At 49.5% G+C, this 72,089-nt stretch overlaps 1 long non-coding RNA gene across 1 annotated transcript; it reads right to left on the bottom strand.

The window, feature by feature from the left end:
* Positions 1 to 13,303: 13,303 nt before the first annotated feature.
* On the bottom strand, positions 13,304 to 69,556 carry LOC134986431 (uncharacterized). Its single transcript, XR_010192355.1, has 3 exons — positions 69,504 to 69,556; positions 56,360 to 56,476; positions 13,304 to 13,465 (listed from the first exon to the last, which is right to left on the bottom strand). It is a non-coding gene; the product is annotated as an uncharacterized LOC134986431 (long non-coding RNA).
* Positions 69,557 to 72,089: the final 2,533 nt, after the last annotated feature.

The following is a 72,089-nucleotide window of genomic DNA, read 5'->3' as shown; positions in this document are numbered from 1 at the left end:
GTATTTACCCTGCACAGAAACAAAATAACCCACCCAAATCTATCTCCCTCTGCACATGTTACATCTGCCACACCTGCAGTGCACATGGTTTTGCCCAACTGCTAACAAAGTTCCTGCTGCGATCAACTCAGAATTGCCCCCATTGAGAGAGGCTGTTGCAGGGATTGATTGGCTTCTGAATTCCAGCATGTAAATGTGTCCTGGGCAGCATGGGACCACATGATTTTGCTCTTGGAAGAGAGGTTTTAACTGTGTCTGAGGGATGTTTTTTCCCTATTCAGCCTCAAAAACACATACATTATGTACAGCAGAAGAAAGCAAGGGCACTGCTTCAGCTACAACTTCAGGCAATACCCCCACAGTCTTTACTATTGGAGGCAATCAGGACATCCATTGGCCATGCAACTCCTTTTCCGCTGCACTTATAAACTGAGAAGCAGAGAAACAAACTAACAAACTATAAAAAGTACACTGTCTTAGTTACTACATCAGGATAAGCCAAGCCAAGTCAGTAATGGGCTGGGTGGACCTTGAGTCGTCACAGTCCTTCAGCTTCTACTTCCACCTGTATACTGATGACATTCAAATCCATTTCTCCCATACTAACTTAATTCTTTTCCTATTTATCTAACCACTTTTCTGCCTGGATGTCCAAAGCTATCTACTGTTCAGTATGTTCAAAACATAACTCATCATCTTCTCCGCTTCCAGGGTAACAACCCCTCCTCTTTGGTGGCATATTTGTCCTAAGCTAAATTTCACTCTTATCTAGTCACATGTATTGTTTTAGCACTTTTTACTTTAAAATATTGCCAGAATATAACCCTTTCCTCATTCTGGACATTATCAGAATGTTTTAACATTGTATAATTATCTCCTGTTTTGACTACTGCAACCACCTACTATCTGATTTCTCCAATGCTGCTTTATTTTTATGGAACAAACTGCCCTAACTTACCAGATGAGTTATCTCAAAAGTCACCTATAGCCTAACCTTCTCTCACTAGATACTACTTTCTATGCATGTTCTCCCAGTCTCTGTCCCATGCACTCTCTTGTCCCTCTAGTTTCCATTGTCCTAGTATCAACCTCTCCATCTAGACTATAAATTATCACAAATGGGGCACTGTCTAGTCTGTCTCTCATCTGCATCTCATTTATCAACTTTGTCCTTGTTCTTTAGGTGCAATTGTATTATGATATATGACTCTGGCTATATAGTGCTGCAGAGTTTTATGGCTCCTTGCAAATAAATTAAGATCATTTTCTGTCACATCTATGGGGGATATCCAATTAGCCCCGGTAATTTACGAGGGCTAGTTGTGCCGCTGGGGACTATCCTATTACCCTCTCATATTCCCTGTAAAGCGCTGCGGAATATGTGTGCACTTTATAAATAACTGGTAATAAAGAAATAAAGAAATACCCCTGATAAGCCATCATGAGCAGTGGCTTATTGGGGGTTACCTGATGCTGCACCGGGTGCCGGCTGCTGACAGCTGCCGGTGCAGTGCTGCTCCTTCGGCTCCCCCGTCATGTGACCCCTGCCGGGGGCGGGGGAGAGGGGGGGTGCGGTCATGGCGCTGCCCCGGCCTCCCTGCTGGAGGTCACCATGCTGAGGGGCAGCTTCCGGGCCGCGGCGCCATGCCTGCAGTCCCTGCCTGCTGCTGCTGTAGCGGGCATGGGACGCTGCAGGTTGTCTGCGGTCATTGGGGATTTTGTTTCGGCTGCCCCAGGCAGGCGAAACCAAATCCCCAGAAACAGCTGAACCTGTGTGTTTTCGGGAGAAAGGGCATTTTTTTACCAGGCCATCAATCTGGATAGCCTGTGTAAAGAAAAAAATAAAATAAAATTGGTGACACATCGAGAATCTGATATTTTACCGGGGCTAATAGGATATCCCCCTAAATCTTCAAAATGCAACAAAGCATCAATTGAAGCTTAATGTATGATTTAGACTTTTTGATCCTAGGAACAAGATATTGATCTACTGTACAATCATAAAGACTTGCATTAAAAGAATTGACAAACATTCTAAAAAGTATTTTCTCTACTTTATTGTCATGTGTTTCTAGTAGAGTTAATTATCTTTACAGCTCTATTCATATTCGTCTTCATCATAATCATTACATTTCTGTACAGCTTTAACAAATGCTACTTGACTGCACAATAGATAAAGAATGGTCATGGGTTTACCAGTAGTTTGAAGTTCATAGTGATAGAATGTATTAAGCATGATCCATGGAGAGGATACCATGAATCCCAAGAAGCTTATTGGGATTCAGAATTTAAACCATTGGGAAACCTTGGTTTAAATAGAGAACTTGGTTTCGTAATAGTCCTGTGAAATTTAGAGTTTGGTTTAGAGGTGTACTGACTACAGCAGTGTATTGCTAACTTGCCACATAGCTGATTTGCGCTTTTGGGGGGTCATTCAGAGTTGATCGCTAGCTGAAAATGTTCGCTGTGCAGCGATGATGCAAAAAAAGGCACTACTGCGCATGCGTATGCCGTACAATGCGCACGTGCAACGTCCATACACAATGACCAATGTAGTTTCACACAAGGTCTAGCAAAGCTTTTCAGTCGCACTGCTGGCCGCAGAGTGATTGACATGAAGGGGACATTTCTGGGTGTCAACTGACCGTTTTTAGGGAGTGTTTGAAAAAACGCAGGCGTGCCAGGAAAAACGCAGGCGTGGCTGGGCGAACGCAGGGCGTGTTTGTGACATCAAAACAGGAACTGAACAGTTTGAAGTCATCGCAAGCGCTGAGTAGGTCTGAAGCTAATCTGAAACTGCACAAAATTATTTTGTAGCCGCTCTGCGATCCTTTCGTTCGCACGTCTGCTAAGCTAAAATACACTCCCAGTGGGAGGTGGTATAGCGTTTGCATGGCTGCTAAAATCTGCTAGTGAGCGATCAACTTGGAATGACCCCCTTAGTTGTTTATAGTTAATGATACACCATGAGGATACTTTTTATGTCACAAAATCTGGTTCGTTCTAATATGGATGATACAAGTTTGTTTTCAAATATTAGAACAGCAAGGAATGTAGTTTCTCTTTGCTTTTAATCTCCTTAATTAACGCTTAATGCAGCCTTGGAAGAAGCAAGTTTTACATTTCTATTCAGTCATGTGGAGCAGATGAACACATGGTTCTGATACCGGGATTGCATTTCCAGGACACTGGACATTTTTGTTCTATACAATCTCATCTCCAACTGAGAGCTCTCTTCATATAACATGACTCAGCATGGAATCCAAGGCATTATTTCTGACAATATTTTTCTCTGTGTTAAGTTATCCTCCTACACTCCATGTGTTCTTCACAATAATATAAGAACTTTATTCTTTTTAAGTTACTATGTTCCAAAGAGTTTGTGGTGCTTGGACTCTGCATGTGTTCTCAAGTACTCCTCAATAAAAGTATGCTTTCCAAACTGTAATGTTTTGATAGAATTTGAGTTTCACTCTAAAAGTCACCATTGCTTATTAAAATATATATAATTCAGAAATATTAAATCTTGTACAAAATCTTCCTCTACCGCTGCAAAACATATGTATTACATTCATAGTTGTACATGTTTGATAATTACAGTAAACAAGCAATTGCAAACATGCTTGTGAGCTGGAGAAAAAAAAAAAAAAAGAGAAAATGAGCACCTTGGCCAATGGCTTAACTATAACTTAGCCCCCCCCCCCCCCCCCCCCCAAAAAAAAAAAAAAGTTTCAGGCCCACCCAGTATACATGCACATTGTCAGGGGTTCTGCTTGTTGTCAGGTGATCCACTCCCCCCCTCTGGTCACAAATGGTCTGCGTTTCAGATGTGCCTCACCCATTATGAATGTCCATCCAAGATGGCCTCCGCCCCCTCTAGCATCCTTAATAACGGTCTCCTCTTAGACATTTTGGGAAGGACATTTTCAATGGGGGCAGGGGCAATGGGTCAGCAGACAAGTATCTGCAGGTCCATGCAGTGGCGTAGGAATAGCCTTTGCAGACCCCCCAGCACCTCCAAGCCACTGAGGGTACTGCGGGGGCTATTGCTACACCACTGACCTTGGCAAAACCATGTTGCAATATGGGTGGTGGCCAGTGGTGGGCTGGGGGTCAGGATGCCATCTGCCCACCAGGCTGCTACATTTCTGCAGAAATAAGGCTGCCTGTGCACTGTGTCTGCATATACCTGACAGTTAAAAGATTCCTATGCCTGCTTCCCAGCTGTCAGTGTCAGGCTGAGGGTGCTGCAACTGCTGTTTCCGGAAACCAGCATGAGAAGGTACCAGCAGATCCATATGGGGCCGCCTTATGGGGGTACACAAACCTGCTGCAGGGCCAGATTAAGATGCAGGAACCTGCACTGGTAGACCCCTCTCACAGACAGGTTCCCCCCCTCAGCCCCCCCCCCCCCCTCCACCAGATCAGATTTCCTTCCCAGGCTCTGCAGATACCTGCCCCATTCCCTCAGTTATACATTATGGTGATACTAAGTATTTGCTGTTAACTTTTCAGGAGTAAGTAGCACATATTGAATGATAACTTGGCCCCTATGTCCCTTTCCCCTGCAGTCTCTCCTACTAGCTCCCTTTCCCCTGCAGTCTTTCTTAGTAGCTCCCTTTCCTCTGCAGTCTCTCTCACTATCTGCCTTTCCTCTGCAGTCTCTCAATAACTCCCATTCCCCCAGCAGTTTCTCCCATTGTCCCCTTTTCCCTGCAGTCTCTATCACTTCTGGGCCACTTGCTAGTGTTCCCGCCAGGCTGAAAGTGCCCAGCCAGCCTCTTGGGGTGGGGATGTGATTTAAAACAAGCAGACAGACAGACAGATATAGGGGCACAGGGGTCTATGTACTAATGTGATGCCCCAGTATTAAATTGCCCAAATATCCTTATAGGGTACATTGATGACAGTGTGACTTAAGAATTGCCCCAAGCGCCCATATATTATACATTGGTGACAGTGTGAACTGGGTTTGGCGCGTGGGGCGATCGAGGAAACTCTCACGCGCCAGCACTAAACTGCCTTTCTCGTGCGGCAGAGAACGAACTCGTGGCCCGGGCGGGAAGGATCCGGGAACTGACTGACGAGGAGATAAAGGGGAGAGCTGTGCCGGCGGTTGAGGAGAGTGAGCGCGGACAGAGTGGCGCAGGAGGAGAACCTTACCGAGCTCCGGGCGATGACAGCAGCGCCTCTTTCCCCGACGAGAGTACAAGCATCCCAAAGGGGAGAAGCTGAGTGATTAGCAGAGGCGGAGACGGGGGGCGGAACCAGCGAACGCTGAGGTGAAGACCCTCCCTGTTGTCCGGAGTGTGGCTAAGTAGAGGGTGACAGGGTGCAACTCTGAGGATCAGCGGAGAGTGGAGCTGATTACAGAGACACCACAGTATCCCCGCAGCATCAGCTCTTATTCCGGATACCGGAGGTTGGAGAAACTGGACTGACAGGAGCTGGATAACGTCAGGAGAGGTATTGTAAAAATCCTGTCATTCACCACACCACACTGACAGGACCCTATGTTATGCAGTCCGGTTAACAAGAATAGAGAACATACAGCCTGAGGGAGTTAGGCAAGCCATTGTAAGGAGATAACCTTCTCACTGCACGAACTTGTCAGTCAAGGGTGAGACACGATGCTGCTAGCTTGCCACCAGCATCAGTATGAGAGCTCCCATATACTTATACAGCCGCGCAAAAGAGTACGTTATCGCCCAGATCCCGTTCGTCCAGCTACTTAGAGAGGAAACCAGCGTAGAGATAGTGCAAGCCGAAGTGAGTCCTGCATCATATTCCCCTGAGTGACTGTGTCAAAATCCTCATCAGCATAGTCTACTGGAGGGCAGTCAGCGGTTATATACTGGTTCGTACTCAAAGTAATATCCCTGTCAGTGAGAATAGAGTCACCATAGGACTCGCAGAATAGAGGGGATAAGTCCTCCGAGATTACACCGCCACAACGCATGTTCCTTAACCCTACCGGAAAATCTGCAGAGTAAGGTACCTAACGTGCACCACCATTAAAGTTAACAGCTGAACTGGGGGTGAGGTCGAACTTAGGGAAACAGCATATTGGGGCGAATATCTAAGATAAGAAAAGGTTAGAAACCATTTGGAAGGTTACTCGAATGGGCCATAGAAAACTGTTTATTATACACCAGTATTGCTGATTAGTGAAGGGAGGAGTGTATTAACCTATAATTTGTGTAAGGTACTAACCATAACTTACTTCTAGATTTAAATCCTATAGGTATAGGTATAATAGGAAGAGTATAATTGTTAAAGGTTAAGGTTGATCTTATATGTGCAAATTGAACACTGTATGATAAGAACGAGGTCTGCAACCATCTTTTCCAGTATAATAAAATATATTTAATGGTCATCAGTGTCACATTCCTTGGACTTTGCTGGTATATCTGGTAAATACGGAAAAGGGCCAGATCGGAGAAGCATTCTTGTTCCTGCTGTTCGGACCTCAGCTATTAGCCCGTCTTTGGAATTGGAGAGGGACCTGTGGAGAAAAGGTACATTCCTGTTAAACCTATCTGGGCATTACATTGAGTGGCGTCACGAACAGGATTCCATTGACTGGAGTAGGAAGAGTCCAAAAGGAAAATGTCTAATGAACAAGAACTGTTAGCAGATACGTCTAACCGCGATGCAAGTGAAGCCTCAAGGATGGCACAGTTAAATCCAATTACCTTGCCCTACTATTTCGGTGCACCATGGCTTCCCACGTATTCAGGGGACGTGCTTGACGTGGGTGGGAACAATCTTGCAGAATTTAAACATAGGATGAGATCTATGTTCCATCTTTACCCGCTTAGTGACCAACAGCAGGTTGAGATCGTGTTGGGACAACTTAATGAGTCAGCCCTCCGGGAAGTCAGATCGTGGCCCAAGGAAGAAAGACAGAAGGTAGACCAGATCTTCCAACAATTAACCACCACCTTCGAGGTAAAAACCATTTCCGACTTAAAAATGCGATTTTATGGCCGGAAACAGTCACCAACCGAGACTTTACGCGACTATGCTCTAAGCTTACAAGAGGCTTTGAAAGCAATTCAGGTAGTCGACGATAAAGAAATTCGAAATGTCGATGAAACCCTAGTAACACAACTTATTGAGGGAGCTAGTGGAGAGGGAACACGGGCGCAACTGTGACTGTTAAGACTACAGCAACCAGCCCAATCCTTTCTAGACTTTAAGGAGGTGGCCATAAAAGTAGTTGGGCCTAATCTGGTGCCAGAGGTCAGCTTCCCCGAAATGCCTGGCTATCAGGAGGGGCATCACGTGACAACTCTGCAAAAGCTCCATAAGAATTCGGATTCAGCCATCCAGAATATCCAAACCCCTGTGACGGATCCTATACAGACCCTCCGAAGTCAAATGGAGGAATTGATGGTGGGGATGACAGAAGTGTGCAAAGAGGTGCGAAACTTAGCTAAACACCAGGTCCCTGTTCCCCAGGAGTCACGATGGACAAGAGAAAGTAGAAGAACTTCTAGTGATTGGAGGACACCATCACAACGCGGGAGAAGACCTACAGATCAATTCGATAGCCAGGGACGACCCATTTGCCGCCACTGTCAAAGACCGGGACATGTAGAAAGGCAGTGCGACCAAAGAGAGCCTTTAAACTCCAATGCCCCGAGGTTGGACATCGAGCCTCGGGCGGAATCGTCAGAATAGACCCAAGACCCGACGAGTGGTGGCCCCAATATGTTGGTCAATGTCCCAACATCCCGATCTCCATCAATGGGCTAGAGACGACTGCCGTGTTAGATACGGGGTCGCAGATAACCACGATACAACTTGCAACATTTCGACAACACTGGGGCAAGGACCAGCTAATGATGCCTCCACCCACGTGGTTACAATTGCTGGCTAGCAATGGACTGGACATCCTCTGTGTGGGCTATTGGGAAGCGGATATACAAATTGGAGAAACCTTCCTTCCTCGACAAGGATGCCTCATTACTCACACTAACGACCAGAATGCTACGCCCATCATCCTCGGAATGAATATCCTGCAACGATGCCCTGAGGAATTAATTTCCTTACTCAAGAAAGAACTGTCAAAAATGGTGTCCCGGGAACAGAGCATGGCCCAGAAAACCATTAAAATGTTGCAATGCCAACAGAAATTTGTAAACTGTACGGGATGTATTGGTAAAGTATACATCACCGATAGCAAACCAGTTAAAGTACCACCGAATTCTGAAATAATTGTATGGGGTAAAGCACGATGTGGACCAAGGGGTAGGAGTTACGAAGCCATAGTCGAACCTTGTGGTATAAGTGGCCGAGATGACGTCGTAGTAGCCCATGCATTGGTCATGGTTAAAGACGGGAGAGTCCCCGTAAGGATCATGAACCCCCACCACCATTCTATAAAGTTGTATCGACGGCAGTCAATTGCAAAACTCTCGTGGACCACCTTTCAAGATGTCATTAGTCCAACATCGGAAGTGTGCCAACATACCTCCATTGCCACCAGCGAAGGCGGGAAGAGTTGGTGGGAAGATATTCATGTTGGAGACAGTGATACTCCTCCAGAACAAAGACAGGGAGCGCTCTGAGTGGTCAAGGAAAATCCTAATGCGTTTAGTCAACATTCCACTGACTTCGGCACAGTCACCACTGTTAAACATCACATTGTGACAGGTGCCGCTGTACCCATAAAGGAAAGACATAGACCATTAGCGCACGCTTTATATCAACCAGTTCGAAAGATGCTGGAGGACATGAAAGCGGCTGGCGTCATCCAGGAAAGTCATAGTCCATGGGCGGCACCAATAGTGTTGGTCAAGAAAAAGAACGGACAGCTACGCTTCTGTGTTGATTATCGGAAGTTAAACAAAATTACCCACAAAGATGCGTACCCAATGCCCAGAATCGAGGAATCCCTCACCGCTCTTAAGTCTGCTAAATATTTTTCCACCTTGGACTTGACCAGTGGCTACTGGCAGATTATGATGGCGCCGGAGGATAAGGAAAAAACGGCCTTTACGACCCCAATGGGTTTACATGAATTCAATAGGATGCCTTTCGGATTATGTAATGCCCCTGCTACCTTTCAGAGGGTGATGGAGCACTGCTTAGGTCATTGAAATTATAAAATGGTCCTGTTATACCTTGACGACATAATCATCTTTTCCCAGTTATATGCTGAACACCTACAGCATCTGCAAGAAGTGTTCCAACAACTTACCAAATATGGCCTCAAGTTGAATCCTGCCAAATGTCATATGCTAAAACCTAAGGTTCAGTATCTGGGACATCTAGTGAGCGCAGACGGAGTGACACCCGACCCGGAGAAGGTTAAAGCGGTTCAAGAGTGAACCGTCCCCCGAACAGTTAAGGAGGTTCAAAGATTCCTCGGATTCGTGGGATATTACCGCCGATTTATGAAAGACTTCGCTAAAGTCGCATCTCCATTGCATGAGCTTTTACGAGATGTACCCAGGAATGAACGGGGAAAGAATCAATTAGTCACCTGGATGACCCGACAGCAACTAGCCTTTGATCAATTAAAAGAATTCCTGACTGAAGCTCCACTGTTGGCATACCCTAACTACCAACAACCCTTCATTCTTTATACTGATGCCAGTAAGCAGGGGTTAGGCGCGGTTCTGGCCCAAATTCAGGAGGGCAAGGAAAAGGTGATAGCTTATGCTAGTCGGGGTCTGCGGAAGACAGAAAGGAACGACGCTAACTATAGCGCCTTCAAGTTAGAATTCCTGGCATTGGTGTGGGCTGTTACCGAAAAGTTCAGAGATTACCTGGCGGTCACTCAGTTCGTGGCATATACAGATTGTAATCCACTTGCCCATCTGGCCACGGCCAGACTTGGGGCATTAGAACAACGTTGGCAATCCCGCTTGGCTAATTATCAATTTACTATTCGCTATCGACCTGGAAAGAATAACAGCAATGCCGATGCCTTGTCGAGACTACAAACCCTGGAAGAAACGGAGATATCGGATCAATGGGAGACCGTTGAACTTCCTCCTTTTCAACCCACAGGCAGACCAGTTACTCAAAACACGAATGTGTCAAAAGCTGCTCTCAGTGATCAAGCAGAGGAGGTAAACGAGTGGCGACGCTGGCAAGAAGAATGCCCAGTCCTTAGGAAACTGAAGGCGATGCTACAGCAAGATAGAGGGTTGACCAAACAGGAAAGGCAGGCCAGTGCGCCGGAATTAGTGAAGTTGTGGCGACAACGGGAACGCCTGGAATTATGACAAGGCCTGATAATTCGCCGAAATATAGACCCAAAAACCCATCAGACTACAATGCAAACGCTTATTCCCCTGTCGAGAGTACAGACTCTGTTGCAAGTTTATCATGATCGGTCCGGTCATTTCGGAACTCAAAAGACCGAATCCAACTTAAGGCAACGGGTGTACTGGATTGGCTTGCGCAAGGATGTAGAGGACTGGTGCAAAAGCTGTACTACATGCACTTTGAGAAAACCCTCACAGACCACGGAAAAGGCCCCACTCCATCCCATCCTCAGTAGTCAACCGTTGGAGCTGGTTACAATAGATCATGTGAAGCTGGAAAGAAGCAGAACTGGTTATGAGTATGCAATCACCATCGTAGATCATTATACTAAATTTGCTGTCGTTCTACCCGTCAAAGATATGACTGCTAAAACCACTGCGGAAATCTTCTGGCGGGCCTTTGTACGCCCGTACGGGTATCCCACCAAAATCTTGACAGACCAGGGACCAGCCTTTACATCCAGGTTATTCCAGGAATTTTGTAAATTCTATGGGTGTAAGAAACTTAAAACTACGGCCTACCATCCCCAAGGGAATGGATTGTGTGAGAGGACTAACCGAACTCTGATCCACATGTTAAGAGCCCTTCCCTCTCAGCAACGAATAGACTGGCCCCTCTTACTTGCCGAACTAGTGTTTATCTACAATAACACGGTCCACAGTTCAACGGGATACACACCCTACTATCTGTTATTTGGAAGACAAGGACAGTTACCCGTGGACGTCGAGTTAGATATAGAAGTTTGCTCAGAACCATTCCTCGAGACAAACTGGGTAGAGGAACATCAACGCCGGTTGAAAATAGCTCAACGCATAGTAGACCAAAACATGGAGATTGTACGGAAAAGACAGGAGGAAAATTACAATTCTTCAGCCCAAACTGACCTGTTAAGTACTGGATGCAAGGTGTTTAGGAAGAAGAACCAGCGACATAGTAAATTAGATTACTACTGGGAACCTATTCCTTATATAATCAGCGAAATCCCTAATCCTGAGATTTCAGTGTACCGCATAGTACGAGAAGACGGGCGTCAATCAAGCCTGGTGCATCGGAATCAGCTAAGACTGTGCCCAGATAGCCCAGACAAACCCCTAAATCTTGAAAAGGCAGCTGAACCTCAACCAGAATCCTCTGTCCCAGAATCACAAATGGATTTCCTGATGAGTCTGTATTGCCCGACTCTTGCCTTCATCCAGAATGCAGAAACTCAAGATACATTGAGAGTTGCTGGGGGATACTCCCCGACCAGTAACGACCTCGAGTTCCCAGTGTTAAGACGCTCAGAGAGGAGTACAAGAGGGAAATTGCCCCTTAGGTATCAATAGTAGGTTGTAGATGCTGTCATAACTTGTTGTGGACATGTTATGGTCTGAATCTGTTACGAACATGCATTAATTAAAACTGTTTATAGTATGGTTATTTGTCTCTAACTGTGTTCCAAATGACACAGAAGTTGTGGGGATGTTATTCATTTGTCAAGTAACCTCATCGGATACATGGGGACATGTATGGTTCAAGCGGGGCAGAATGTGATGCCCCAGTATTAAATTGCCCAAATATCCTTATAGGGTACATTGATGACAGTGTGACTTAAGAATTGCCCCAAGCGGCCATATATTATACATTGGTGACAGTGTGAACTGGGTTGGCGCGTGGGGCGATCGAGGAAACTCTCTCACGCGCCAGCACTAAACTGCCTTTCTCGTGCGGCAGAGAACGGACTCGTGGCCCGGGCGGGAAGGATCCGGGAACTGACTGAAGAGGAGATAAAGGGGAGAGCTGTGCCGGCGGTTGAGGAGAGTGAGCGCGGACAGAGTGGCGCAGGAGGAGAACCTTAACGAGCTCCAGGCGACGACAGCAGCGCCTCTTTCCCCGACGAGAGTGCAAGCGTCCCAAAGGGGAGAAGCTGAGTGATTAGCAGAGGCGGAGACGGGGGGGCGGAACCAGTGGACGCTGAGGTGAAGACCCTCCCTGTTGTCCGGAGTGTGGCTAAGTAGAGGGTTACAGGGTGCAACTCTGAGGATCAGTGGAGAGTGGAGCTGATTACAGAGACACCACAGTATCCCCGCAGCATCAGCTCTTATTCCGGATATCGGAGGTTGGAGAAACTGGACTGACAGGAGCTGGATAACGTCAGGAGAGGTATTGTAAAAATCCTGTCATTCACCGCACCACACTGACAGGACCCTATGTTATGCAGTCCGGTTAACAAGAACAGAGAACATACAGCCTGAGGGAGTTAGGCAAGCCATTGTAAGGAGATAACCTTAACACTGCACGAACTTGTCAGTCAAGGGTGAGACACGACGCTGCTAGCTTGCCACCAGCATCAGTGTGAGAGCTCCCATATACTTATACAGCCGCGCAAAAGAGTACGTTAACGCCCAGATCCCGTTCGTCCAGCTACTTAGAGAGGAAACCAGCGTAGAGATAGTGCAAGCCGAAGTGAGTCCTGCATCATATTCCCCTGAGTGACTGTGTAAAAATCCTCATCAGAATAGTCTACTGGAGGGCAGTCAGCGGTTATATACTGGTTCGTACTCAAAGTAATATCCCTGTCAGTGAGAATAGAGTCACCATAGGACTCGCAGAATAGAGGGGATAAGTCCTCCGAGATTACACCGCCACAACGCATGTTCCTTAACCCTACCGGAAAATCTGCAGAGTAAGGTACCCAACGTGCACCACCATTAAAGTTAACAGCTGAACTGGGGGTGAGGTCGAACTTAGGGAAACAGCATATTGGGGCGAATATCTAAGATAAGAAAAGGTTAGAAACCATTTTGAAGGTTACTCGAAAGGGCCATAGAAAACTGTTTATTATACACCAGTATTGCTGATTAGTGAAGGGAGGAGTGTATTAACCTGTAATTTGTGTAAGGTACTAACAATAACTTACTTCTAGATTTGCATCCTATAGGTATAGGTATAATAGGAAGAGTATAATTGTTAAAGGTTAAGGTTGATCTTATATGTGCAAATTGAACACTGTATGATAAGAACGAGGTCTGCAACCGTCTTTTCCAGTATAATAAAATATATTTAATGGTCATCAGTGTCGCATTCCTTGGACTTTGCTGGTATATCTGGTAAATACGGAAAAGGGCCAGATCGGAGAAGCATTCTTGTTCCTGCTGTTCGGACCTCAGCTATTAGCCCGTCTTTGGAATTGGACAGGGACCTGTGGAGAAAAGGTACATTCCTGTTAAACCTATCTGGGCATTACACTAAGCCTTGAAAAAAGATAAAGTGAACGGTCATAAAGTACCAACCAACATGCTCCTAACTGCTATTTTTCAAATACAGCCTGTAACATGGCAGTTAGGAGCTGATTGGCTGGTACTTTATCACCGTCCACTTTTTCTCCCGCCAAGGCTTAGTTACAGTACTAAAAATCAGCTTTGATAAATCTCTCCACTATTATTTTCCTTAAATGCATATGTGGGTTTACCTTTATCTGTGCTGCCCTGGATTCATCTAAGGAATCTTGCACTCACTTTGTAACCCTCAATTTGAAACTTGCTCAACTTACCCCACAACCAACATTTTAGAAAAGCCTCAAAGTTTAGTAATTCAGGCTAATATTTAGCTAAATGATTCTCATAGTTTTATAAATTACTTTGGCAAATCAGCAACATGTATGATATATTTATAGCATGGCCGCAACTAGGGGGGCTAAGGGGGCATGCGCCCCTGGTGCAGAATCCGAGAGGGCGCAGAGATGGGTACTTTTTGTGTTCCTACAGCAGTTGGCCAGTTGGAGTCCTCCCTCCAGTGTTTGTGATACACTGATTACATGGCTTATATCAGGTATATAACACCAGACAGCCCTAGGGACTCCTCTCTGCAGCCAGGATAACCCACATTGTGTGTGTCCAATCCCCAGAAAGTTGGTACTCCTTTTCTTTAATTGGTCCTAGGTCCTGACTGGCATAGTGGGCTATGTAGTCCTACAGCAGTTGGCTAGTCAGAGTCCCCCACAATACTGTATCTAAGGTGCATGTTAGTTTTCTTGTGTTCCTATCCATTTTCCTAGGGATTGTGTGCTGGATGCCCTGACTGTGTTGGTTGTCACTCTGCTAACTGTTTTTCTCTTACGTCCAAGAGGATGCTGGGGACTTCGTAAGGACCATGGGGTATAGACGGGCTCCGCAGGAGACATGGGAACCTATAAAGAACTTTTAGTATGGGTGTGCACTGGCTCCTCCCCCTATGCCCCTCCTCCAGACCTCAGTTAGATCCTGTGCCCAGAGGAGAAGGGTGCACTGCAGAGAGCTCTCCTGAGTTTTCTGTGAAAAAAATAATAATAATAATTTTGTTAGGTTTTTTTATTTTATTTTCAGGGAGCACTGCTGGCAACAGGCTCCCTGCATCGTGGGACTGAGGGGAGAGGAGCAGACCTCCCACACACAGACACACAGAAAGCACTGATGGGTGCAGGGCACAGGGGGGGCGCCCGGGCAGCAATAAACCTTGTTTTTGTGCAAAAAAGGTCACATTAGGCTGCGGAGGCAGCAAATAGATGATTCCCCGCCATTTTATTAAAATTGAAGAGGGATCGAAGCCCGCCGCTGGAGGGGGCGGAGCTTGATCCCTCAGCACTAACCAGCGCCATTTTCTCGACAGAGGCTGCAAAGAACGCTGCCTGCCTGGACTCTCCCCTGCTGAACACTTCAGAGGGCTGAAAAAGAGGAGGGGGGCACATTTGAGCGCAGTCAGTGGGAAGATTGGCATTATAGAATAATATAAAAGCGCTATCTGGATTTTCCAGTGTCAGTTTGGCGCTGGGTGTGTGCTGGCATGCTCTCTCTCTGTCTCTCCTAAGGGCCTGGTTGGGGATTTGTCCCCTTATAGGTATGACCCTGTGTGTGTGTGGGGTGTCGGTACGTGCGTGTCGGCATGTCTGAAGCGGAAGGCTTCTCCAAGGAGGAGGTGGAGCAGATGAGTGGTGTGTCCCCTTCGGTAGTGCCGACTCAGGAATGGATGGACATGTGGCATATGTTGAATGCAAGTGTGGCATCTTTACATAAGAGGCTAGATAAAGCTGAATCCAGGAAGGCATCAGGGGGTCAATCCTCGGATTGGACCGACTCACAGGGCCCGTCGGGGTCTCAAAAGCGTCCCTTGTCACTAATTGTGGACACTGATACTGACACAGACTCTGATTCCAGTGTCGACTATGATGAAGCTAGATTGCACCCTAAGGTGACAAAGAGTATTCAGTGTATGATTATTGCAATAATGTTCCAGACACGAGGGTACACATGTTTAAGGGAAAGAAACAGATAATAAACTTGCCCCCATCTCATGAACTTAACGAGTTCTTTGAAAAAGCTTGGGAGACTCCAGATAAGAGGCTGCAGATTCCCAAAAGAATTAATATGGCACACCTTTCCCTAAACAGGACAGGGTACGTTGGGAATCGTCTCCCACTGTGGACAAGGCTTTAACACGCCTGTCCAAGAAAGTGGCGCTGCCATCTCCAGACACAGCGGCCCTCAAGGACCCTGCAGACCGCAGGCAGGAGACTACATTAAAGTCTATTTATTCACATACTGGTGCTTTGCTCAGACCGGCAATTGCATCGGCATGGGTATGTAGCGCAGTTGCAGCTTGGACAGATACCCTGTCGGCTGACCTTGATACCCTAGATAGGGATGCTATTTTGTTAACTCTAGCCCATATTAAAGACGCAGTCTTGTACATGAGAGACGCTCAAAGGGACATTGGGTCGCTGGGTTCCAGAGCCAATGCCATGGCTATTTCAGCGAGACGATCCTTATGAACCCGCCAATGGATGGGTGATGCGGATTCGAAAAAGCATATGGAGGTTTTACCCTATAAAGGGTGATGTGTTGTTTGGGGATGGGCTCGCGGAACTGGTTTCCACAGCTACCGCTGGTAAATCTACCTTTTTACCTTTTATTCCCCAACAGCAAAAGAAAACTCCACAATATCACATGCAGTCCTTTCGGTCGCAAAAGTCCAGAAGAGGTCGGGGATCCTCCTTCCTTGCCAGAGGTAAGGGTAGAGGAAAGAGAACACCTGCTTCGGCTGGTGCCCAGGAACAAAAGTCCTCCCCGGCTTCTACAAAACCCACTGCATGATGCTGGGGCTCCCCTGCGGGAGTCCGCACCAGTGGGGGCACGCCTTCGACTTTTCAGCCAGGTCTGGGTCAGGTCAGACGTGAATCCTTGGGCGTTGGAAATAGTTTCCCAATGCTACAAACTGGAATTCGAAGAGTTGCCCCCACGCCGATTTTTCAAGTCGGCCTTACCAGCTTCTACCCCAGAGCGGGATGTAGTGTTAGCTGCAATTCAAACGCTGTGTCAACAGCAAGTAATTATCAGGGTTCCCCTGAACCAACAGGGAAAAGGGTACTATTCGACTCTTTTTGTGGTCCCGAAGCCGGATGGTTCGGTCAGACCCATTTTAAATCTGAAATCCCTAAACCTGTACTTGAAAAGTTTCAAATTCAAGATGGAATCGCTCCAAGCGGTAATAGCCAGCCTGGAGGGGGGGGGGGGGATTTTATGGCGACACTGGACATAAAGGATGCTTACCTTCATGTCCCCATATATCCCTCTCATCAGGAGTACCTGAGATTCGCTGTACAGGATTGTCATTACCAGTTTCAGACGTTGCCGTTTGGGCTTTCCACGGCCCCGAGGATTTTCACCAAGATAATGGCGGAAATGATGGTGGTCCTGCGCAAGCAAGGAGTCACAATTATCCCATACTTGGATGATCTCCTGATAAAGGCGAGATCAAAAGAGCAATTGCTGAGAAACGTGTCACTCTCTCTGAGAGTACTCCAGCAACACGGTTGGATTCTCAATCTACCGAAGTCACAGTTGGTTCCAACAACTCGACTAGCGTTCCTAGGCGGAATAAAAGAAGGTTTTTCTCCCGTTGGAAAAAGCCCAGGACGGCCTTCGACAAGCGGAGAGTCTTCTTCGCACCCTACCGGTGCTGATTCAATCGGACAATGTCACAGCAGTGGCTCATGTGAACCGCCAAGGCGGGACAAGGAGCAGAGTCGCGATGGCGGAAGCCACCAGGATTCTTCGCTGGGCGGAAAATCACGTAAGCGCTCTCTCAGCTGTCTTCATTCCGGACAACTGGGAGGCAGACTTCCTCAGCAGACACGATCTCCATCCAGGAGAGTGGGGACTTCATCAAGAAGTCTTTGCAGAGATAACGGATCTTTGGGGAGTTCCTCAAATAGACATGATGGCGTCACGCCTCAACAAGAAGCTTTGCAGGTATTTTGCCAGGTCCCGGGACCCTCAGGCAATAGCAGTAGACGCTCTGGTAACGCCATGGGTGTTCCAATCGGTCTACGTGTTTCCTCCTCTTCCTCTCATCACAAAGGTGTTGAGGATCATAAGGTGAAAAAGAGTACAGACCATACTCATAGTTCCAGACTGGCCTCGAAGGGCCTGGTACTCAGATCTTCAGGAGATGCTCACAGAAGATCCTTGGCCTCTTCCTCTAAGGGAGGACCTGTTGCAGCAGGGGCCCTGCATGTTCCAAGACTTACCGCGGTTACGTTTGACGGCATGGCGGTTGAACGCCGGATCCTAGCTGAGAAGGGTTTTCCGGAAGAGGTCATACCTACTCTAATAAAGGCTAGGAAGGAGGTGACGACAAAACATTTTCACCGTATCTGGCGGAAATATGTCTCTTGGTGTGAAACCAGGAATGCTACTACAGAAGATTTCCATTTGGGTCGTTTTCTCCACTTCCTACAGACAGGAGTGGATATGGGCCTAAAATTAGGCTCTGTTAAGGTACAGATTTTGGTTCTGTCGATATTCTTTCAGAAGGAATTGGCTTCTCTTCTTTTGTAAAGGGAGTGCTACACATCCAGCCTCCTTTTGTGCCCCCAGTGGCACCATGGGACCTGAACGTGGTGTTGCAGTTCTTAATATCACACTGGTTTGAACCCCTTAACACGGTTGAGTTGAAATTTCTCACCTGGAAGGTGGTCATGTTATTGGCCTTGGCATCTGCAAGGCGTGTGTCAGAATTAGCGGCCTTGTCTCACAAGAGCCCCTACTTGATTTTTCATGTTGATAGAGCGGAATTGAGGACTCGTCCTCAATTTTTACCTAAGGTGGTTTCTTAATTTCATATAAACCAACCTATTGTGGTGCCTGTGGCTACAAGTGATTGGAGGATTCCAGGTCCCTGGATGTAGTCAGGGCCCTAAAGATTTATGTAGCCAGGACGGCTAGAATTAGGAAAACAGAGGCTCTGTTTGTTCTGTATGCAGCCAACAAGATTGGTGCGCCTGCTTCAAAGCAGACTATTGCTCGCTGGATCTGTAACACGATTCAGCAGGCGTATGTTATGGCTGGATTGCCGTTACCACATTCAGTAAAGGCCCATTCCACTAGGAAGGTGGGCTCTTCTTGGGCGGCTGCCCGGGGCATCTCGGCATTACAGCTTTGCCGAGCAGTGACTTGGTCGGGGTCAAACACTTTTGCTAAATTCTACAAGTTTGATACCCTGGCTGATGAGGACCTAGCATTTGCTCAGTCGGTGTTGCAGAGTCATCCGCACTCTCCCGCCCGATTGGGAGCTTTGGTATGAACCCCATGGTCCTTACGGAGTCCCCAGCATCCTCTAGGACGTAAGAGAAAATAAGATTTTAAACCTACCGGTAAATCTATTTCTCCTAGTCCGTAGAGGATGCTGGGCGCCCGTCCCAGTGCGGAAAATCTGCAAGACTTGTATATAGTTATTGCTTACATAAGGGTTATGTTACAGTTGGAATCGGTCTTGGACCGTTGCTGTTTGTTCATACTGTTAACTGGTTATGTGTATTCCAGGTTATATGGTATGATTGGTGTGGGCTGGTATGAATCTTGCCCTTAGATTTACAAAATCCTTTCCTCCATGCCTACTTGGATGCTGTCACTCATATAATCCTCCACCATTCTTTCAATGGTGACAGAATCATATGCAGTGACAGTAGACGACATGTCAGTAATCGTTGGCAGGTCCTTCAGTCCGGACCAGATGTCAGCCCTTGCTCCTGACTGCCCTGCATCACCGCTAGCGGGTGGTTTTGGAAATTTTATCCTTTTCCTGGTACTACAGTGGCGGTAGAAAATGAAGGAGGAGCTGTTGGGCGGGTCACGTTCCGCTTGACTTGACAATTGTCTCACCAGCAGGTCTTTGAACATCTGCAGACTTGTGTCTGCCGGAAAGAGAGATACAACGTAGGATTTAAACCTAGGATCGAGCACGGTGGCCAAAATTTAGTGCTCTGATTTCAACAGATTGACCACCCGTGAATCCTGATTAAGAGAATGAAGGGCTCCATCAACAAGTCCCACATGCCTAGCGGAATTGCTCCATTTTAGCTCCTCCAATCTCTCCAGCTGCTTCTGCAAAAGCCTGATGAGGGGAATGACCTGACTTAGGCTGGCAAATCATTCTCCACTGCGCTTGAGTCAGGTGCATTCCCCCTCCTTTGCCTATATCGTAGGCAGATGTATAGGCTTGAATGGCCTTTTGCTGCTCCTCCATCCTCTGAAGCATATAGAGGGTTGAATTCCACCTTGTTACCAGCTCTTACTTCAGCTGATGGCAGGGCATGTTCATGAGTGTTTGCTGGCGCTACAGTCTTTGGCAAGCGGTGGCTGAATGCCGAAAGTGGCCCACAATTTTTCTGGCCACCGACAGCATTTCCTGCATGCCCCTGTCGTTTTTCAGAAAATTATGCACCACCAAATTAATTGTATGTGCAAAACATGGGACGTGCTGGCATTTGCCCACATGTAAAGCACGCACAATATTGTAAGCGTTGTCCGATATCACAAATCCCCCGGAGAGTCCAATTGGGGTAAGCCAATCTGTGATGATGCTCCTCAATTTTCGTAAGAGGTTGTCAGCTGTGTGTCTCTTATGGAAAGCAGTGATACAAAGCGTAGCCCGTCTAGGAACGAGTTGGCGTTTGAGAGATGCTACTACTGGTGCCGCCGCTGTTGTTGCTGCGGGAGGTAATACATCTACCCAGTGGGCTGTCACAGTCATATAGTCCTTAGTCTGCCCTGCTCCACTTGTCCACATGTCCGTGGTTAAGTGGACAGTGGGTACAACTGCATTTTTTAGGACACTGGTGACTCTTTTTCTGACGTCTGTGTACATTCTCTGTATCGCCTGCCTAGGGAAGTGGAGCCTAGATGGGATTTGGTACCGGGGACACACTACCTCAAGCAATTATCTAAGTCCCTGTGAACTAATGGTGGATACCGGACGCACATCTAACACCAACATAGTTGTCAAGGCCTGAGTTATACGCTTTGCAACAGGATGACTGCTGTGATATTTAATCTTCCTCGCAAAGGACTGTTGGACAGTCAGTTGCTTACTGAAGTAGTACAAGTGGTCTTCCGACTTCCCCTCTAAGATGACGATCGACTCCCAGCAGCAACAACAGCAGCGCTAGCAGCAGTAGGCGTTCCACTCAGGGATCCATTGGAGGAATCCCAGTTAGGAGAGGACTCGTCAGACTTGCCAGTGACATGGCCTGCAGGACTATTGGCGTTCCTGTTTAAGGAGGAAATTGACATTGAGGGAGTTGGTGGTGTGGTTTGCAGGAGCTTGGGTACAAGAGGAGGAAGGGATTTAGTTGTCAGTGGACTGCTTCCCCTGTCAGCCAAAGTTTTTGAACATGTCAATGACTTCTGATGAATGTGCTCCAGGTGAAGTATAAGGGAGGATGTTCCTAGGTGGTTAACGTCCTTACCCCTACTTATTACAGCTTGTCAAAGGCAACACACGGCTTCACACCTGTTGTCCGCATTTCTTCCCGTCCAGTGTTGGGAAGGTCAGGCATCGCACCCGCCGACACATTTGGACTCTCCTTGGGGATTTGTGATTTAGAACGGACAATTCTTTTCTGCGCTTTTGCCAGCTTAACTCTTTTCATTTTTCTAGTGGGAGGATGAGTGCTTCCATTGTGAAGCTGAACCACTAGTCATGAGGAACACAGGAGATGGCCTTAGCTGTTCCTTGCCACTCTGTGTCGTAAATGGCTTATTGGCAAGTTTATGCTTCTCCTCAGACGATTTTAATTTAGATTTTTGGGTCATTTTACTGAACTTTTGCTTTTTGGATTTTACATGCTCTCTACTATGACATTGGGCATCGGCCTTGGCAGACGACGTTGATGGCATTTCATCATCTCTGCCATGACTAGTGGCAGCAGCTTCAGCACTAGATGGAAGTGGATCTTGATCTTTCCCTATTTTACCCTCCACATTTTTGTTCTCCATTTTTTAATGTGTGGAATTATATGCCCGTAATATATCTGGAATTAGACGGCGGTAGTGTCTGGAATTAGATACCAGATACCACTGTGACTGGAATGATGATGACCTATGCACAGTAACAGGACACTAACACAGCACCCTACAGCAGCAAGTTGCAGCACAAGACACTGGACTAGTATATTAGTAATGTACTGTAGTATTACTGAGCACCACAATGCAGCACAAGACAATGAGCAGTGGTACTGAGCACTGATGACGATACTACTACTGAAAACTGACACTGAGCAGCAAGATGCAGCACAAGACACTGGAGTCTGGACTAGTATATTAGTGATGTACTATAGTATTACTGAGCACCACAATGCAGCACAAGACAATGAGCAGTGGTACTGAGCACTGATGATGATACTACTGAGAACTGACACTGAGCAGCAATATGCAGCACAAGTCACTGGACTAGTATATTAGTAATATACTGTAGTATTACTGAGCACCACAATGCAGCACAAGACAATGAGCAGTGGTACTGAGCACTGATGAGGATACTACTGAGAACTGACACTGAGCAGCAATATGCAGCACAAGTCACTGGACTAGTATATTAGTGATGCACTGTAGTATTACTGAGCACCACAATGCAGCACAAGACAATGAGCAGTGATACTGAGCACTGATGAGGATACTACTGAGAACTGACACTGAGCAGCAAGCCTGTGGGTAAGTGCAGAGTCAGCACTCTCACAGAGTGAGATTGCTGTCACTCACACAATGGTGGAGATGCTAATTCACAGATTTGTGTGCTCACTGGAATACACACATGCAGTCTATGCAACTGAAGGTCTGAGCTGAAGACAAAGCTGCTCGGATGAGGTAAGAGTGTTGTTGGTTGGAGGGAGGAGACAGAGCATTGTGGATGGGGGAACAAAAGTGTGTGGATAGAGGGAAGACTAAGCAGCACTGTTGGGGGGACAGAGAAACACGGGATAATTCAGACTGCAGAGGTGGCTGCGAGGAAGGAGGAAGGAGGGGGGGGTGCGAACAGCGTTAGAATGCCGTTGGCGGGGCATGGTGTGCAAAGCGGAGGTGTTTCCGGACCATTGGGGGGGGGGGGCGGGCTGCGGCGGTTATCCCTCTGCCAAGAGAGCAGGAGCAGCACTGCCAGGGAGCTACTTGTCAGGTACAAAAGCATCGCCGCCGTGCAATGCTTTTATACCTGTGGGGGAGGGGGGGGGGAGGGCCTGACATGCGGGGTGGACTATCCCTGTGCGTCCCCCCCACATGTCAGAGTAAATGATCGTAGATGTGCTAAATTTAGCACATCTACGATCAACTCTGAATTACCCCCACGTATGGGGGAGGTAAGACAGAGTGCAACAGATAGGGGAAAGACAGTGGCACAGATGGGGGGGGGGGGGGAGAGAGCTGCGTGGATGGGTGGACAGTGCCGTGTGGATGAGGGGGAAAGAGCAGCACAGATGTGGGAGGGGTAAGAGCAGTACAGATGGAAAGAAACGGCGCGGATGAGGAAGGCAGAGCAGCATGGATGAGGGGAATAAAGTCCCAACATCGGAAGGGATAAGTATTTTTACCTTCCCTTGAGGGGTGGCAGCTAGGCCTAATCCTTGGGTGGGTTGGATAGGGCAAATTCCCCCCCCCACCCAATAGTGACCCACGAAACTTACCTTCAGGATGTCAGCTACATGAATATGGTAAGTGGAAACACTGAGCAGCACAGAGAGAAGGAAACAGTGGTACGGACAAGGCACAGGGGGTAAAGACAGATGGTGCAGATAAGTTAGTACAGACTAGCACAGATGGGAGAACATAGCAGTAGGGATTGGGGAAGACAGAGCAGCATGGGGGTGTATAGGGGAAGTAAGTGTAGATGCGTAGACCGTAGATGGGATATTATAGTTTTAGCAATTAACCAAGATGTTTGAGGGAGCTAAATGTGTATACTAAATGATATGGATGTATGGAGTAAGAAGGATGTTGGAACAAGGTGGGATTGTTGTGGAGACTAAATGGGATGGTTGTGGGCACAGTTTGTTGCAGCGCAGTGATTGGGTTGGAACTGCGCATGCGCCAGCGCCGCAGTGCATGGCAGCTTTCGTTGCCTAGCGATCGCCTCTGAGACAGAAGCGGTCGCCGGGCGGGAGGGGGCTGAACGGCATTAAGCCGCCGTTTAGGGGAAGCGGTCCGGCCAACGCAGGCGTGGCCGGACCGTTGGGGGGGTGGGCCGTGGTGGCTGTGCGACATCTCACGCAGCCGCTGCGGCCAGCGGCTGCGGCCAGCGGCAGCGAAAATTCCCTCCCGGCCAGCCGCAGGCGCTGCGCTGGCCGGGAGTTACTCCTCAAATACAAAGGCATCACTGCTGTGCAATGCTTTTGTATTTGGGGGGGCAGCACTGACATGCAGGGTGGACTAGCCCTGTGCTGAGCGTCCCCCCACATGTCAGTAAAGATTATCGTAACTGTGCTAAATATAGCACAGCTACGATCAACTAGGAATGACCCCGTGTGGGATGGGAGCACCACATAACTGCTCGGACCTTCAGTTGCATAGACTGCATGTGTGTATTCCAATGAGAACACAAATATGTGAATTAGCAGCTCCACCATTGTGTGACTGACAGCACACATATGCATAGCAGTCTGACATGCACATATACTGTACACACAGCAACCATGACACACACACACATCCGAAAAAGAACAGAAAACTCTTGTGGGAGTAATCAGCCTTTAGGTTTAATTAACACGACTGTTAAGACATAACTTTTAATAGAAACTAAATGCTAAAAAGAGATGGTAACATATTAAAGATCCGTGAAATATAGAGTAATGATATAGTAATATTAGGGTACCATGACCCAGTTTAAAACACCACCAAACAACCCGACGTTAAAGCCCATATAATTAAACACAATCAGACTCAAGTATTAATTATGGGCACTGGCCTCTGAAAATGCAGGCTGATTCCAATAGTGTATAACAAAATGCTGTACTAAAATCAGTGTATCATTTGATGCCTAGCAGTAACAATTATAAGACAACAATGTTGCAAGGATATGTAATGATAGGTTTCACAATTGGCATGCAGCAACAGGGTCACAGAAAGTTGTTACTTGTACAAAAAATGATATCAGGTTAATAACCGAAGAAGTTACATTATTGATGTCAGGTAAGAAAATGTATGAACGATATAAATGGTCAGCAGACACATGGAATAAGTAATGTGTTAAGCAAGATTGAAATTACAGCCATCTGTACTGACTCCCCAAGATTGCTGCTTCTCAAATATGTACCAAGTAGTAGTGTATAAATAAGTGAGCTTATCAGATGGTGTGACGGGTGGGTTAACTAAAGGGGCAGTAGGACTTCTGCTGTTTGGGTGAAAAATCCCTAGCTCTGATGTAAGCCAGCGCAGTGCTACTAGTGACAATACACCTCAAATGAGAGAGTCTGAAAAATAGAAAAAGAGACTTAGGTACATCACATAAGAATCCAAGTGTGCATGCTACTTCCCAGTGTGTACAGAAACATCTGTAGTGAACACGGGGTGAGTGGTTCCACTACGGGTTCTGTGCCATATAGAATATAGCAAAAGTGATTTCAACCTCCAGGGGTATTAGAAGGAAAGACATCCTGTTGCAGATGGCATTGCAGGGCTGTAATATACCTTCATATAGAGCCAGGAGATGTGCAGTGAGTAAAATAAAGAGATTGTACCTGCTGGTGGTTACCTGATGTGATAGAGTATCTAAAGCAGTGCTGTAGTGGGTGAGCTGATAACCCCTGGTGCAGTAAGATGCTCAGGGGATCGCTAGACACTGCTAGGGGTCAAAGATCTTGTGACCACAAGGAATAACACTGTGGGAGCTGTAGCTGTAATGACTGTGGCTATAACGGGACAGCATACAGGAGGGACGCGTGTCCGGATGTTCCCGATGCCACCGCTGCACAGTTGTCTGGCCCGAGGAGCTGTAGTTGTAGTGGCTGATCTAGGTGCACAGTGTGCCGGAGAGATGTGCGTGTCCAGGTGTTCCTGAGGTCACCACTGCACAGAGGCTGGATCACGTGGTGGTGAAAGGGGAAGCCTCCGCTCATGCACAACAGGTGCTTCCTGACTCCGAGACATAGGTTTCACAGAAACTTTGTCAATCAGAAGTCAGGTCCTGTGAACTTACTATATATTTGTGTTATCCACCTATTACAGGGGGAGGGGGGAGGAGCCCAGCATGTAGTATTTTGTGGCAAGAGTAATACGAGGAGTATTTTACAGGGGAAGGGGGGTGGGACACAAATACACACAGCAGCCTGACATATATATGCACAGCAGCCTGACACACACACACATGCATAGTAGCCTGACACACACACACACACACACACACACACACACACACACACACATGCAGTGACATGACACACACACATCCATATATGCGCACAGTGGCCTGACACACATACGCAGTGGCCTGACCCACACATGCACATATATGCATATAAGCATGACACACATGCAAGCACATATACGCACAGCAGCATGACACACACAAGCACATATATACGCACAGCGGTCTGACACACACCTCATATATACGCACAGCAGCATGACACACAGTCACATATATGCTCTGCGGCATGACACACACACGCTCAGCGGCATATAAGCACAGTGGACTGACACACACAAATGCAGATCGGCATGACACACACAAATACGCACATTGGCCGGACACAAACACACATACGCAGTGACATCACACACACTCACACATATGCACAGCGGCCTGACACACATGCACTTATACACACAGCATCCTGACACACACACACATATGCACAGCAGCCTGACACATACACACATATATAGACAGAACAGCACCCTGACACACATATATGCACAGCGTCCTGACACACACACATACATGTACAGCAGCCTGACACACACTTTCACATGTATGCACAGCAGTCTGAAAAACACACACACATATATGCACAACGACCTGACACACGCACTCACATTTACACACAGCATAGCAACCTGACATGCGAATATACACACAGCAGCCTGACACATACACTCTCACATATACGCACATCGGCCTGACACACACACACACATGCACAGCAGCCTGACACATACACACAAATATACGCACATCGGCCTGACACACACACTCACATATACACACTTTGGCCTGACACACACATGCACTTATACACACAGCATCCTGACACACACACACACATACACACACATATATGTGCACAATGGCCTGACACACACATGCACAGCATCCTGACACACACACATAGATATATATCTATCTATCTATCTACAAAAAAATTAAAATAGTGGAGGTGCTCTATAGTGCATTAAAATATTTATTTGGTTAAAATATATATCAGGTACAAAGCTACAGATCACTTATAGCCTCCCGTACCATTAAAATCAACTGTGTGGACTGGTTACCACATGATTTGAATCGGTAATACTCCACCAGGCAAAGCTCCAGCTTCTTTCCGCGCCTATCGGGATCCTGCACCACACTACCTCGCCTCACAGAGCAGGGAACCTCTACGTGTTGGACCACCTCAAACAAGCTGACCAGAGCCGCAAGCCTGCTGGGGTGGCGTCAGGAAGCCACACCCCAACGCCTGACACACACAGACACGCACATCGGCCTGACACACACACTCGCATATACGCACATCGGCCTGACACACACACAATATATATATATATATATACACACACACACACACACACACACACACACACACAGCAGCCTGACACACACATACATGCAAAGCGGCCTGACACACAGATACACGCAGCGGCCTGACACACACACACACACACACAGATACGTACAGTGGACTTACCCACACATATACACACAGTGGCCTGGCCTACCCACACACACACCGGCCTGACACTCACACAGATACACACAGCGGCCTGACACACACACAGATACGCACAGTGGCCTGGCACACACACACACACAGTGGCCTGGCACACACAGCAATCTGGCACACACACACATGCGACATGTGATGGGCAGCACCGGGCTCTCTCACCTCTATAATTCTGTCCTCCTGTTAACGAATGGCAGTCCCCCTGCCCTGAGCTGTCAGCCTCTTCTTGTCCTGCTGCATGTCCCCCCGTCATATCCTCAGGCAGTCGGTTCAGCGTTAGAGATGAGCGGGTTCGGTTCCTCGGAATCCGAACCCGCCCGAACTTCAGCTTTTTTTACACGGATCCGAGCGACTCGGATCTTCCCGCCTTGCTCGGTTAACCCGAGCGCGCCCGAACGTCATGATGACGCTGTCGGATTCTTGCGAGGCTCGGATTCTATCGCGAGACTCGGATTCTATATAAGGAGCCGCGCGTCGCCGCCATTTTTCACACGTGCATTGAGATTGATAGGGAGAGGACGTGGCTGGCGTCCTCTCCATTTAGATTAGAAGAGAGAGAGTGAGATTGAGACAGAGACACTTGATTTACTGGAGCTTAGGAGTACTAGAGAGAGTGCAGAGTTTACTAGTGACTGACCACTGACCAGTGACCACCAGTGCAGTTTTATTTAATATAATCCGTTCTCTGCCTGAAAAAAACGATACACAGTGACTCAGTCACATACCATATCTGTGCTCAGCCCAGTGTGCTGCATCATCTATGTATAATATCTGACTGTGCTCACACAGCTTAATTGTGGGGGAGACTGGGGAGCAGTTATAGGTTATAGCAGGAGCCAGGAGTACATATTATTAAAATTAAACAGTGCACACTTTTGCTGCAGGAGTGCCACTGCCAGTGTGACTGACGTGACCAGTGACCTGACCACACTGACCACCAGTATAGCATACTATATTGTGATTGCCTGAAAAAGTTAAACACTCGTCGTGTGACTTGTGTGGTGTTTTTTTATTCTATAAAAAACTCATTCTGCTGACAGACAGTGTCCAGCAGGTCCGTCATTATATAATATATACCTGTCCGGCTGCAGTAGTGATATATATATATTTTTTATATCATTATTTATCATCCAGTCGCAGCAGACACAGTACGGTAGTTCACGGCTGTAGCTACCTCTGTGTCGGCACTCGGCAGTCCATCCATAATTGTATACCACCTACCCGTGGTTTTTTTTTTCTCTCTTCTTTATACATACTACATCTCATTATCATCCAGTCTATATTAGCAGCAGACACAGTACAGTACGGTAGTCCACGGCTGTAGCTAACTCTGTGTCGGCACTCGGCAGTCCATCCATAATTGTATACCACCTACCCGTGGTTTTTTTCTTCTTCTTTATACATACTACATCTCATTATCATCCAGTCTATATTAGCAGCAGACACAGTACAGTACGGTAGTCCACGGCTGTAGCTACCTCTGTGTCGGCACTCGGCAGTCCGTCCATAATTGTATACCACCTACCCGTGGTTTTTTTTTCTTCTTTATACATACTACATCTCATTATCATCCAGTCTATATTAGCAGCAGACATAGTACAGTACGGTAGTCCACGGCTGTAGCTACCTCTGTGTCGGCACTCGGCAGTCCATCCATAATTGTATACCACCTACCCGTGGTTTTTTTTCTTTCTTCTTTATACATACTACATCTCATTATCATCCAGTCTATATTAGCAGCAGACACAGTACAGTACGGTAGTCCACGGCTGTAGCTACCTATGTGTCGGCACTCGGCAGTCCGTCCATAATTGTATACCACCTACCCGTGGTTTTTTTTTCTTTCTTCTTTATACATACTACATCTCATTATCATCCAGTCTATATTAGCAGCAGACAGTACGGTAGTCCACGGCTGTAGCTACCTCTGTGTCGGCACTCGGCAGTCCATCCATAATTGTATACCACCTACCCGTGGTTTTTTTTCTTTCTTCTTTATACATACTACATCTCATTATCATCCAGTCTATATTAGCAGCAGACACAGTACAGTACGGTAGTCCACGGCTGTAGCTACCTCTGTGTCGGCACTCGGCAGTCCGTCCATAATTGTATACCACCTACCCGTGGTTTTTTTTTCTTTCTTCTTTATACATACATACTACATCTCTTTATCAACCAGTCTATATTAGCAGCAGACACAGTACAGTACGGTAGTCCACGGCTGTAGCTACCTCTGTGTCGGCACTCGGCAGTCCATCCATAATTGTATACTAGTATCCATCCATCTCCATTGTTTACCTGAGGTGCCTTTTAGTTGTGCCTATTAAAATATGGAGAACAAAAATGTTGAGGTTCCAAAAATAGGGAAAGATCAAGATCCACTTCCACCTCGTGCTGAAGCTGCTGCCACTAGTCATGGCCGAGACGATGAAATGCCAGCAACGTCGTCTGCCAAGGCCGATGCCCAATGTCATAGTACAGAGCATGTCAAATCCAAAACACCAAATATCAGTAAAAAAAGGACTCCAAAACCTAAAATAAAATTGTCGGAGGAGAAGCGTAAACTTGCCAATATGCCATTTACCACACGGAGTGGCAAGGAACGGCTGAGGCCCTGGCCTATGTTCATGGCTAGTGGTTCAGCTTCACATGAGGATGGAAGCACTCAGCCTCTCGCTAGAAAACTGAAAAGACTCAAGCTGGAAAAAGCACAGCAAAGAACTGTGCGTTCTTCGAAATCCCAAATCCACAAGGAGAGTCCAATTGTGTCGGTTGCGATGCCTGACCTTCCCAACACTGGACGTGAAGAGCATGCGCCTTCCACCATTTGCACGCCCCCTGCAAGTGCTGGAAGGAGCACCCGCAGTCCAGTTCCTGATAGTCAGATTGAAGATGTCAGTGTTGAAGTACACCAGGATGAGGAGGATATGGGTGTTGCTGGCGCTGGGGAGGAAATTGACCAGGAGGATTCTGATGGTGAGGTGGTTTGTTTAAGTCAGGCACCCGGGGAGACACCTGTTGTCCGTGGGAGGAATATGGCCGTTGACATGCCTGGTGAAAATACCAAAAAAATCAGCTCTTCGGTGTGGAAGTATTTCACCAGAAATGCGGACAACATTTGTCAAGCCGTGTGTTCCCTTTGTCAAGCTGTAATAAGTAGGGGTAAGGACGTTAACCACCTCGGAACATCCTCCCTTATACGTCACCTGCAGCGCATTCATAATAAGTCAGTGACAAGTTCAAAAACTTTGGCCGACAGCGGAAGCAGTCCACTGACCAGTAAATCCCTTCCTCTTGTAACCAAGCTCACGCAAACCACCCCACCAACTCCCTCAGTGTCAATTTCCTCCTTCCCCAGGAATGCCAATAGTCCTGCAGGCCATGTCACTGGCAATTCTGATGATTCCTCTCCTGCCTGGGATTCCTCCGATGCATCCTTGCGTGTAACGCCTACTGCTGCTGGCGCTGCTGTTGTTGCTGTTGGGAGTCGATGGTCATCCCAGAGGGGAAGTCGTAAGCCCACTTGTACTACTTCCAGTAAGCAATTGACTGTTCAACAGTCCTTTGCGAGGAAGATGAAATATCACAGCAGTCATCTTGCTGCAAAGCGGATAACTGAGGCCTTGGCATCCTGGGTGGTGAGAAACGTGGTTCCAGTATCCATCATTACTGCAGAGCCAACTAGAGACTTGTTGGAGGTACTGTGTCCCCGGTACCAAATACCATCTAGGTTCCATTTCTCTAGGCAGGCGATACCGAAAATGTACACAGACCTCAGAAAAAGACTCACCAGTGTCCTAAAAAATGCAGCTGTACCCAATGTCCACTTAACCACGGACATGTGGACAAGTGGAGCAGGGCAGGGTCAGGACTATATGACTGTGACAGCCCACTGGGTAGATGTATGGACTCCCGCCGCAAGAACAGCAGCGGCGGCACCAGTAGCAGCATCTCGCAAACGCCAACTCTTTCCTAGGCAGGCTACGCTTTGTATCACCGGTTTCCAGAATACGCACACAGCTGAAAACCTCTTACGGCAACTGAGGAAGATCATCGCGGAATGGCTTACCCCAATTGGACTCTCCTGTGGATTTGTGGCATCGGACAACGCCAGCAATATTGTGTGTGCATTAAATATGGGCAAATTCCAGCACGTCCCATGTTTTGCACATACCTTGAATTTGGTGGTGCAGAATTTTTTAAAAAACGACAGGGGCGTGCAAGAGATGCTGTCGGTGGCCAGAAGAATTGCGGGACACTTTCGGCGTACAGGCACCACGTACAGAACACTGGAGCACCACCAAAAACTACTGAACCTGCCCTGCCATCATCTGAAGCAAGAAGTGGTAACGAGGTGGAATTCAACCCTCTATATGCTTCAGAGGTTGGAGGAGCAGCAAAAGGCCATTCAAGCCTATACAATTGAGCACGATATAGGAGGTGGAATGCACCTGTCTCAAGCGCAGTGGAGAATGATTTCAACGTTGTGCAAGGTTCTGATGCCCTTTGAACTTGCCACACGTGAAGTCAGTTCAGACACTGCCAGCCTGAGTCAGGTCATTCCCCTCATCAGGCTTTTGCAGAAGAAGCTGGAGACATTGAAGGAGGAGCTAACACGGAGCGATTCCGCTAGGCATGTGGGACTTGTGGATGGAGCCCTTAATTCACTTAACAAGGATTCACGGGTGGTCAATCTGTTGAAATCAGAGCACTACATTTTGGCCACCATGCTCGATCCTAGATTTAAAGCCTACCTTGGATCTCTCTTTCCGGCAGACACAAGTCTGCTGGGGTTGAAAGACCTGCTGGTGAGAAAATTGTCAAGTCAAGCGGAACGCGACCTGTCAACATCTCCTCCTTCACATTCTCCCGCAACTGGGCGTGCGAGGAAAAGGCTCAGAATTCCGAGCCCACCCGCTGGCGGTGATGCAGGGCAGTCTGGAGCGACTGCTGATGCTGACATCTGGTCCGGACTGAAGGACCTGACAACGATTACGGACATGTCGTCTACTGTCACTGCATATGTTTCTCTCAACATTGAAAGAATGGTGGAGGATTATATGAGTGACCGCATCCAAGTAGGCACGTCACACAGTCCGTACTTATACTGGCAGGAAAATGAGGCAATTTGGAGGCCCTTGCACAAACTGGCTTTATTCTACCTAAGTTGCCCTCCCACAAGTGTGTACTCCGAAAGAGTGTTTAGTGCCGCCGCTCACCTTGTCAGCAATCGGCGTACGAGGTTACATCCAGAAAATGTGGAGAAGATGATGTTCATTAAAATGAATTATAATCAATTCCTCCGCGGAGACATTGACCAGCAGAAATTGCCTCCACAAAGTACACAGGGAGCTGAGATGGTGGATTCCAGTGGGGACGAATTGATAATCTGTGAGGAGGGGGATGTACACGGTGATATATCGGAGGATGATGATGAGGTGGACATCTTGCCTCTGTAGAGCCAGTTTGTGCAAGGAGAGATTAATTGCTTCTTTTTTGGGGGGGGGTCCAAACCAACCCGTCATATCAGTCACAGTCGTGTGGCAGACCCTGTCACTGAAATGATGGGTTGGTTAAAGTGTGCATGTCCTGTTTTGTTTATACAACATAAGGGTGGGTGGGAGGGCCCAAGGACAATTCCATCTTGCACCTCTTTTTTCTTTTATTTTTCTTTGCGTCATGTGCTGTTTGGGGAGGGTTTTTTGGAAGGGCCATCCTGCGTGACACTGCAGTGCCACTCCTAGATGGGCCCGGTGTTTGTGTCGGCCACTAGGGTCGCTTATCTTACTCACACAGTCAGCTACCTCATTGCGCCTCTTTTTTTCTTTGCGTCATGTGCTGTTTGGGGAGGGTTTTTTGGAAGGGACATCCTGCGTGACACTGCAGTGCCACTCCTAGATGGGCCCGGTGTTTGTGTCGGCCACTAGGGTCGCTTATCTTACTCACACAGTCAGCTACCTCATTGCGCCTCTTTTTTTCTTTGCGTCATGTGCTGTTTGGGGAGGGTTTTTTGGAAGGGACATCCTGCGTGACACTGCAGTGCCACTCCTAGATGGGCCCGGTGTTTGTGTCGGCCACTAGGGTCGCTTATCTTACTCACACAGCTACCTCATTGCGCCTCTTTTTTTCTTTGCGTCATGTGCTGTTTGGGGAGGGTTTTTTGGAAGGGACATCCTGCGTGACACTGCAGTGCCACTCCTAGATGGGCCCGGTGTTTGTGTCGGCCACTAGGGTCGCTTATCTTACTCACACAGCGACCTCGGTGCAAATTTTAGGACTAAAAATAATATTGTGAGGTGTGAGGTATTCAGAATAGACTGAAAATGAGTGGAAATTATGGTTTTTGAGGTTAATAATACTTTGGGATCAAAATGACCCCCAAATTCTATGATTTAAGCTGTTTTTTAGGGTTTTTTGAAAAAAACACCCGAATCCAAAACACACCCAAATCCGACAAAAAAAATTCGGTGAGGTTTTGCCAAAACGCGGTCGAACCCAAAACACGGCCGCGGAACCGAACCCAAAACCAAAACACAAAACCCGAAAAATTTCCGGCGCTCATCTCTATTCAGCGTGTGACCATTGCGGTGGGGGCTGCTGGAAGAAGACCCCAATCAGAAGCTTTGGAGAAATACTGTATATGCACAGCAGCCTGACACACACACACATATACATATACACAGTGGCGGAACTAGCGAGCGGTGGGCCCATGTGCGACAAAATGGCTTGGGCCCCCCCCCCAATCCCATCCAAGTCCACCCCCTCACCCCTGGAGAGGATCTGGTGAAGGGGACCTGCTCAGGGAAGTGGATACCTAGCAACAGTGCTGTAACTAGACAATTTAGCACTGTGTGCAAGAAACGGCATCGGAGCCCCACCCTTGCATGCAAAACAGGGGCAGTGTGCGCCGTACATAGTGGCGTGGCTTCGTGGGGGAAGGGGTGTGGCCACAAAATAATACCAATTCATAAAACGTTGCACAGTAGTCTCCATTATTCAAATTACGCCGCACAGTAGCACCACTACACCAGGTAGAGAAGAAGGAAAGAAAGGAAAGAAAGGAAAGAAAGAAAAAAAGAAAGAAAGAAAAGAAAAGAAAAGGAAAGAAAGGAAAGAAAGAAAAAAAGAAAGAAAGAAAAAGAAAAGAATGGAAAGAAGAAGAAAGAAAGAAAGAAAGAAAGAAAGAAAGAAAGAAAGAAAGAAAGAAAGAAAAGAAAAGAAAAGAAAAGAAAAGAAAAGAAAAGAAAAGAAAAGAAAAGAAAAGAAAAGAAAAGAAAAGAAAAGAAAAGAAAAGAAAAGAAAGAAAGAATTATACTTACCCGCTCCGCAGGCTCCTCGGTGCAGCGTCAGACGATTCCCTGGCAGGAGAGAAGGAGGAGGAGGGAGGTGGAGGAGGGAGCCGCAGCAGCGCTGTGTTATTGGTGGAGGCGCTGCTGCCCCTCTGCTTCACTATAGGCTATTCTCAGAAGACAGCCTATAGTGAAGCAGAGGGGCAGCAGCAGCAGCGCCTCCACCAGTAACAAAGCGCTGCTGCGGCTCCTTCCTCCTACCCCCGTACCGCTGCTCCTCTCCTCTCCTCTCTGGGCGGCTGTGCGCTGCAGGCAGCGGTTGCCCGCAGCGCACAGCGGTTGCCCGCAGCGCACAGCGGCATGTAATGAGTCAGTTTGACTCATTACATGCTTTGGGCCCCTGGACAGAGGCGGGCCCCAGTGCAACGCACTGGTTGCACTGGCGGTAGTTCCGCCTCTGCATATACACACAGCATAGCGGCTGACACACGCACACATATACGGACAGTAGCCTGACACACACCCACATATACACACAGCACAGTGGCCTGACATGCACACATATGTAGAGTGGCCTGACACGCACATATATATACACACACACACACACACACACACAATGGCCTGACACACACACATATACACACAGCACAGCAGCCTAACACACACACATACGCACAGTGGGGTATGGGTCATTGGATAGACACAACTTAGGTTGACAGTCATTAGGTCAACAAGCATTAGGTCGACATGTAGTAGGTCGACAGGTCAAAAGGTCGACATGTATTTTTTTTTTTTTACTGTTTTTGGCGTTGTTTGTGCTTTGGGCAAGGTTACCGTTCCAATCGTAGTCCACGTGGATCGTTAAGTATGAAAAAAATCCAAAAAAATGAAAAAGAAAAAAAAAAGTGAAAAAAACATGTTGATCTATTGACCATGTCGACCTAAGCTGTGTCGACCTAACAACCGTATCCCGCACAGTGACTTGACACATGCACATATACACACAGCGGCCTAACACACACATATATGCACAGTTGCCTGACACACACACATACGCACAGCGGCCTGACACACACACTCACATACACTTGCACGGAGGCGTGACAACACACATACGCACAGCTGCCAGACACACACATATATACGAACAGCGGCCTAACACACACACACATATACGCACAGCGGCCTGACACACATACTCACGCAAAGCAGCCTGACAGACACTCACATACACACGCACGGCAGCCTGACACACACAAATATATACACAGCGGCCTGACACACACACACACACACACACACCAGGAGCAGTCCTTGGTGCGGGAAAGCAGTGCCTGCGCCCGGGGCGCTGCGGCCTGGGGGTGCGGCCGCAGGCACCGCCGCCTGCCCGCACCCCGCTCCCAGGCTGTAGCGGACGCCGTGGGCTGTGTGGGCGTCCACTGCAGCCGGCTCCAGTGACAGACACTAGAGGTCATTATTGACCTCTAGTGTCTGTGCGGCGCTGCTATGGGAGAGACGTCATGACGTCTCTCCCATAGACAGGAGCTGCGGGAGGCAAGAGACGGAGCAGCAGCAGCAGCAGTGGCGGTCGGGAAGCAGTGGTAAGTATTGATTATTATTTTTTGTGTGTGTGTGTTTTATAGCGGCAGGGGGCACAGCAGCAGAGGGCACAACTCCAGGGGGCACAGCAGCAAAGGGCACAACTCCAGGGGGCATGCAGCAGAGGGCACAACTACAGGGGGCACAGCAGCAGAGGGCACAACTACAGGGGACACAGCAGCAGAGGGCACAACTACAGGGGACACAACAACTGGGGCAAACCTACTGGGGGCACAGCTACTGGGGGCAAAGCAACAAGCGACGGGGCACAACTAATGGGGGCACAGCTACTGGGGGCACAGCTACAGGGGGCAAATCCACTGGGGGGCACAACTTCTTGGGGCAAATCTGGGGGCATTACTGTGGCCACGCCCATATTTTTGGGCGCGCTCAAACTGTTTTACCGCGGGTGGGGGGGGGGCAGTGGAAAGTTTCGCACTGGGCGCCACAAGGTGTAGAACCGGCCCTAACACACATATACGCACAGCAGCTTAACACACATAAGCACATACGCACATGCATACCTTCCAACATCGAGGAAGGCGTGACCTCGAGAAAATTGGGTATGGCTTAGCAGGATGACACGCCAGCAAGCAACGCCTCACAATTTCGTCACTTAGGAGGCATGCCCAGCTCTCTGTCTCTCGTGAACACACGCATGCGCACAGCATCTATTCTCTGTTGCTCTGCTATGCTGAGCAGAATGACAGGAGCCTCCCAACTACCCCCCATGGGACACTGCATTGGTCTGACACACACACACACACACATACATATACACATGCACAGCGGTCTGACACACACACACACACACACACACACACATATATGCCTGACACACACACACATATACGACATGTGAGGGGCAGCACCGGGCTCCCTCACCTCTATAATTTTGTCCTCCTGTTGTTGGACTGTAGGGTCAGGCTGCTCCTTCCACATCTGTAGAGGCTTTTCCCCTGCCATGAGCAGCCAGCTTCTCCTTGTCCTGCTGTATGGGACAGGAGGAGGAGGGGGGGGGGGATTAGGACAGCGAGTGATGGGAGGTTGGGGGGGGGGACTAAACCAGTGAGAGATGGGAGGGGGGGGGGGATTAGGCCAGAGAGGGATGCAAGGAGGAGTGGGGGGATTAGACCAGTGAGGGATGGGAAGAGTAGGGGGGGGGGGATTAGGCCAGAGAGTGTCGGGAGGAGGAGCGGGGGATCAGGCCAGAGGAGAAGGAGGGGGATTAGGCCAGACAGGGATGGGAGAAGGGGAGGATTAGGCTAGAGAGGGACGGGAGGAGGGGTGGGGGTTAGGCCAGAGAGGGACGGGAGGAGGGGTGCGGGTTAGGCCAGAGTGGGACAGGAGGAGGAGTGGGGGATTAGGTCAGAGAGGGATGGGGGGGATTAGGTCAGAGAGGGACGGGCGGGGATTAGGTCAGAGAGGGAAGGCAGTGGGGGGAAAGCAGGGTGTGGATAGCTGGGGGGCTAGGGTGCTACATATTGTTTGCACACAGCACCTATGATTATGTTGCCTTCTGCCAGTATAAAGGGGGGGGGGGGGAGTGAGAGCCAGTGCGGGATCACTTGATTTTAGACATAACCGAGCGGGATCTGGTGGGTGCAAAATGGGGGGAGGCATGTGGAGGGGGTTGGTGACCACAGAACAACAGTAATAGCTAAGGAGGAGTGGGATGTGAATGGTGAGAGCCGGCGGAGGGAGCGGGGGCATAGCTGCCAGCTACTGCTGCTACTGGTAGCCGGCAGAATAGACTAGAGCGCCGCTGCTGCTGAGGGGGTGCCTTTGCGGGCCACAGAATAACGGGAAGATCTGGGGAGGGGTGGGTGAATGGTGAGAGTTAATGGAGGGTGGGAGTGGGGGGGGGTGCGGGGGCATGGCTGCGGCTGCTGTTACTGTAGCCGGGACTCCGGGGGGGGGGGACTTGGGGGTGCGGTGGCATGGCTGCTGATACTGTAGCCGGGACTAGGGGGTGGGCGGGGTGCGGGGGCATGGCTGCGGCAGCCGATACTGTAGCCGGGACAACAGGGGGGGGGGAAGGGGGGGGGCATGGCTGCGGCTGCTGTTACTCTAGCCGGGAGGAGAGGGGTGCGGGGGCATGGCTGCGGCTGCTGTAACTGTAGCCGGGACTCCGGGGGGGGGGGGGACTTGGGGGGGCGGTGGCATGGCTGTGGCTGCTGATACTGTAGGCAGGACTAGGGGGGGGGCGGGTTGCGGTGGCATGGCTGCGGCTGCTGTTACTGTAGCCGAGACTCCGGGGGGGGGGGGGAAACTTGGGGGTGCGGTAGCATGGCTGCGGCTACTGATACTGTATCCTGGACTAGGGGGGCTGGTGGGCAGGGTGCAGGGGCATGGCTGCGGCTGCTTTCACTGTAGCCGGGGGGGGGTGCTGCGGGGGCATGACTGCGGCACTTTGTGTGGTGATGCGGGGGCATGCCGGGACTCCGGGGGGGGGGGGGGCGGGTGTGTGGGGGCATGGCTGTGGGTGCTGTCACTGTAGCCGGGGGGGTGGGGTGCGGGGGCATGGCTGCGGGACTCCAGGGGGGGGGTGCTGGGGCACGGCTGCGGCATGGTTGGCACCTGATACTGCAGCCGTTGATACTGCAGCCAGGACTCGGGGGGGGGGGGGGGTGCCGGGTCATGTCTGCGGCAGCTGTAGCCGGGACTCCGTGGGGCGGGGGCATGGCTGCAGGACTCCAGTTGGGGGGGGGGGGGGGAGTGCGGCTGCTGTTACTGTTGCCAGGACTCCGGGGGGGCGGGGGTGTGGGGGCATGGTTGCGCCGGCTGTCACTGTAGCTGGGACTCGGGGGGGGGGGCATGGCCTCGGCTGCTGACACTGTAGCTGGGAGGGGTGCGGTGGCATGGCTGCGGCCGTCTGCTAACACTGTAGACGGGACTCAGGGGGAATGTCTGCGGCCGACTGCTGTCACTGTGGCTGGGACTCCAGGGGGGAGGGGGGATGCGGGGGCATGGCTGCGGCTGCTAGGGGGGGGGGGGGGGTCGGTGACTAACTCATCACTCACTTCAGCTCTGTAATGGGTCGGCGGCATGCTGCTGGGGCAAGCGGTTCCCCTGTGGCGGAGACCCCTCTGGAGCTAAGTGTCCAGTCAGCGGAGTCAGTGGCTCAGACACCGCAGGACGGACACTGCTCCCCCATTAGTCCCTCGCTGCAGGCAGGCTGTTGCCAACAGCCTCCTGTAAAAAAATAAACTCTAATTTCAAACTTTTCCAGGAAATCTCAGGAGAGCTCCCCTAGCTGTGACCAGCTCCTCCGGGCACATTTTCTAAACTGAGTCTGGCAGGAGGGGCATAGAGGGAGGAGCCAGCCCACATTCTCAAACTCTTAAAGTGCTAATGTGGACCCCAGCATCCTCTAGGACGTAAGAGAAATATAGCCTATTGTGAATGATTTTTCAACAGGCAAGAACAGCTTGTTCTGCACTGTGGTGGAGGTCCTGTCTTGAAAAAGGCCATTGTACTTGGCTGAAACGTCAACTTGCTATGTCACACTGATATTGTAATACAAAACTCGAAATTGAAAGAAACCCTGGAAAGTGTGTGGGACGCCACTAGTGAGCCCCTATTGGAGCCAACAATATCAGCAGGACCCTGCAGCAAACTGTCCTAAAACTGTGGGGGGTTACCCTCCTCTCCCTAGCTGCAGGGTGACATAATCAGCAGCAGTGACAGCCATCTGACAGGCACTAGGACCCAGGAGGGGATGACCACAGTCAGGCAGAGTGAGAAGCCTGGGTTACTGAGGATTGGCTAGTGCTTGGCGGGAAGAGCTGAGGAGATGGCAGGGAGGAACGCTGCTGTTCTACCTTGCTGAAAAACAAGTTCCCTGAGGTGATGGGGAGAGACAGCAGCCACATATATCTGCTGAAATAGAGGGAAGAGGTGCTGCCCAGTGTCCCATTGACAGAGAGTGTTGGGAGCGGAGCGCTGACTGGAACGCCTGGGAGAGACGGAGATCGGCTACAGGCGGTGCGGGTGCCAGCCGCAGACAGGTATCACAGAGAGACACAATAATCATTAGTCAGAGTCAACCAGGGGCCGCATCAGAGAGTAACTGGCCAGACAGCCACAAAACAAGGGCCAACCTCAGTATCCATCAGTGCTGGTTATCCGCTGACAAGCCATCACTAACCAGCCACAACTGATTATCAGCTCACTTGACTACCGCCCAGCACCTCACTCGTGACATCTCAGAGAGAGACAGACGGAGACATTACTGCATTCCAAAAAGGGGAGCAGGCAGCTCCATTACCCAGCACCCAGTGGTTAGTGACTGAGATACCTGTGTAGACAGGGTGCTTCAGTGAGACTCATTCCTGCCAGCATCAGTTAAGAGACTCATAATCAGACTGGCTCACAGGGAGCCTTGCTGGTATCTGTTGTTCCGCAAGCCTCAGGATTTTCTTTAACTTTTCTTCTGCTAGAAACTGCTGTTACTTATATCCCTCACCAGAGAACTGCTATACTTGTCCTTTCACTGCTTAAATAGTTTATCTTGTGTGAATACTAAGGAACTGCATATCTTACATGCGATCTGAACTATGGGGGTAATTCAGAGTTGATCGCAGCAGCCAATTTGTTAGCAGTTGGGCAAGACCATGGGAGTCATTCCGACCCGTTCGCACGCTGTGGTTCGTTGCAGTGGTGCAAACGGGTCGGTTCTGCGCATGCGCGGTGGCTGCATTGTGTAGGCGTGTCATTGCCCAATGATGGGTGTCGCCGGACAGCGACACTGCGTACGAAGAAAGTGGTCACTGCGGCGACCACAAGAAGATTGACAGGAGGAAGGCGTTCCGGGGCGTCAACGGACCGTTTTCCTGGAGGGGTTTAGCAAACACAGGCGTGTCCAGGCGTTTGGTGGGCGGATGTCTGACATCAATTCCGGGACCATCATTGCTGGATCGATCGCACAAGGTAAGTAACTGCAGGGCTAGTCTTGTTTTACACAAAACTTTTTAGCATAGCGGGGCTGCACAAGCGATTCACAAAAGCCTATGCAGTTTTACACAAGGTCTAGCGACACTTTTCAGTCGCACTGCTGATCGTTGAGTGATTGACAGGAAGTGGGTGTTTCTGGGTGGTAACTGACCGTTTTTGGGGAGTGTGTGTAAAAACGCAGGAGTGCCAGATAAAAACGCAGGAGTGGCTGGGGAAACGGGGGAGTGGCTGGCCGAATGCAGGGCATGTTTGTGGCGTCAAAACAGCAACTAAATAGTCTGAAGTGATCGCAAGGTAGGAGTAGGTCTGCAGCTACTCTGCAACTGCACAATTTTTTTTGTAGCAGCGTTGCGATCCTTTTGTTCGCACTTCTGCTAAGCTAAGATACACTCCCAGAGGGTGGCGGCTTAGCGTTTGCACTGCTGCTAAAAGCAGCTAGCGAGCGAGCAACTCGGAATGAGGACCATTGTTTTGTCCAACTACTAACAAATTTGCTGCTGCAATAAACTCTGCATTAAGCCCTATGTGCACACTGCTTATTTGCTACTAACTGTGCTTCACAACCCCCTGCACTACTTAGCCGTATCCATTAATACCAGCCAATCAGCTCCTAACTTCCATGTTACAGGCTGTGTTTGAAAAATTACAGTTAGGAGCTAGTTGGCTCGTGCAATTTATCACTCACAGTGAAATTTATCACTCATTGATAAATAAGGGCACATGTTCTGACAATAAAAAATTATACAAAATCCAATGCTTCCTATCGTCTCCAGCCTTTCGCCTGGCCGTCTTGTCCAGCATCAGGAGCATTATCCACCTTGGTGAAGCTAAGAATTTTCAGGTGAGCTGTCTGCCTCGCCAACATGCCTACATGCGTGTAACGCCTACTGCTGCTGGCGCTGCTGTTGTTGCTGCTGGGAGTCGATGGTCATCCCAGAGGGGAAGTCGTAAGCCCACTTGTACTACTTCCAGTAAGCAATTGACTGTTCAACAGTCCTTTGCGAGGAAGATGAAATATCACAGCAGTCATCTTGCTGCAAAGCGGATAACTGAGGCCTTGGCATCCTGGGTGGTGAGAAACGTGGTTCCGGTATCCATCATTACTGCAGAGCCAACTAGAGACTTGTTGGAGGTACTGTGTCCCCGGTACCAAATACCATCTAGGTTCCATTTCTCTAGGCAGGCGATACCGAAAATGTACACAGACCTCAGAAAAAGAGTCACCAGTGTCCTAAAAAATGCAGCTGTACCCAATGTCCACTTAACCACGGACATGTGGACAAGTGGAGCAGGGCAGGGTCAGGACTATATGACTGTGACAGCCCACTGGGTAGATGTATGGACTCCCGCCGCAAGAACAGCAGCGGCGGCACCAGTAGCAGCATCTCGCAAACGCCAACTCTTTCCTAGGCAGGCTACGCTTTGTATCACCGGTTTCCAGAATACGCACACAGCTGAAAACCTCTTACGGCAACTGAGGAAGATCATCGCAGAATGGCTTACCCCAATTGGACTCTCCTGTGGATTTGTGGCATCGGACAACGCCAGCAATATTGTGTGTGCATTAAATATGGGCAAATTCCAGCACGTCCCATGTTTTGCACATACCTTGAATTTGGTGGTGCAGAATTTTTTTAAAAATGACAGGGGCGTGCAAGAGATGCTGTCGGTGGCCAGAAGAATTGCGGGACACTTTCGGCGTACAGGCACCACGTACAGAAGACTGGAGCACCACCAAAAACTACTGAACCTGCCCTGCCATCATCTGAAGCAAGAAGTGGTAACGAGGTGGAATTCAACCCTCTATATGCTTCAGAGGTTGGAGGAGCAGCAAAATGCCATTCAAGCCTATACAATTGAGCACGATATAGGAGGTGGAATGCACCTGTCTCAAGCGCAGTGGAGAATGATTTCAACGTTGTGCAAGGTTCTGATGCCCTTTGAACTTGCCACACGTGAAGTCAGTTCAGACACTGCCAGCCTGAGTCAGGTCATTCCCCTCATCAGGCTTTTGCAGAAGAAGCTGGAGACATTGAAGGAGGAGCTAACACGGAGCGATTCCGCTAGGCATGTGGGACTTGTGGATGGAGCCCTTAATTCGCTTAACAAGGATTCACGGGTGGTCAATCTGTTGAAATCAGAGCACTACATTTTGGCCACCATGCTCGATCCTAGATTTAAAGCCTACCTTGGATCTCTCTTTCCGGCAGACACAAGTCTGCTGGGGTTGAAAGACCTGCTGGTGAGAAAATTGTCAAGTCAAGCGGAACGCGACCTGTCAACATCTCCTCCTTCACATTCTCCCGCAACTGGGCGTGCGAGGAAAAGGCTCAGAATTCCGAGCCCACCCGCTGGCGGTGATGCAGGGCAGTCTGGAGCGACTGCTGATGCTGACATCTGGTCCGGACTGAAGGACCTGACAACGATTACGGACATGTCGTCTACTGTCACTGCATATGTTTCTCTCAACATTGAAAGAATGGTGGAGGATTATATGAGTGACTGCATCCAAGTAGGCACGTCACACAGTCCGTACTTATACTGGCAGGAAAAAGAGGCAATTTGGAGGCCCTTGCACAAACTGGCTTTATTCTACCTAAGTTGCCCTCCCACAAGTGTGTACTCCGAAAGAGTGTTTAGTGCCGCCGCTCACCTTGTCAGCAATCGGCGTACGAGGTTACATCCAGAAAATGTGGAGAAGATGATGTTCATTAAAATGAATTATAATCAATTCCTCCGCGGAGACATTGACCAGCAGCAATTGCCTCCACAAAGTACACAGGGAGCTGAGATGGTGGATTCCAGTGGGGACGAATTGATAATCTGTGAGGAGGGGGATGTACACGGTGATATATCGGAGGATGATGATGAGGTGGACATCTTGCCTCTGTAGAGCCAGTTTGTGCAAGGAGAGATTAATTGCTTCTTTTTTGGGGGGGGGTCCAAACCAACCCGTCATATCAGTCACAGTCGTGTGGCAGACCCTGTCACTGAAATGATGGGTTGGTTAAAGTGTGCATGTCCTGTTTTGTTTATACAACATAAGGGTGGGTGGGAGGGCCCAAGGACAATTCCATCTTGCACCTCTTTTTTCTTTTATTTTTCTTTGCGTCATGTGCTGTTTGGGGAGGGTTTTTTGGAAGGGCCATCCTGCGTGACACTGCAGTGCCACTCCTAGATGGGCCCGGTGTTTGTGTCGGCCACTAGGGTCGCTTATCTTACTCACACAGTCAGCTACCTCATTGCGCCTCTTTTTTTCTTTGCGTCATGTGCTGTTTGGGGAGGGTTTTTTGGAAGGGACATCCTGCGTGACACTGCAGTGCCACTCCTAGATGGGCCCGGTGTTTGTGTCGGCCACTAGGGTCGCTTATCTTACTCACACAGTCAGCTACCTCATTGCGCCTCTTTTTTTCTTTGCGTCATGTGCTGTTTGGGGAGGGTTTTTTGGAAGGGACATCCTGCGTGACACTGCAGTGCCACTCCTAGATGGGCCCGGTGTTTGTGTCGGCCACTAGGGTCGCTTATCTTACTCACACAGCTACCTCATTGCGCCTCTTTTTTTCTTTGCGTCATGTGCTGTTTGGGGAGGGTTTTTTGGAAGGGACATCCTGCGTGACACTGCAGTGCCACTCCTAGATGGGCCCGGTGTTTGTGTCGGCCACTAGGGTCGCTTATCTTACTCACACAGCGACCTCGGTGCAAATTTTAGGACTAAAAATAATATTGTGAGGTGTGAGGTATTCAGAATAGACTGAAAATGAGTGGAAATTATGGTTTTTGAGGTTAATAATACTTTGGGATCAAAATGACCCCCAAATTCTATGATTTAAGCTGTTTTTTAGGGTTTTTTGAAAAAAACACCCGAATCCAAAACACACCCGAATCCGACAAAAAAAATTCGGTAAGGTTTTGCCAAAACGCGGTCGAACCCAAAACACGGCCGCGGAACCGAACCCAAAACCAAAACACAAAACCCGAAAAATTTCCGGCGCTCATCTCTATTCAGCGTGTGACCATTGCGGTGGGGGCTGCTGGAAGAAGACCCCAATCAGAAGCTTTGGAGAAATACTGTATATGCACAGCAGCCTGACACACACACACATATACATATACACAGTGGCGGAACTAGCGAGCGGTGGGCCCATGTGCGACAAAATGGCTTGGGCCCCCCCCCCAATCCCATCCAAGTCCACCCCCTCACCCCTGGAGAGGATCTGGTGAAGGGGACCTGCTCAGGGAAGTGGATACCTAGCAACAGTGCTGTAACTAGACAATTTAGCACTGTGTGCAAGAAACGGCATCGGAGCCCCACCCTTGCATGCAAAACAGGGGCAGTGCGCGCCGTACATAGTGGCGTGGCTTCGTGGGGGAAGGGGTGTGGCCACAAAATAATACCAATTCATAAAACGTTGCACAGTAGTCTCCATTATTCAAATTACGCCACACAGTAGCACCACTACACCAGGTAGAGAAGAAGGAAAGAAAGGAAAGAAAGGAAGAAAAGAAAGAAAGAAAGAAAGAAAGAAAGAAAGAAAGAAAGAAAGAAAGAAAGAAAGAAAGAAAGAAAGAAAGAAAGAAAGAAAGAAAGAAAGAAAGAAAGAAAGAAAGAAAGAAAGAAAGAAAGAAAGAAAGAATTATACTTACCCGCTCCGCAGGCTCCTCGGTGCAGCGTCAGACGATTCCCTGGCAGGAGAGAAGGAGGAGGAGGGAGGTGGAGGAGGGAGCCGCAGCAGCGCTGTGTTATTGGTGGAGGCGCTGCTGCCCCTCTGCTTCACTATAGGCTATTCTCAGAAGACAGCCTATAGTGAAGCAGAGGGGCAGCAGCAGCAGCGCCTCCACCAGTAACAAAGCGCTGCTGCGGCTCCTTCCTCCTACCCCCGTACCGCTGCTCCTCTCCTCTCTGGGCGGCTGTGCGCTGCAGGCAGCGGTTGCCCGCAGCGCACAGCGGCATGTAATGAGTCAGTTTGACTCATTACATGCTTTGGGCCCCTGGACAGAGGCGGGCCCCAGTGCAACGCACTGGTTGCACTGGCGGTAGTTCCGCCTCTGCATATACACACAGCATAGCGGCTGACACACGCACACATATACGGACAGTAGCCTGACACACACCCACATATACACACAGCACAGTGGCCTGACATGCACACATATGTAGAGTGGCCTGACACGCACATATATACACACACACACACACAACGGCCTGACACACACACATATACACACAGCACTGCAGCCTAACACACACACATACGCACAGTGGGGTATGGGTCATTGGATAGACACAACTTAGGTTGACAGTCATTAGGTCAACAAGCATTAGGTCGACATGTAGTAGGTCGACAGGTCAAAAGGTCGACATGTTTTTTTTTTTTTTTTTTTTTACTGTTTTTGGCGTCGTTTGTGCTTTGGGCAAGGTTACCGTTCCAATCGTAGTCCACGTGGATCGTTAAATATGAAAAAAATCCAAAAAATGAAAAAGAAAAAAAAAAGTGAAAAAAACATGTTGACCTATTGACCATGTCGACCTAAGCTGTGTCGACCTAACAACCGTATCCCGCACAGTGACTTGACACATGCACATATACACAAAGCGGCCTAACACACACATATATGCACAGTTGCCTGACACACACACATACGCACAGTGGCCTGACACACACACTCACATACACTTGCACGGAGGCGTGACAACACACATACGCACAGCTGCCAGACACACACATATATACGAACAGCGGCCTAACACACACACACATATACGCACAGCGGCCTGACACACATACTCACGCAAAGCAGCCTGACAGACACTCACATACACACGCACGGCAGCCTGACACACACAAATATATACACAGCGGCCTGACACACACACACACACACACACACACCAGGAGCAGTCCTTGGTGCGGGAAAGCAGTGCCTGCGCCCGGGGCGCTGCGGCCTGGGGGTGCGGCCGCAGGCACCGCCGCCTGCCCGCACCCCGCTCCCAGGCTGTAGCGGACGCCGTGGGCTGTGTGGGCGTCCACTGCAGCCGGCTCCAGTGACAGACACTAGAGGTCATTATTGACCTCTAGTGTCTGTGCGGCGCTGCTATGGGAGAGACGTCATGACGTCTCTCCCATAGACAGGAGCTGCGGGAGGCAAGAGACGGAGCAGCAGCAGCAGCAGTGGCGGTCGGGAAGCAGTGGTAAGTATTGATTATTATTTTTTGTGTGTGTGTGTTTTATAGCGGCAGGGGGCACAGCAGCAGAGGGCACAACTCCAGGGGGCACAGCAGCAAAGGGCACAACTCCAGGGGGCATGCAGCAGAGGGCACAACTAGAGGGGGCACAGCAGCAGAGGGCACAACTACAGGGGACACAGCAGCAGAGGGCACAACTACAGGGGACACAACAACTGGGGCAAACCTACTGGGGGCACAGCTACTGGGGGCAAAGCAGCAAGCGACGGGGCACAACTAATGGGGGCACAGCTACTGGGGGCACAGCTACTGGGGGCAAATCCACTGGGGGGCACAACTACTTGGGGCAAATCTGGGGGCATTACTGTGGCCACGCCCATATTTTTGGGCGCGCTCAAACTGTTTTACCGCGGGTGGGGGGCAGTGGAAAGTTTCGCACTGGGCGCCACAAGGTGTAGAACCGGCCCTAACACACACATATACGCACAGCAGCTTAACACACATAAGCACATACGCACATGCATACCTTCCAACATCGAGGAAGGCGTGACCTCGAGAAAATTGGGTATGGCTTAGCAGGATGACACGCCAGCAAGCAACGCCTCACAATTTCGTCACTTAGGAGGCATGCCCAGCTCTCTGTCTCTCGTGAACACACGCATGCGCACAGCATCTATTCTCTGTTGCTCTGCTATGCTGAGCAGAATGACAGGAGCCTCCCAACTACCCCCCATGGGACACTGCATTGGTCTGACACACACACATACATATACACATGCACAGCGGTCTGACATACACACACACACACACACACACACACACATATATGCCTGACACACACACACACACATACGACATGTGAGGGGCAGCACCGGGCTCCCTCACCTCTATAATTTTGTCCTCCTGTTGTTGGACTGTAGGGTCAGGCTGCTCCTTCCACATCTGTAGAGGCTTTTCCCCTGCCATGAGCAGCCAGCTTCTCCTTGTCCTGCTGTATGGGACAGGAGGAGGAGGGGGGGGGGGATTAGGACAGCGAGTGATGGGAGGTTGGGGGGGGGGGACTAAACCAGTGAGAGATGGGAGGGGGGGGGGGGAATTAGGCCAGAGAGGGATGCAAGGAGGAGTGGGGGGATTAGACCAGTGAGGGATGGGAAGAGTAGGGGGGGGGGGGGGGATTAGGCCAGAGAGTGTCGGGAGGAGGAGCGGGGGATCAGGCCAGAGGAGAAGGAGGGGGATTAGGCCAGACAGGGATGGGAGAAGGGGAGGATTAGGCTAGAGAGGGACGGGAGGAGGGGTGGGGGTTAGGCCAGAGAGGGACGGGAGGAGGGGTGCTGGTTAGGCCAGAGTGGGACAGGAGGAGGAGTGGGGGATTAGGTCAGAGAGGGATGGGGGGGATTAGGTCAGAGAGGGACGGGCGGGGATTAGGTCAGAGAGGGAAGGCAGTGGGGGGAAAGCAGGGTGTGGATAGCTGGGGGGCTAGGGTGCTACATATTGTTTGCACACAGCACCTATGATTATGTTGCCTTCTGCCAGTATAAAGGGGGGGGGGGGGGAGTGAGAGCCAGTGCGGGATCACTTGATTTTAGACATAACCGAGCGGGATCTGGTGGGTGCAAAATGGGGGGAGGCATGTGGAGGGGGTTGGTGACCACAGAACAACAGTAATAGCTAAGGAGGAGTGGGATGTGAATGGTGAGAGCCGGCGGAGGGAGCGGGGGCATAGCTGCCAGCTACTGCTGCTACTGGTAGCCGGCAGAATAGACTAGAGCGCCGCTGCTGCTGAGGGGGTTCCTTTGCGGGCCACAGAATAACGGGAAGATCTGGGGAGGGGTGGGTGAATGGTGAGAGTTAATGGAGGGTGGGAGTGGGGGGGGGTGCGGGGGCATGGCTGCGGCTGCTGTTACTGTAGCCGGGACTCCGGGGAGGGGGGGGGGACTTGGGGGTGCGGTGGCATGGCTGCTGATACTGTAGCCGGGACTAGGGGGTGGGCGGGGTGCGGGGGCATGGCTGCGGCAGCCGATACTGTAGCAGGGACTCCAGGGGGGGGGGGAAGGGGGGGGGCATGGCTGCGGCTGCTGTTACTCTAGCCGGGAGGAGGAGGGGGGGGGAGGGGTGCGGGGGCATGGCTGCGGCTGCTGTAACTGTAGCCGGGACTCCGGGGGGGGGGACTTGGGGGGGCGGTGGCATGGCTGTGGCTGCTGATACTGTAGGCAGGACTAGGGGGGGGGCGGGTTGCGGTGGCATGGCTGCGGCTGCTGTTACTGTAGCCGAGACTCCGGGGGGGGGGGAAACTTGGGGGTGCGGTAGCATGGCTGCGGCTACTGATACTGTATCCTGGACTAGGGGGGCTGGTGGGCAGGGTGCAGGGGCATGGCTGCGGCTGCTTTCACTGTAGCCGGGGGGGGGGTGCTGCGGGGGCATGACTGCGGCACTTTGTGTGGTGATGCGGGGGCATGCCGGGACTCCGGGGGGGGGGGGGCGGGTGTGTGGGGGCATGGCTGTGGGTGCTGTCACTGTAGCCGGGGGGGTGGGGTGCGGGGGGCATGGCTGCGGGACTCCAGGGGGGGGGTGCGGGGGCACGGCTGCGGCATGGTTGGCACCTGATACTGCAGCCGTTGATACTGCAGCCAGGACTCGGGGGGGGGGGGGGGGGGGTGCCGGGTCATGTCTGCGGCAGCTGTAGCCGGGACTCCGTGGGGCGGGGGCATGGCTGCAGGACTCCAGTTGGGGGGGGGGGGGGGAGTGCGGCTGCTGTTACTGTTGCCAGGACTCCGGGGGGGCGGGGGTGTGGGGGCATGGTTGCGCCGGCTGTCACTGTAGCTGGGACTCGGGGGGGGGGGCATGGCCTCGGCTGCTGACACTGTAGCTGGGAGGGGTGCGGTGGCATGGCTGCGGCCGTCTGCTAACACTGTAGACGGGACTCAGGGGGAATGTCTGCGGCCGACTGCTGTCACTGTGGCTGGGACTCCAGGGGGGAGGGGGGATGCGGGGGCATGGCTGCGGCTGCTAGGGGGGGGGGGGGGTCGGTGACTAACTCATCACTCACTTCAGCTCTGTAATGGGTCGGCGGCATGCTGCTGGGGCAAGCGGTTCCCCTGTGGCGGAGACCCCTCTGGAGCTAAGTGTCCAGTCAGCGGAGTCAGTGGCTCAGACACCGCAGGACGGACACTGCTCCCCCATTAGTCCCTCGCTGCAGGCAGGCTGTTGCCAACAGCCTCCTGTAAAAAAATAAACTCTAATTTCAAACTTTTCCAGGAAATCTCAGGAGAGCTCCCCTAGCTGTGACCAGCTCCTCCGGGCACATTTTCTAAACTGAGTCTGGCAGGAGGGGCATAGAGGGAGGAGCCAGCCCACATTCTCAAACTCTTAAAGTGCTAATGTGGACCCCAGCATCCTCTAGGACGTAAGAGAAATATAGCCTATTGTGAATGATTTTTCAACAGGCAAGAACAGCTTGTTCTGCACTGTGGTGGAGGTCCTGTCTTGAAAAAGGCCATTGTACTTGGCTGAAACGTCAACTTGCTATGTCACACTGATATTGTAATACAAAACTCGAAATTGAAAGAAACCCTGGAAAGTGTGTGGGACGCCACTAGTGAGCCCCTATTGGAGCCAACAATATCAGCAGGACCCTGCAGCAAACTGTCCTAAAACTGTGGGGGGTTACCCTCCTCTCCCTAGCTGCAGGGTGACATAATCAGCAGCAGTGACAGCCATCTGACAGGCACTAGGACCCAGGAGGGGATGACCACAGTCAGGCAGAGTGAGAAGCCTGGGTTACTGAGGATTGGCTAGTGCTTGGCGGGAAGAGCTGAGGAGATGGCAGGGAGGAACGCTGCTGTTCTACCTTGCTGAAAAACAAGTTCCCTGAGGTGATGGGGAGAGACAGCAGCCACATATATCTGCTGAAATAGAGGGAAGAGGTGCTGCCCAGTGTCCCATTGACAGAGAGTGTTGGGAGCGGAGCGCTGACTGGAACGCCTGGGAGAGACGGAGATCGGCTACAGGCGGTGCGGGTGCCAGCCGCAGACAGGTATCACAGAGAGACACAATAATCATTAGTCAGAGTCAACCAGGGGCCGCATCAGAGAGTAACTGGCCAGACAGCCACAAAACAAGGGCCAACCTCAGTATCCATCAGTGCTGGTTATCCGCTGACAAGCCATCACTAACCAGCCACAACTGATTATCAGCTCACTTGACTACCGCCCAGCACCTCACTCGTGACATCTCAGAGAGAGACAGACGGAGACATTACTGCATTCCAAAAAGGGGAGCAGGCAGCTCCATTTCCCAGCACCCAGTGGTTAGTGACTGAGATACCTGTGTAGACAGGGTGCTTCAGTGAGACTCATTCCTGCCAGCATCAGTTAAGAGACTCATAATCAGACTGGCTCACAGGGAGCCTTGCTGGTATCTGTTGTTCCGCAAGCCTCAGGATTTTCTTTAACTTTTCTTCTGCTAGAAACTGCTGTTACTTATATCCCTCACCAGAGAACTGCTATACTTGTCCTTTCACTGCTTAAATAGTTTATCTTGTGTGAATACTAAGGAACTGCATATCTTACATGCGATCTGAACTATGGGGGTAATTCAGAGTTGATCGCAGCAGCCAATTTGTTAGCAGTTGGGCAAGACCATGGGAGTCATTCCGACCCGTTCGCACGCTGTGGTTCGTTGCAGTGGTGCAAACGGGTCGGTTCTGCGCATGCGCGGTGGCTGCATTGTGTAGGCGTGTCATTGCCCAATGATGGGTGTCGCCGGACAGCGACACTGCGTACGAAGAAAGTGGTCACTGCGGCGACCACAAGAAGATTGACAGGAGGAAGGCGTTCCGGGGCGTCAACGGACCGTTTTCCTGGAGGGGTTTAGCAAACACAGGCGTGTCCAGGCGTTTGGTGGGCGGATGTCTGACATCAATTCCGGGACCATCATTGCTGGATCGATCGCACAAGGTAAGTAACTGCAGGGCTAGTCTTGTTTTACACAAAACTTTTTAGCATAGCGGGGCTGCACAAGCGATTCACAAAAGCCTATGCAGTTTTACACAAGGTCTAGCGACACTTTTCAGTCGCACTGCTGATCGTTGAGTGATTGACAGGAAGTGGGTGTTTCTGGGTGGTAACTGACCGTTTTTGGGGAGTGTGTGTAAAAACGCAGGAGTGCCAGATAAAAACGCAGGAGTGGCTGGGGAAACGGGGGAGTGGCTGGCCGAATGCAGGGCATGTTTGTGGCGTCAAAACAGCAACTAAATAGTCTGAAGTGATCGCAAGGTAGGAGTAGGTCTGCAGCTACTCTGCAACTGCACAATTTTTTTTGTAGCAGCGTTGCGATCCTTTTGTTCGCACTTCTGCTAAGCTAAGATACACTCCCACAGGGTGGCGGCTTAGCGTTTGCACTGCTGCTAAAAGCAGCTAGCGAGCGAGCAACTCGGAATGAGGACCATTGTTTTGTCCAACTACTAACAAATTTGCTGCTGCAATAAACTCTGCATTAAGCCCTATGTGCACACTGCTTATTTGCTACTAACTGTGCTTCACAACCCCCTGCACTACTTAGCCGTATCCATTAATACCAGCCAATCAGCTCCTAACTTCCATGTTACAGGCTGTGTTTGAAAAATTACAGTTAGGAGCTAGTTGGCTCGTGCAATTTATCACTCACAGTGAAATTTATCACTCATTGATAAATAAGGGCACATGTTCTGACAATAAAAAATTATACAAAATCCAATGCTTCCTATCGTCTCCAGCCTTTCGCCTGGCCGTCTTGTCCAGCATCAGGAGCATTATCCACCTTGGTGAAGCTAAGAATTTTCAGGTGAGCTGTCTGCCTCGCCTACATCTATCCGTGCCATCTGCCTGGGAACAAACCCCTCCACCATCTTCCAGAGTTCTCCGTCTTCACACTCTTCCTCCTCCTCCCCTAGCTTCACTATAGGGTTGTGAGGAAGATCGGGATCCAAAAACCATTTAGAAAGGGCATCTGCATTTAGGTGCCGTTTCCCAGGAAAATGCTGTACGTCAAATTGAAATGGCTGTAAGGCCAAAAACCAACGGATCACACGGGCATTTACTTCCTTGTTCATGTGCATCCATTGTAAGGGTGCATGGTCTGTGATTAACCAAAATTCTTGCCACAACAAATAATATTTCAGTGATTCTACTGACCATTTAATCGCCAAGCACTACTGTTCCACAGTTGAGTGCTTGCGTTCTCTGGGCAGCAATTTCCGGATAACGTTGAGGATGGGTTTCTCTTTCCCATCTACTTCTTGGGAAAGGACTGCATCTAACCCTGTCCCAGATGCATCCATCTGTAATATAAACTGCTTCCTGAAATCAGGAGCCTGTAAAGCAGGCTCTGCACATATATTAAGGCATGCCTTAAATCCTGCCATGCAGCATCAGCTGGTCTAGACCATATTATTTTATCTGGGGACTGTCTTCAGACACTCAGTGTTGCCACCCTAGTAGCAAAATCATGAATAAACCTGCGATAATAGCCTACTATACCCAGAAATGTCCTGAGTTGTTACTTACATTTTGGTTTAGGCCATGGGTCTTCAACCTGTGGCCCTCCAGCTACTGTGAAACTACACATCTTAGCATGCACTGACACAGTTTACCTATTAAGGTATGCTAAACAGAGACAGTGCATGATGGGATGTGTAGTTCCACAGCAGCTGGAGGGCCGCAGGTTGAAAACCCGTAGTTTGCCATGCAAGCACTGCTTCCATTTTACTAGGTTGAGGCTTAACTTTCCCTTTGCCTACAATATAATCCAAATACTTCACCTCCACCATTCCGATAGTACACTTCTCTGGGTTAGCTGTGAAACCCTGTCCCTGTAGAGACTGTAACACTGCCTCCACCTTCAGAAGGTGTGACTCCCAGTCAAGGCCCGTACACACTGGTCGATATATCGTCCGTTCTCCTGAACGGCCGATATATCGCGGGACCGTCGGCCAGTGTGTACAGCCGATACGTCTGTGAACTCTGTCGTTCACAGACGTATCGCGTCGGCCCTGCAGCACAGCCGATGGCCAATATATCTACCGATATATTGGCGCGTCGCTGTGTGTGTATGGGGCGGTCGCCCGACCGCCCGTACACATGCTGCGGCGGCCGGCGGTGATTGACAGCTGAACTGGGCGGGCGTGTGTACACGCCCGCCCAGTTCATGACGTCAGTCCCTGACGGATCGGGCAGTGTGTATGCACAGCACACTGCCCGATCCGTCCATAGAAATATCTGCAGATCAATTGATCTGCAGATATATCTATTAGTGTGTACCCACCTTCAGAGCTAAAAATGAAAATGTCATCTAAACATGCCACGGCATATTCTCTATTAGACGAGAGCAATTTGTTCAGTTGCAGGGGCTCCATGTAAACCAAAGGGCAGTACTTTATACTGGAAGAGACCCACAGGGGTGGAAAAGGCTGCTTGGCCTTGGCAGCTTCAGCCAAAGGATTTTGTTAGTCAAGAGTAGTGAGACACTGACTTTTTGCAAAATGTTCTACTAATTCGTCAGCTCAGGGCATAGGGTAGGAGTCAAACTGAGAAACTTTATTTAATTTTCTGAAAACATTACAGAAGCTTAAGGCACCCAAAGGCTTAGGCACTAAGACAATGAGATTATTCCATTCACTGTTTGACTCCTCTATGATGCCTAGATGCAGCATCTCCTCCACTTACCGTTTACTGCAGCCTGTTTAGCCTCACGAATGCAATATGGCCTCTGTTTTATTACCACCCCGGGTGGAGTAATACTATCATGTTGTATGATTTGGGTTTTCACCGGTATTGCCGAAAACACATACTGGTACTGTGCTACTAATTGGTATATTCAATAATTGTCAGAAGCTGCCATCTAGTCGGAAAGACGGCAGCTTCCGACAGGTTTAGGTCGGAAGGGGTTCTGACCTATTCAATAGGGGGCCATTTTTTCCAACAAGTCGGGAATTCCTGACTTGTCAGAAAGCTGTTGGAATGCAGCTACCGATCCACGTGTATTGTTGAGAGCACGGCCAAACCCAACAGGTTTTAGCCCCATTTCCGACAATGTCAATCCGACTTTGCCATTGAATACTGACCTGTTGGATCCCAGCCCTAAGTCGACCAATTTTTTTTTCTGGCTGAGATTCAAGGTTTCTTCCATGGGAACCTAACAATCTGGGGTTTTCATGGCCACTAAAGAGGGTTGACTGATATTTTCTTAACAGGGTTTTAGTAAATTCACATGGCAGATTTAGACTTACTTCCTTTTACCCTCTTTCGAACCTTATAGATAACAGGTCTCTAATATCTCATAAAGGCCTGACCACTAGGCATACATTTTAATTTCAGTGGTGGGTACGAGAACCAGTACCTTATCTCCTGGTTTAAAGGACCAATTGACTGCAGTAACTTCATAAATACGTTTTTGACGCTGTTGAGCCCTGTTCAGATGCTCATTCAGAAGTAGCTCAATTTGCTGTAAATGGTCATAAAGTTGTGCCACAAACTGAATGATGTTAGACTCTTGGGGTGACTGCTACTCCCACCCTTCTTGTACTGGATCTAAAATTTCCCTGGGTTGCCCTGCAACAAATTCAGCAAAATCTTTCATCACCCCCTCCATGTTACACTGCTTTTCCACTTTGTGGACAAGCTTAGCAGCCTTAATTAACTCTCTCTGGTGTGTCAGTTTCATAAAACAGATTAGTATACCACTTTTGTGTGCAATTTCTCTGCCTTACTGGCCACTCAATCTGCAAATCATCACACTTAGCAACATTCCTGGCCTTCAAGCCATATATAAAAGTAAATGATTACTTACTTAACTGGCTGCTGATAGTGAATCTCAAACTTAATTTAGTGCCAGGTCCTTTTCTGCGTAGTAGCATCCAGCAATGTGGTCCCTGTTTGGGCACCAAATGTGACAAGGACTCCATCACTGGTTAAAATTCAAACAGCATGTTTATTCTTTTTCCACAGGTTAGGTCAATCACATGGTGTAACAGCAGTTCATAGCAGGTTACAGGTCACAGCATAACATTCCATGTTCTGACAATCAAAAATTATACAGAATCCAATGGCTCCTAGTATAACCCCATACCTTCAGCCTATCGCCTGACCAGCTTGTCCAGCATCATGAGCATTATCCCTGTGTACTGACAGCATTTTTAAGGCTAGCTAACAGGTGCTACTAATCAGTCAGCTGCAGTTTCATTTCTGAACTTCTAATATATATATAATGGTTAGCATTACCGACTCACAGCACTGAGGTCACGGGTTTGATTCCAACAAGGCCCTGACTATGTGGACTTTTTTTTTTATAGCCGGACAGTCAAACAAACAGACCAATTAATTTTATATATTAGATATACATATGTGGCCCTGGCCACGAAAGGGGTGGATTTAGTTTAAACCCTGTCTGTATGTTAAGTTTAATAATGAAGGGCATGTGCAACAAGTTTGGTCCAGATCCATCAAGCCATGTAGGAGCCAATTAACATACATACATAGTTCCACTTTTGGTATTTATACTGTATTTAGATAGATAGAGATATATGTACAATTCATTCTATAGTACATGTATTGCTTTTACATAAAGTGGTGCTTCAACATATCATCCAATAACAATTATACAGTATATATTCAAAGTATTTTGCTTAACAAATGTTGGGGATACAAAACGCAAATGGGCTGCAATATTGTGCTTAGGTAAAAGTCGGTTGAAAAACATTGCTCTGAAGCAAAGTACATAAAATTATAAAAATATCTTGGGGAAAGCATCAAGAAATATAGGCAAATCAAAACAAAATGATAACAAATGTCCCCCATAGTGGAGTTCCCTACTTTACCCTGACTACATACCAGAGATACTGCACCTCCCGCTCATCCTGTCTTAACAAGAACAGAAAATAACACCAACGGCGTGTGAGACAGGGCAATATTTAGTAATTATCGGGCTTTAGTCTCAATAATTGTAATTGTATTCACCGCTATTTGTAGAAAAAAGAAATTAACATTCGACAAATGTATTAATATACACTTGCAGGGACAGGGACAGTGAAAGTAGCTCATTCCTGTGTTGTGTTAGGACTTAGGAGTGAAGTTATCCCGTTAGCAAACACTGCACACTTCTGTCGGGGACCTGCACAGAGCTACTGCCCATGATGTGTGATCTACTCTCCACACATTTGCAACAGCCATTGCCAGGGAGGGTTCTGGTGGAACCCTCTCCTGGTAAATTTTGAAGACTGTAGCCCATAGGCTACAATGGCTAATGCCATCATCAGACAGTGTTAGTTGCTGTGGCCAAACTCTGAAATGCTTTTCATTCTGGTGTTTAGTAAATCTGGCAACTTCACAGCCACCATAGAAACCTATGAGGGCTGTGGCTGTTGGAAATTGAGGGATTGCAGCAGATAGAGAGATATGTGCTGTGATCCCTCCTTCCTACATTGGGGAGATACTGAATATTTGTGGGTATCCCCCCCAAAATGGGCGTTTTCAGAGGATATGCCTCAAATATTGAATGATAAATACGACCCAGAGAGAGAAAGGTTTCTTATAACAATGCCTGTTATCTATAGTAAAAACATAACTATCTAAACATGCATCAATAGTGGAATAACACATCTATTATCTTATGTATCACTGAACTGGAACAGAGAACCAGCGAAGCAGAAGACACAATAATTGCCATGCAAAACCCCATTGAATTAACTAAACAAGTCTATACATTCAATGACCAATAAATCAGATGTGGAAAATCACTACAGGCAAAATAATGATTTATAGGAAATCCAGAACACATCAAAGAAACTTATCTAATAGATTCTTTTTACGTTAACCTGATCAACGGACTCAAAGTTCCTAATGTACAACCAAATAAATAGTACAGAAAGAAAGGTCACAGACTTAACATATAATCAAAAAGGGCAATCGTCCCATACTGGTGATAGAAGGGTCCTAGTTTAAACTAAAAACATATCATTAACTCTGCTTTCATTCTATCAGCAAAAACTAAACTGTATTCTTCCATAACTTTTCTAGTGAAGGTTTCGAAAGAAAAAGGGACTTCACACCACTCAAAATAGCTCTTATGATTGTATTATTAAATTTGACCCATTTTATACAGCAAAGCTAAAGATTATAAGAACGAGCAAGCTTATTGCATTAGATCATCATTTTTTGGGTAGTCCCTTGGACCCCTGGAAGAAAAGGTACTCATTCTGCAAGCAGCCTATTTTGTAGTGAAGTGGGTAAGATGGGGAGAATAATATCTGTAATCACAGTCATTAAAGGGGGGGGGGGGGGGGGAAGTAGTTATGTGATTCTATGCTAATGACACAAATACTACTGTCCACCACTAACACCGACCACCTAAATCTCCTCTCTCTCCTATCTATGGTAGGGGTTTGCAACTTGAGATGCTGAAATATGCCTAGATTTACTTCCATGTTACTGGTCTTTTAGACCAATATGGTTGTGTTTTTAGAGGAGCAAGAAGTTGAAACTGGCTGTATTTAGTAGTTGCATACCTCCCAGCATTTAGGAGTGGGAATGTGGGACAATCACCCAGAAAATGGTGCAGTGGATAATTTTCCAGTGATTTACGCATGCACAATAGACTCTGGCACAGTGCATGGAGTCTGCACACAGGCTTCCTCCTCTCTTCAACCAGAATTTTTATGCCAAATTGATAAACATCCTAGTGACATTTGGTGGACCCCTTTGTTCTAAGTAAGCATTCGTTACCTCTCATACCAAGAAATAAAGACACGGAGACTTGAATTTGGCAGAAAAATTGCTAGCTATTTATTTGACCCTAACCATAGCAAACCTGTAAATGAAAAACTTTTATTAAGATGCCGAATCCGCCGGCATATGGTGGCAGAAAAAAGAACGGCTCTATTAAACTGACGCTAACCTTAAAGATGCTAAAATCAAAACCATCTTAATTTAACTACAAACTATCAAAACGGTAATAGGTGCTAGCTCCACCCCCACAATGACTTCCCACCCGGAGGGGTGCCCATTCCGCTGCCTCCCGGTCGGGTGGTCGAGCGGCCAATAAGTCGATGGAGGCGAGTGCACCTAAACCAAATCAAACTGTCAATCACTACAGCTTACCATACAACTACAAACTGCCGTTCTTTTCCGCCAACAGCGAAAGACTCCTCCCCAGAGTCTTCGCACCGCCACCATAACCTCACCCTAACTCCTGCAACACTAGGAACAGATCCTCCAGGAAAAACATCATCCCCTCATTGGATAGATGCACACCATCAGGCCGAAAAAGGTGACTGTCTCGGAACAGAATCCTAGGGTGGCGAACTACCTTGCCTCCGTGGGACAGCACCCACTTCGCCACCGCCCCATTCACCTTCATTCTGGCCTCATCAATTATGCGTCCGTCCGCCACACCTCGCCAACTCAATCTTGGCACCATCAAGGAGAACACCAATATGCAATTGGTCCATGCTGCGGCCACACTTGCCAGATCCTGTATCATGGCCCACCGCAACTCCAAAGATGTCCTCTTCCCCAAGTCGTTGCCACCTAGATGGACCACCAATACTCTAGGAACTCCTTGCTTGCTGGCCTGACTAACTAGCCTACTCCTCAGATCTTTCCACATCATTCCTCGCCAACCAAGCCATCTAACTCCTTGAGCCCTAGGAAACCGCTGAGCTCCCGCCGAGGCTAAAAACCTTGCGGCCCAAAACACATACGAGTGGCCCACCACCCAAACGGTCAAGTCATCAGCAAACCAACCTGAAGAGGAGGAAAAGGGGGTAAAATTGGTTACTAAAATCTATACCATAATTCAGTAAGTGCGTTAACCTGAAGGATCTGCCAAAAAGAAAAATTTTGTTTCCGAATATTGCAGAAATCTCGGCCTAGCCGATCTGCACGTGCTTCCAGCCAATTTGAAGCCGAACATGAACACACAAATGGGGAAATTGAAAACAAAATTAAGAAAATAAAAGGGGGGGGGGTAAAAAAAGGGGTAAAACATGCAAGAACTCAGCTGGAGGTGAAAGCTTAAAGACCTGCTGAGAGACTCTGATTAGAACAGATTAGCCGAATTGTGGATTAGAATTCAGTCCGTCAAGTCAGGCAAAAAATCGCAAAATAACTCCAGACCCCCGCTACCGGCTCATGCCCGCAACGGCGAGTAGCTAATCCCTGAGTAGGATAAAACGGGAAGACAAACCAACGCACAACACCACAACGTACTGAACTGTAACAACACGATAAACAACTGCAATTAAACAAGGCATACGCGCGGGCCAACATCTCATGCAACGGGGCGAATATACCGTCTGTAACTTGACGACTTCCATCGCCCCACCGCCTGGATCTCGGCCATGGAAAAACCCGCCGCCGCAGCAGACGTCGCAGCCCCTATGCGGAAGGAATGCGTCCCGAACGCAGCGGGTGGAAGGCCCAAGCTTTCAAGACAGCCACCCAGCATCCAACGAAATTGATACTTCGTCACCGGCAGCCCATCATAATGCAGCAGCCAGGACCCCCGACCGTCGGGCCGTACTGCCTCATATTGTACTGCCAACCTTACTGGGCAAATGCTCTCATGAAGAGCCGGAACCAAGGTGACCCATCAACCTCTCCCCACTTGGTCTGTCTTAGAGCGACGCAATCTGCAAAGCAAGGACCTCTCACCCACTACCACGTCCCCGACAAGCATGCGCGAATCTGCTCGCTTAGAAGGCGCTACCAATTCCGAAACCCTAAAGGCCCCGTGGTAAGCCATTGAGAACGCCAAACTGAACAACAGCGACTCAAACATGGACGATGCGACACCTCCCACCGCCCTGATGACAGCCGGCAACAAGGCCGCGTCAATGGGCCGCCTCCTGTCAGGCGGCGTCGGCGCGACTCGCGCCCATCCTTTCATCGCCTTCAGCAGAATCCCACTTTTAGTCACGTTCGGGGACGCCCTTTATTTTGCTGAAAAACGAAATCCCAGCCAAGTACCGGGCAACCACCGCTCTGGACCTACCCGAAACATACAGCTGCCAAATAAAAGAAAGCATCATCCGATGCCCGCTCTTACCTTGTGAATTCCGTCCTTGAACAAACTCCTCCCACTCGCTCCAGGCTTGCCTGTAAGCCGTAAGCGTAGTTGGCGCGACTGACCGCAACGCTAGACCCTCCAGTCCGGCCCGATCACCTGCCAAACATTACCGGGACAATGAAAACCATGCTCGTCGGCCTCGGGCGCCAACAAACAAAATCTGTCCCACTGCCCTCGTGATAACGCGTCAGCAATTCCGTTCTCCAGCCTTGGCACGTGCTGCGCGTGGAACCACACGTTTCGACGTAGGCATGTCAACAACAACTGCCCCAGCAGCTGCAGAACGACAAGCGACTTTGCCCTCTGGTTATTTATCGCATGCACCACGCCCAGATTGTCACATCTAAACAAGATGCTGCGATGAGCCAGCCGCTCGCCCCATACCTCCAGTGCTACCATAATGGGGAAAAGCTCCAGAAGCAAAAGGTCCTTAGTTAAACCTTCGCGATGCCATTCCGCCGGCCACGAGGCCGCGCACCAAGATCCCTCCAGATAGCAACAGAATCCGGAGGCACCCGCTGCATCGGTGAACAGCTGCAACCGAGCGCTGTCCACCATTGGAGCCTGCCATATACACACCCCGTTGAAGTCCTCTAGGAACGAGGCCCATACGGCCAAATCCCTCTTGATCTCTGAGGACAAACGCACGAAATGGTGTGGTCTGACACACCCCGCAGTCGCCCTTTCTAGCTTCCGGCAGAAAACCCTGCCCATCGGGATTACCCGACAAGCAAAATTCAACATGCCCAGCAATGACTGCGCCTGCCGTAGCGTGACCTTACGTGACCCCTCAAACCGGCAAATAGCGTCGCGGAGCTTCACCACCTTGTCCCGAGGCAGCCGACACGATCCTGCCACCGTGTCAATCTCAATCCCCAAAAAAGACAAACAGGAGGACGGGCCCTCTGTTTTATCCTCGGCCACCGGAACGCCGAAGTGGAAAAACAGCGCTCGGATGCTGAAAAGCAAGTTGCCGCACCGTGGCGAATTTGCCGGACCCGCGCACAGGAAGTCATCGAGGTAATGTGCTACCCCGTGACCCCCTGACGAAGACTCCACGCACCAATGTAGAAACGTGCTGAAACGCTCGAAAAATGAGCATGAAACGGAACATCCCATCGGCAAACATTTGTCGATGAAATACTCCGCTCCGATCCGGAAACCCATAAAACGGAACGAGTCCGGATGTAATGGCAGCAACCTAAAAGCGGACTCAACATCGATCTTAGCCACGAGGGCCCCAGTCCCGTAACTGCGGACCATCTCCAACGCTTCGTCAAACGACTGATACACCACCGAGCAATGAGCCAGCGGTATTGCGTCGTTGACCGACGCCCCCGACGGGTAAGAAAGATGCTGAATGAGCCGGAAAGCGCCTGGAGCCTTCTTGGGAACCACCCCCACTGGCGATATGACCAAGCCATCCATCGGGGGTGATAGGAACGGTCCCTCCATCCTGCCCAACCTGACCTCTTTATCCACTTTCTCCCTCAGCACTAACGGCAAGGTTCGGGCAGACTGGAGGTTCCGCTGGGCCCGCACCGGACACCTCGCTCGCAACAGGCAAGCGAAACCCAAACTGAAAACCGGAAAACAAAAATTGTGCATCCTCCCTATTCGGATACCAGTCCAACCACCGGCCCATAGTTTCCAATTTAATTGGTGTTGGCGCTCTGCGGAGCACTCCCGCCCGCGGCTTGCCTGGGGTAAGTTGGCTTACCCCGGGCACCCTGCCGACTGCCTTTGAAGCAGGAGGGGGCTGGTTGGGATCCGCCACACTGCAGGCATGAGTGTTGAAAACGACACTGTTTGCCGAAGGAACACACCGCGTTGTTAAACGCGAAACATTTTCCTTTTGTGGCGGCTCGCCCCCCCCTGCGGGGACGCCCGACCTACCTTGCTTGGCCAATCCGCCGTCCGCGCCGGACCCCTGGGCGGACGACCCTGCGCGGTGCCCGTCCGCCCCCGGCTTCCGGGGCTCCTCAGCCTGTTGCGAAGCCCGCGTGACCTTGAGCCAGACCTCGACGTCCTTGAACCCAAAATCCATGACCTGCAAACCGTCCTGCTTTTCCCTGAATTCCTGGTCGTACTTACGCCACTCCGAACCCGAAGACGTGCGCTGCATGTCATGCACGAGATGCAGGTACCGAATTACGTTAATGTGCTCGTTCGGCCTGTCCTCCAGGTAACATGCCGCGAAGACCCAAAACCCGGCCAGCCAATTATCGAAGGTACGGAATGCCTCAGCCCCGATGCCCTTCTTTGCGACCGCCACCTTATACTCCCTCTTCGCGTCCTTCGTCAAGACGAACACGTCCACGAAGTCCCCTCTACGAATCTTCCTGCGGCAACTATCTCGCAGCCCCCGCATTACAGCAGTATATTCGCAGCGCACGACCCCGGGCAAATCGCGGCGCTTCTTGGCCCTACAAGCTTCCTCGCCCAGCCGCTTGCGTCTCTTACGCCTCTTCTGCTGGCCCGCTGCCCTCTTGGCGAATTTCGTCGCCCGCTTCCTCGCCCTTGTCGTGCTACTGACGTCGGACGCCTGCGACGACAGAGACGATGAAGAGGATGAAGAGGAAGAACTACGAGGACTAGAGCTCGTGGAGGAACCCGATACCGACTGCACCACCTCACCTGATGCCGCCGACTGCCCCGACATGGAATCCTCCGGCGTGGCCAAACCGACGTCATCCTCCTCGAACTCTGCCATCTCCTCTTCCCCGAGCTCCCCTGTAACAGAGAAAGAAGCGGAGGACCCATCCAGCACTCGCGGCGCATGCCGCGCCCTCGTGAGGGGGGCGTTGCCGCGGCGCGCCCCTGCGTGTCCTGCCCCGGACCCTGTTCCAATTCCGCAGCGGCCGCCCCGAGCTCCCGGCAAGCGCGTGCCACGCGCTGCGCCGCCGAAGCCCACCGCCCGTCTGCTGCCGCAGGCGCGCCGGAACTTACCGCCGCCCTCGGGGAGGCAGCCGCGGCTAGCGGCCCTAATGCCTCCACCACCGTGGCCAGGGCCGACGCCAGCGTTCCGGAGGGGTCGTGACCGCCCCAAAACGCGGCCCCCGGCCCCAATTGCCCTTCAGCCGGGGCACACGCTTGCCGCCCGACCGGCATGAACCGGGCACCCGGCGCCCGCCACCCCGGCGGGAAAGCGGAGGCACCCCTGTCGGTGCCCCCACTGCCCTCGCTCTCCCCTTCCGAATATGCCCCCCCCTCTTGCGGATCGGAACTATCCGTCGCCGCTGAGGGGGGGCCGCCGCGAGCCCATGCTGCGCGTGCAGCAGCCCTGCGGCCACTAACCCACTCCCTGTCCCCCGACCTCCCCCGCAGGCCGCTTTATTCCGGCTCCAGGGGAGTGAATTGGGGAGACAGGGAAACGCACGGGCTCGCACGCCCCATGACCTCATGTTACACCCCGTTGTGCCACCCCCCACACGCCCCTGCCCGTCTCCTGTATAAACATTTGTCTTGCCTCTCCTCCCCCCCCGGCCCCTGCCGGACTCCGGCTGCCGGGGAGATATAGAGGGAGACAGCAGGGCTGGCGGCGCCGCTGCGCGCACACGTGCGCGGCTGGCACCGCCGGAGGCGAGCGTGTGCGCGTCCCACCGCTCTCAGGCACCAAGCTCCCGCCTGCCGCCATTGAAGTACCCGCCGCGCGAGGCTCCGTACCCAGCCCCGCGCGGCGAGCAGCCGACCCCCGCCCGGCACTTACACTCGGCCGTGGCAGGGGGAGAATGATAGAGGCCGCTCGTGGATCCTCCGCCGGGCGCCCGCCGTGGCGCGCATGCGCACGCCCGTGGGCTCCGGACACCGCCGCTCCTTCAGCCGCTCCCGGAGGCGAGGGCCGATGCCCGTCTACCTCCGGGCGGCCGGACCGGACCCCCGGCCCCCCCCGCCGCGTACGCCCGCCCGGCAAAGCCGGCCCGGACCCCAGCAGCGAGGCCGACCTGGTCCTCCGTACCGCGCTCCCGCCCGAGCCCGTGTAGGCCCCGGGGGACGGAGCCCCGTCCCCCAGGCCTGCCACCCCTTCCCCCGGGCCAGCCCCACCGCCATAAGCGCGGTACCGGGCTGGTGGCCCAGCGGAACGACGAGGGCAGGAAGCCATGTTCAAACAGAAATGCAGGGGAGCACTGTAAAGTACAGTAAATGCCGGGATGCAGGGCTTAAAGATATATACCCCAATTTAGAAAAAACCTAAATGCAACCAGGGAAACTGAGCTGAAAATGGGAAGTTCTGCACTGCAGCACTCACCCACACAAACAGGCAATTTCACCAACCAGAGAGAAACAAAATGGCCTATCCTTCCCTATATATACTAACCCTCCCATTTTTCCAAGGGCTGTACTTTCCTTCCAGCTAGGTCCACCCCTCACAAGATGTTTAACTCATTCCTTTCCAATGCTGTCAATTCTCTCTCCGACAGTTGGAAAGTTTGGTAGTTGGCAGTGGTGCAAGTATGCGGGTACGGAGTATCCTTAAGAATTTGGCAGCAGGTACGCAGTACCACCTGCCACACACTTTGCCACTGCCACAATTATAATGTGCCACAAAGCAACAAGACCATGGTGCTTGGCAGCATGACGGCTCCTCCCACTTTATCAGGGTTACTTGGAGTGCGACAGTGGTTGTATTTTCCTGTTATAATGGAGGCATTACTATATATTGTTATTAAATTGAGGGCATTACTATATATTTCTATTATACTGGAGGTATCACTATATATTTTTAGCCTTGCCTCCAGAATCCCCCCCCAAAAAGGGGCTGTGTGATGTGGCCACGCTGCTAGTGTCATGTAGCCACTCCCACTAGCAGCATGTGGCCACGCCCCATCACAACACATGACCACGCCTATTTTTCGTCACTCAGTACCCATAATAAAATATTTTTACTTGCACCACTGGTAGTTGGGCTGAGTGATGGCATTCCTCTCTAAGTAAGCAATAAGTAAAATTGTTTGCTTAGATGTATTATTTATTATCAGTTATTTATATAGCGCACACAATTTCCGCAGCGATTTACAGAGAGAATATTTGGCCATTCACATCAGTCCCTGCCCCAGTGGAGCTTACAATCTATACCCTATCACATGTACATGCACACACATTCACGCTAGAGTTCATTTTTTGTTGGGATCCAATTAACCTACCAGTATATTTTTGGATTGTGGGAAGAAGCCGGAGTACCCGGAGGAAACCCACGCAAGTATGGGTAGAATATACAAACTCCACACAGTTCGGGCCATGGTGGGAATGGAACCCATGACCTCAGTGCTGTGAGGCAGTAATGCTAACCATTACACCATCCGTACTGCTTAGATGAGGGGAGCGGCAAAAAAATGATAATTTGAATAAAAGTATGGAAATTGTATGGATGGCCAAGTTGAACCCTCTGTGGAATGTTCATTATTATTTATTTAATACCAGTTACTTATATAGCGCACACATATTCCGCAGCGCTTTACAGAGAATATTTGGCCATTCACATCAGTCCCTGCCCCAGTGGAGCTTACAATCTATTTTCCCTACCACATTTACACGCACACACATTCACACTAGGGTTCATTTTGTTGGGATCCACTATATTTTACCTACCAGTATATTTTTGAATTGTGGGAGGAAACCAGAGGACCCAGAGGGAACCCACACAAGTACAGGGAGAATATACAAACTCCACACAATTAGGGCCATAGTGGGAATAGAACCCATGACCTCAGTGCTGTGAGGCAGTAATGCTAACCATTACACCATCCGTACTGCATTATTGACAGGTATATTCTTACTCTCTGAATTGTACTTAAAAGGCAGATTTAAACAGCCAATTTAATATGGTATATTGGGCCTAATTTAGACCTGATCGCAAAACCATGTGCACAGCAGGTGTGGCAGATACAACATGTGCAGAGAGAGTTAGATTTGGGTGGGTGATTTTGTTTCTCTACAGGGTAAATACTGGCTGCTTTATTTTTACACTGTAATTTAGATTTCAGTTAGAACACACCCCACCCAAATCTAACTCTCTCTGCACATGTTATATCTGCCCCACCTGCACTGCATATGGGGGGCCATTCCGAGTTATAGCACAGCTACGATCAGGCAGTCAGACTTGCGGGGAGACGACCAGCACAGGTCAGATGCCGCCCCACATGTCAGTGCCGCCCCCCATCCCCGCAGTAGTGCAAAAGCATTGCACAGCGGTGATGCTTTTGCATTTCAGGAGTACCTCCCGGCCAGCGCAGCTCCTGCGGCTGGCCGGGAGAACCTCTTCGCTGCCCGGGTCGCAGCGGCTGCGTGTGACGTCATGCAGCCGCTGCGGCCCGCCCCCCCAATGGTCCGGCCACGCCTGCATTGGCCGGACCATGCCCCCCTAACTGGCGGCTTAACGTCGCCGTCCAGCCCCCTCCCGCCCAGTGAACGCCTCTGCCTGTCAATCAGGCAGAGGCGATCGCTAGGCAACGATGGCAGCATGCGCAGTACTGACCCGATCGTACCGCTGTGTTAAACTGCAGCGTTCAATCGGGTCAGAATGATCCCCATGGTTTTGCCTATTAGAGAAAAATGTGGCTGCTGCGATCAGGTCTGAATTATACCCATTGACAGAAACAGATTTACAGGTATTATCATTATTAGACCACAACATTTTGTGGCACAGTGAAAAGACAGTTACTGGCTCGTTGGGCATCTTAAACTAGTTCTTCACAATCTAATCAATCTCCCTGCCTATGGAGCTAGAACTGACCTCCTATAGCTAATGATAAACATTATTGGTAAAACATTATTGGTATAGCAGATTATATTGACATTTTTCTGTGATTGTTTCATTTAAGTGTGCAGTGGTTAATGCAGTATAGAGCCACTAATTCGAATTACCTTTTAGCAATATAAAGCTTGAAATAATTCTTCAATGAATTCATTGATGTTTCAGAGTCAAAGGCAAATTCCCCTGTTTTGTGCACATAGTTATAAAGCAAAAGTAATTTTCCCATATTAGGCTAATTTTGCCCGACAGATTCAGTTCATGCTTCAGCTGTCGGAACAACTGCTGCCTTCATCCCGTTAGTGATCTTGACATTCCTTTTAGCTACTGAAACAGCACAGATCTAAGGTACTGTACACTAGAAAATTGCGGGTTACAGTATATGTATCATAAATTCATTTTAAATCGATTGATACATATACCGTTTTACAATATGCTCTTTGAGAAATAACAGTTCAGTAGCCATTTCACAGGACAGTTAAATGAGAAATACAAAACATTGACATTGGTAATAATTATGCTACTGAGGCAGAAAGCAATGACAAAAAAAAGCCTGTTACTGCATTTTCCTTCAAAATTGTATTGCTTAAAATTGCTAAAAAAAAAAGTGAAGTTGTTTATAGTGTATATATAACTGGTCAGTGGCGGAACTAGAGAGTGGTGGACCCAGGCGCAACAATATGCTTTGGGCCCCCCACAACTACCACCATTCCTGTTAGTGCCTTGCTGCATTATTTAGTATTTCATTCTTATATAGAGCAGCAAATTCCGTTGCGCTTTAGAATTGGAAACAGTGATAAAACAAAACATACAGCAATAGAGGTAGGAGGGCCCTGCTCACAAGCTTACTATAATATATATATATATATATATATATATTGTAACACTGTAGGGGTGCAAGGTGCCTTTTCCTGGGGAATATGGCAGCCCGCAGCAGCTGAGGAACAACACAAGTCCAGTTTCTGGTACAACTGACCCCGGCCAGTTTTATTGAAACAGAAAATAAAACAAACCCCAAAATAAAAATACCTTGCCTGTCCGGCACTAACTAAACATAAGATGTTCCTAACTGTCACTAAACAAAACACAGAGTTCTTCAGTACATACTGTATAGCTTACTTGCATCAGAAAGCGTGTCTCTCACACACAGATCCTGCAGCCTTCCCAGGCAGTCTGCCCATACTAATCAGGTTAGAAGCACTATATCACTCTTACACAGCTGAAACCCTGATTAGCCCTCTGTGAGGCCAAAGACCCGAACTGGGCCCAATGTCTAGAACTCGCCTTATCTCTCTCTCAGAGCCTTTACCCAGCTTTTACAGCAAACTGAAAAGGTTCAGACAAAACAAAAAGCATTTTTCCTAGAAGTTAACATTTTCTAAAACATGTAAGACAAGAACCTGGGACAAATATACCTGCCCTCAAACACTATCCCAGTGTTCTTGTCACATATCCCCCTCCCCTGTTTCGACCTAGGGGCCGGAACACTTGTAGCCCCCAAACAGAAGATGCGAGACAATGCATCTGCGTTGGCCAATTGTGTTCCCGGTCTATGTTCGACAGTAAACTTAAAGTCCTGCAACGCTAGAAACCATCTAGTTACACGAGCATTCTTGCCTCTATTTACATACATCCATTTTAAAGGGGCATGGTCTGTCACTAGTCTGAATTGTCTACCCAAGAGGTAATATCTCAAGGTATCTAGTGCCCACTTAATGGCCAAAGCCTCCTTTTCCACAATGGCATACCTTTTTTCATGCTCATTGAGTTTCCTACTCAAATAAATGATAGGGTGTTCGTCCCCATCTCTGGTTTGGGACAGCACAGCACCTATCCCTACCTCTGAGGCATCTGTCTGTACCACAAATTCTTTTGAAAAATCTGGTGTTATCAACACCGGTTGTGAACACAAAGCCACTTTTAATGCTTGGAACGCCTTTTCTGCATCAGGGTTCCATTTCACCACATTTGACTGCTTCCCTTTGGTAAGGTCTGACAACGGCACCGCTGTGGTCGCAAAATTAGGAATAAACCGTCTATAGTACCCAGTAATTCCCAAAAAAGCCCTTACCTGTTTTTTATTCACTGGACAAGGCCAGTTTTGAATAGCATCAACTTTATTCAATTGGGGCCTAATCAGACCTCTGCCTATGGTGAAGCCCAAGTATTTGACCTCCTCCATTGCGAGGCAGCACTTCTTTGGGTTAGCAGTTAACCCTGCCTCTCTGATTGAGTCCAGTACTGCTTGTACTTTAACCAAATGTGACCCCCAGTCTGTACTGTGAATTACCACATCATCCAAATAGGCAGCTGCATATTTTCTATGGGGCCTCAAAATTTTATCCATCGCCCGTTGAAAGGTTGCTGGAGCCCCATGCAACCCAAAGGGTAACATCTTATACTGGTACAGCCCCTCCGGAACCGAAAAGGCTGTTTTTTCTTTGGCGCTATCAGATAAAGGTATTTGCCAGTAACCTTTGGTCAGGTCCAATGTGGTGAGAAACCTGGATGTTCCCAGCCTTTCTACAAGCTCATCCACACGGGGCATGGGGTATGCGTCAAACTTGGACACCTCATTTAACTTACGAAAGTCATTACAGAAGCGTATGCTACCGTCGGGCTTCGGGATGAGCACTATGGGACTGGACCACTCACTGTTAGACTCCTCTATGACTCCAAGTTCTAACATGGTTTTAACTTCCTTAGAAATAGCTTCTCGCTGAGCTTCAGGAATCCTATATGGCTTTAAATGAACCCTGACCCCTGGTTCTGTGACAATGTCATGTTTTATTATGGTCGTTCGGCCAGGCAGCTCTGAAAATACCTCCCTATTTTGGATGAGAAATTCTTTAACCTGATTGTTCTGATCAGCTGATAATGTCTCTGACACCTTCACTGCGGGAAGCAACCGGGGTGAAGACACCGAAGGGCAAGGCTCCGCTGACAGAGACAACCTATCTTTCCAGGGTTTGATTAAGTTAACATGGTAGATCTGTTCGGGTTTTCTCTTTCCCGGCTGGTATACTTTGTAATTAACCTCATTCATTTTTTCCCTAATCTCAAATGGACCCTGCCATTTAGCTAGGAATTTGCTTTCCACAGTGGGTACCAAAACAAGAACTCTATCTCCAGGAGCAAATTCCCGTATCTTGGCACTCCGGTTATAGACCCTCTGTTGAGCACTTTGGGCCTGTTCCATGTGCTCTCTGACAACAGGTACCACGGCTGCAATCCTATCCTGCATTTGTGTTACATGCTCAATAACGCTTCTATAAGGAGTGGGCTGTCCTTCCCACGTCTCTTTGGCAACATCCAACAGCCCTCTGGGGTGTCTACCATACAACAAATCAAATGGAGAAAACCCCGTAGAGGACTGAGGAACTTCTCTGATGGCCATTAACAAGTAGGGCAACAAACAATCCCAGTTTTTCCCATCTCTCTCAACAACCTTTTTTAACATACTTTTTAATGTTTCATTAAACCTTTCCACCAACCCGTCAGTTTGGGGATGGTAGATGGACGTCCTGAGGTGAGTGACCTTAAATAACTTGCACAATTCTTTCATGATCCTTGACATAAATGGAGTACCTTGGTCAGTCAAAATTTCTTTTGGTATTCCCACTCTACTAAATACCTGCACCAGCTCCCTAGCTATCGCCTTGGTTGTGATAGTGCGTAAAGGGACAGCCTCAGGATATCGAGTGG

The sequence above is a fragment of the Pseudophryne corroboree genome, chromosome 1, assembly GCF_028390025.1.
Source record: "Pseudophryne corroboree isolate aPseCor3 chromosome 1, aPseCor3.hap2, whole genome shotgun sequence".
In the NCBI taxonomy this organism is placed as follows: Eukaryota; Metazoa; Chordata; class Amphibia; order Anura; family Myobatrachidae; genus Pseudophryne; species Pseudophryne corroboree.
Note: the sequence above shows the minus strand (reverse complement) of the source record. Positions and strands in the feature narration are given on the sequence as shown.